Raw genomic sequence first — 70,463 nt, 5'->3', positions numbered from 1 at the left:
GAGCCTAAGGTGGGGATTCTTGTATAAGGATTTATTGAGAGAGGGCTCTCAGAATAAGGGAACTGAGAGAAGCTGAAGGGAAGCTGGAGGAAGGAGCTAAGCAAGGATGTGGTCTCAGCTGGAACCCATCCAGGCCTGATCCATGGGGAGCTCGGGAACATGAGTGGACACAGAATTGGTCCCACTCTGAGGCCAAGTGGACTGAACTTTTGTACTCCTACCCAATCAATAATTGACTACAGACTGCTGTTGGGAGTGGGAGGGAGGGCAACTTTTCCAGGTGAGATGGCTCCCATCAACTGAGGGCAATCCTCTTAGAAGGGGCAGCCAGGAATTGCTGGCAGGCACATTCACTATTACGTGTGAAAAAGCATTATGTCTAAAAAATGTACGTATCTTTTTTTAAAAGATTTTATTTATTTGACAGAGAGAGAGAGAGAGAGAGCGAGAGAGAGCAAGCAGGGGGAGCGGCAGCAGAGGCAGAGGGAGAAGCAGGCTCCCCACTGAGCAGGGAACCCCATGTGGGGCTCTATCCCAGGACCCTGGGATCATGACCTGAGCCAGAGGCAGACTCTTAACCGACTGAGCCACCCAGGTGCCCCGTATGTATCTTAATTAAAAAACACTTTATTGCTAAAAAATGCTAACCCTCATCTGAGCTTTCAGCGAGTCATAATCTTTCCTGGTGGAGGGTCTTGCCTTGATGTTAATGGCTGTTGACTGGTCAGGGTGGTGGTTGCTGAAGTTTGGGGTAGGTGTGGAAATTTCTTTCTATTTTTATTGAAGTATAGTTGACATACAACGTTGTATTTGTTTAAGGTGTACAACAGAGTGATTTGACATTTTATACATTACTCTATGCTCACCATGGTAAGTGTAGGCAATTTCTTAAAATAAGACAACATTGAAGTTTGCTACATTGATTGACTCTTCCTTTCATGAACATCATGTGATGCTGTTTGATACATTTCACACACAGTAGAACTTCTTTCAAATTTGGAGTCAATCCTCTCAAACCCTGCTGCTGCTTTATCAATTAAGTTTATGTCATATTCTAAATCCTTCGCCGTCATTTCAACAGTCTTCACAGCATCTTCCCCAGGAGTAGATTCCATCTCAAGAAACCACTTTCTTTGCTCATCCATAAGAAGCAACTATCTATCCATTAAAGTTTGGTCATGAGATGGCAGCAATTCAGTCACATCTCCAGGTTCCACTTCTAATTCTAGTTCTCCAGCTAGTTTCACCACCTCTGCAGTTACTTCCTCCACTGAAGTCTTGAATCCCTCAAAGTCGTCCATAAGGTTTGGAATCAACTTCTTCCTAACTTCCATTAATGTTGATATTTTGACCTCTTTCTCTTCCTATGAATCATGAATGTTCTTACTGGTATCTCGAATGGTAAATCCTTTGCAGAATGTTTTCAATTTCCTTTGTCCAGATCCATCAGAGGAATCACTATCTATGGTGGTTATAGTCTTACAAAATGTATTTCTCTTTCCTTCCTTCCTTCCTTCCTTCCTTCCTTCCTTCCTTTCTTTCTTTCTTTCTTTCTTTCTTTCTTTCTTTCTTTCTTTCTTTCTTTCTTTCTTTCTTTCTTTCTTCTTTTTTTAAAAGATTTTATTTATTTATTTGAGAGAGAGAGTACATGAGAGGGGGGAGGGTCAGACGGAGAAGCAGACTCCCTGCCGAGCAGGAAGCCCGATGCCGGACTCGATCCAGGGACTCCAGGATCATGACCTGAGCCGAAGGCAGTCGCTTAAACGACTGAGCCACCCAGGCACCCTCTTTCTTTCTTTCTTTTATCTTTCTTTCTTTTATCTTTCTTTCTTTCTTTCTTTCTTTCTTTCTTTCTTTCTTTCTTTCTTTCTTTCTTTCTTTTTTTCTTTCTTTCTAGAGAGAGAGAGAGAGAGAGCAAGTGGGGGGGGGCAGAGGGAGAGTGAGAGAATCTTAAGACTCCACGCTGAATGCAGAGACCAATGTGGGGCTCTATCTCATGACCCTGAGGTCATGACCTGAGCCAAAATCAAGAGTTAGACACTTAACCAACTGAGCCCCTCAGGCACTCCCAAAATGTATTTCTTAAATAATAAGACTTAAAAGTCAAAATTACTCCCTGATCTATGGGCTGCAGAAGGATGCTCTGTTAGCAGGCATGAAAACAACATTAATCTTGTGTATCTCTATCAGAGTTCTTGGATGACCAGGTGCATTGTCAATGAGCAGTAATATTTTGAAAGGAATATTTTTTTCTGAGCAGTGATTCTCAACAGTGGGCTTAAAATATTCAGTAAACCATGTCGTAAAGGGAATTGCTATCATCTAGGCTTTGATGTTTCATTTATAGAGCATAGGCAGAGTAGATTTAGCATAATTCCTAAGGGCCCTAGGATTTTTGGAATGGTAATGACTATTGGTTTCAACCTCAAGCCACCAGTTGCATTTGCCCCTAACAAGAGAGTCAGCCTGTCCTTTGAAACTTTGAAACCAGGCATTGCCTTCTCTTCTTCAGCTATGAAAGTCCTAGATGGCATCTTCTTCCAATATAAGGCTGTTTCATCTACATTGAAAGTCTGGTGTCTAGTGTAGGCACCTTCATTCTTAGCCAGGTCTTCTGGATAACTTGCTGCAGCTTCTACGTCTGCACTTGCCACATCACCTTACACTTTTATGTTGTGGAGATGCTTCTTTCCTTAAACCTCATGAACCAACCTCTGCTAGCTTCATTCTTCTCTTCTGCAGCTTCCTTACCTCTCTCAGCCTTCACAGAATTGAAGAGAGTTACGGCCTTCCTCTGGAGTAGGCTTTGGCTTCAGGGAATGTTGTGGCTGTTTTGATCTTCTATACAGACCTCTCAAACATTCTTCATATCAGCACCAAGGCTGTTTCACTTTCTTATCATTTGTGTGTCCACTGGAGTAGCACTTTTAATTTCCTTCAGGAACTTTTCTCTTGTACTCACAACTAGGCTCTTTGGCACAAGTGACCTAGCTTTCAGCCTGTCCTGGCTCTTGACATGCCTTCCTCACTAAGCTTAATCATTTCTGGTTTTTTATTTAAAGTGAGAGATGGGCTATTCTTCCTTTCATTTGAGCACTTCAAGGTCATTTTAGAGTTAGTAATTGGTCTAATTTCAATATTGTTGTATTTCAGGGAATAGGGAGGCCTGAGGAGAGGAAGAGAGATGCGGGGACAGCTGGTTGGTGGAGCAGTCAGAACACACAACATTCATTAAGCTTGTTGTCTTCTATGGGCACGGTTTGTGGTGTTCCTAAATAGTTATAGTAGTTAACATCAAAGATCACTGATCATATCATATCTTATTATATTACATTATACATATAGTAATAAAGAAGTTTGGAATATTGTAGAAATTACCAAAATGTGACATAGAGACATGAAGTGAGCAAATGCTGTTGGAAAAATGGCACTGATAGACTTGCCTGATGCAGTGTTGTCACAAACCTTCAATTTGTAAAAGACACAATATCTGTGAAGTGCAATCAAAGTATGCCTGTACATGATGTTGGAGGCATTTTTGTAATTCTATTTTTTTTCTCACCAGACAACAACCAGGGATTTTATGAAATAAAATAAAGATACCCATAAGTAGATAAAGCCATGTTGTGGCCAACAAGCTTGCCTGTCACTCACCATGCAATACAACTCAAAGCAGGAGAAATTCCCAAAGCCCTCAAACTGCACAAAAGACATTTCAAAAACAATGAGAGACTGGTGTGACTGACGTATCATGTGGGAACTATTGCTGAAACGCTGAAAATCAGTTTCCCAGAAGCTTTTTTGCTGACTTTGAACAGGAGCAGCTTAATTTCTAGAGATGCAATTCAATCAGGGAAAAATGAAACTGTGATTTTTGTCAAGTAGGGAATGATGACAATATCACACATTCTTTAAAAACCTCAAAATTGTACTGTCAATTCTAAAAGCACTAAAGAAATTAATGTCATAAGCACAGGTTTCCAAAATAAGCAAATCACTGTGATGCTATATGTAGCTGCCATGAACCCAAAGAGGCCATAATATTTACTGTGAATATGGTGTTCATATAGTTTAATTTTCAAAACAGAATACTTATGAGAGTAAAAGAGGGAGTGTGGGTACTTATGTAAGGATAGCAGGGACTGTCCCAAGTAAATTGGGTCACCCTGATTTTAAATTATAGAGCAATTTCTGAGAATGGTATTTTCCCCAAAGATGTTATTGTGGCTGCATACAATAATGGATGGATGCTGGCTGAGACAATGGAGGATTACCTAAGAAGCATTTAGAATAGACGTACAGGAGTCATTGGCAACCAGTCTACCCAGTACATTACTCCTGATGTATGTTGTGGGCATTTATTTGAACAGTGAGATAATGAGCTCAAGAGATAAAGATAAGGAAAATATAAACAGAGGACCAGAGACAGAATTCACAGTGAGAAATTCTAATACATATTTAATCAAAATTCCAGAATTTAAAGAACAAGAGAGACAAGGACAGAGGCGATATTTGAAGAGATAATAGCTGAAAAATTTCTGAAACAATTGAAAGATACCAACCCACAGATTCAAGAAGCTCAATTCTAGACTCGACATAAAAAGAGATCTACACCTAGCTACAGAGGACCAAAGACACAGAGAAAAATCTTAAGAGCAGCTAGAAGGGGCAGAAAAAAGACATAACTTTTAATTAGCTGGAAATGGAAGTGAGAAGAAAGTGGAACGATATTTTCACTGTATTGGGGAAAAAAAAATCCATATAATTCTATACCCAGCTAAAACATCTTTTTTTTTTTTTTTAAGATTTTATTTATTTGACAGAGAGACACACAGTGAGAAAGGGAACCCAAGCAGGGGGAGTGAGAGAGGGAGAAGCAGCCTTCCCGCCGAGCAGAGAGCCCAATGCGGGGCTCGATCCCAGGACTCTGGGATCATGACCTGAGCTGAAGGCAGACACTTAATGACTGAGCCACCCAGGTGCCCCTAGCTAAAACATCTTTTACGAAAGGAGAAATAAAGGCATTTCCATTAAATGTAAAGCCTAAATTCTGAGTTTATCCCCAGCTAAACTTTACTAACGATTGTTCAATAAGTGCTTTAATTAGAAGGAAAATGAGCTCAGATGAAAGGGCTGAGAATCAAAAAATACGTGAAGAGCAAAAGAAAAATAAAACAAAAGAAAGAAAGAAAGAAAGAAAGAAAGAAAGAAAGAAAGAAAGAAAGAAAGAAAGAAAGAAGGAAAGAGAAAAGTAAACGTGTTTATGTATTTTTCCATTGTATTCACTTCCCAGCACAAGACACATTCTCTTTTCATGGCTCTGCCACTTGCCCAATTCTCAGGAGCTTCTGAGTGGAAAATAAAGCACTGCTACCAAATGCTTTAGGAGGTTGAGAAAAAGTAGTTTCAAGGCCAGAGTATTTGCTGCCATTAGAAAGACTATGACTACCTTTATTTTGAAATATGTGATGGAAACCACAGAGAAAAAAATATGGCTTAAAGAAAACACATGATGGGATCATTTCAAGTTCATTTCTCCTGTTCAAAAAGTGGAATATAAAAATAAGTCTCAATTCAATGATAAAACAAACAACCCAGGGGCGCCTGGGTGGCTCAGTCGTTAAGCATCTGCCTTAAGCTCAAGTCGATCCTAGGGTCCTGGGATCGAGCCCCGCATCGGGCTCCCTGCTCCACAGGAAGCCTGCTTCTCCCTCTCCCACTCCCCCTGTTTGTGTTCCCTCTCTCGGTGTGTCTCTCTCTGTCAAATAAATAAATAAAATCTTAAAAAGAAAAACCCAAACAATCCCATAAAAAACAGGCAAGGATTTGAGCAGACACTTCACAAAAGAAGATATACAGATGACAAAAAAGCACATGACTATATGCTCAACATCATTAGCCATTGTGGAAAAGTAGATTAAAACTCCTATTGAGATGTCATGACACTCCTACCATATGACCCAGTGATCCAACTTCTAAGTATTTATCCAAGTAAAATAAAAACTTATGTCCACACATAAATCTGTATGCAAATGTTTATAGCAGTTTTATTCATAGTCTCCCGATAAGAAATAACCCACATGTCCTTCAACTAGTGAACAATAAAATCTGGTATATCCATATAATGGAATACTACTCAGCAATAAAAAGGAATGAACTACTAATATACACGACATAGATGAATTTCAAATGCATTAGGCTAAGTGAAAGAAGCCAGACTCAAAAGGCTACATACTGTATGATTCCATGTATTCCAGAAGCAAAATTGTGGGGACAGAAAACAGATCAATGGTTTCCAGAGGCTGGAGAAGGAGGAGGGATTAACTACCAAGGGGCATGAGGGAATATTTTGGGGTGATAGAACTGTTTTATACATCAATTGTGGTAGTGATAACACAACTTACATGTTTCTCAAAACTTGCAGAACTGTATACTAACAAGGGTAAACATTCCTGGATGTACTTTATACCTTTAAAAAAAAAAGAAGAAGAAAAAAAATCGAGGCATCCTCAGAGTATTTTACAATCTCACTTTCTTTGACATGGAAGTAAATGTGTTCATTACACACTTGTGTGCAATCCCCCATCCCCAACACAGGCCAAAAACTTTGGTTGTTGTCATGTCAAATTTCCAGAACGATTTCTCCCAGCCTTCTCTCTCCTTTGGGCAGATGACTTTCCCACCTACTTCACCAAGAGGGACTGGATTAGATGAATACATCTGACCTTTTTCTCTTCCTCCTTAAATGTTCTCTCCTTATTTGTATGAGCATTCAAACAACCTCTAAACACCTCAGGGCATTTACATTCCAGTATGGAAAGTAATTTTCATATTAAAAAGTACAGGGGCACCTAGGTGGCTCAGTCGGTTAAGCGTTGGACTCTTGATCTCGGCGTCATGAGTTCAAGCCCTGCACTGGGCTCCATGTTGGGCATGCAGCCTGCTTAAAAAAAAAAAAAAAAAAAGAAAAGTAGAATAAACTCACCAAAAAGTAGAATAAGCTCACCAAAAACTGTAGTGATTTGGTGGTATGACCAGACACTGACATCCCTTGATGTTTCTAGACAGTTTGAGGACCAATTAACCATTTAGGTTAAGTGAAAGAAGCCAAACTGAAAAGCTACATACTGTATGATTCCAACTATATGACATTCTAGAAAAGGCAAAACTATAGAGACAGTAAAAAGATCAGTGGTTTCCGGGGGATTGGTGGGGAGAGAGAGGGGAAGGTTGAGCACAGGGATTTTTTAGGACAGTGAGACTATTCTGTATGATACCATAATGGTGGATACGTGTCATCTATACATCTGTCAAACCACAAAATGTACAACACCAAGAGAGAACCTTAATGTAAACTATTGCATTTAGTTAATAGTAATGCATCAATATTGGCTCATCAATGAAAACAAATGTACCGTCATTATACAAGATGTTCAAAATAGGGAAAATTGGGAAAGAGGGTGAAGGGGTATATGAAAACTCTGTATGTTTTGCTCAATTTTTCCTTTAAGCCTAAAACTGTTCAAAAGTCCACTAATTTTTTAAAAAGTGATTCAGAAGAGTGGAACTTTAGATGTGAAATTTTAGGAATACTTAACCAATTTTATGTTCTTGAAAGGATGCACAAGAGTGGTAAGCCATAATTCATCAATCCTAAGGTTTAAAAAGTCTCTGAATCAGGTTACATCTTAAAATTGATGGTATTTTAGGTTCGAGGAAATATGGTAAGATAAAATATATGTCTAAAGAGGTCTAAAGGAGGCCTTTTAATAAGTATTAAATAAAAACCTAATGCTCAACATCGCTCATCATTAGGGAAATACAAATCAAAACCCAGTCAGATACCACCTCATACCTTTCAGAATGACTAAAATTAACACAGGAAACAACAGATGTTGGTGAGGACGTGGAGAAAGGGGAACCCTCTTACACCATTAGTAGGAATGTAAACTGGTGAAGCCACTCTGGAGAACAGTGTGGAGGTTCCTCAAAAAGTTAAAAATAGAGCTACCCTACAATCTAGCAATTGCACTACTGGGTATTTACCCAAAGGATACAAAAATACAGATTGGAAGGGGTACATGCATCCTGAAGTTTATAGCAGCATTTATCAACATTAGCCAAATTATGGAAAGAGCCCAAGTGCCCATTTACTGATGAATGGACAAAGAAGATGTGAAATACATACATACATACATATATATATATATATATATATATATATGATATCATACACACACACACACACAAACACACACACACACACAGTGGAATATTACTCAGCCATCCAAAAGAATGAAATCTTGCCATTCACAATGATATGGATGGAGTTGGAGTGTATGATGCTAAGCTAAATAAGTCAGTCAGAGAAAGACAAATACCATATGATTCTACTCATATGTGGAATTTAGGAAACAAAACAGATGAACATAGGGGAAGGGAAGAAAAAGAGAGAGGGAAACAAGCCGTCAGAGACTCTTTTTTTTTTTTTTTTGAGAGAGAGAGGGAGAGAGAACAAGTATGGGGGGAGGGGCAGAGGGAGAGGGAGAGAGAGGATCTTAAGCAGACTCCACGCCCAGCTGGGAGTCTGACATGAGGCTGAATCCCATGACCCTGAGATCACGACTGAGCTGAAATCAAGAGTCTGACGCTTAATGGACTGAGCCACACCGGTGCCCCCATAAGAGACTCTTAAGGATAGAGAACAAACTGAGGGTTGATGGAGGGAGATGGGTGGGGGATGGGCTATATGGGCGATGGGTATCAGGGTGGGTACTTGTTATGAGCACCGGGTGTTATATGTAAGTGATGAATAACTAAAAAAAATAATAAAAACAATAGCTTAGGAAAAATAAAAATCTAAGGTTAGAAAGTGTTGTGTCATAGTTTGTCAGTGTTTTTCTTTTTAAGTGGGGCTTAAAATAATAGTGCATCTTACAACTGATGGTGTCTCAGATTAGATGTGATATAGATTAAGTGTGCACTATAAAAATTGGCTAGATGATATATATATATTTATTGTTGCCTCTGATGGTGGGAGTTAAAAGGAGATTACAATTTGAATTATAATGTTTTATTTCTTGTATTTGAAAAGGACAAAGCAACTGACATAAAATGTCAACAAAGATAAATCTGAGAAGTAGGAGCATGGTGTTATGTCTTTTTTGACTATTTTATTTTATATATTTAAAAATTTTAAACAGCGAGACAAATACATGAAAAAAAAATTGAAGAACACCTTGGAAACCTACTCAGAGCCAGCTAACCTGCAATTTATTTGTTGGGGAGTTTTCTCGGGCAGTTGGGGGATGGCAGAAACTGAGGGAAGAAACAGTCATCTGGCAGACACAAAAAAGATAAATATTCCACTTACACGAGGTACCGACCATAGTCAAATTCATAGGGACAGAAAGCAGAATAGTGGTTACCAGGGGCTGAGGGTGGTGGGGGAGTAATCTTAAATAATATTATTTAATGGGTACAGAGTTTCAGTTTGGGATGATGGAAAAGTTCTGGAAATGAATAGTGGTGATGGTTGCACAATGCTGTGAAGGTACTTAAAGCCACTGAACAGTACACTTAAAAATGGTAAATTTTCTGTTATATACCCTCTTCCCTGCCCAAAGTGGGCAGGGGAAATCAAGAGTTTCATTTGGTCATGTTGTGTTTGAGATGCTCAAAGGTAGTTGGAGAAAATCCAAGCTCAGGGGAGTGATCATGGGTTGTACATCCAGACTCAGCGGACACCACGTTGAAGCCATGAGGCTAGAGAGAGAGAAGGGGAGCAGTGAGCTCCAAGACCAGGGCCCTCCACCCCTGGGAGGGGTGGGGCCAAAGAAACCACGAGCAGAAGGTCTTCCCAGCAGGAGGCAGCTGTCAGTGGTCTCGAAGTTTTCTGAGAGACTGACTGAGGCAAGGCCCTGGATTCGGCAACGTGGGAGTTGTTGGGGTTGCAGCAGAGTGCTAAGAAAGGGAGGCAGACTGAAGTGGGTTGGGAAGGAGGAAGTGGTGATGGGAAATATCCCCAATATTTTGAAGAAATTTTGCGGTGAATATTAGGTGAGGAAGGCGGGGGATAGCTAGAGGCAGATGAGGTGGTCTAGGGTAGCTCACCCCCTGTTTTCTAAAAAAAAATTCTTTATTTATTTTAGAGAGAGAGTGTGAGATCAGGGGGAGGGGCAGAGGGAGAGGGAAAGAATCTCAAGCAGACTCTGCTAAGTATGGAGCCTGATGTGGGGCTTGATCTCATGAGACTGAGATCGTGACCCAAGCTGAAACCAAGAGTCAGAGGCTCATACGACTGAGCCACCCAAGGTGCTGCTCAACCCCCCCCACCCCCGCCGCCGTCCCCCTCAGTCGTGATCTCAGGGTCATGGGATTCAGCCTCATGTCAGACTCCCAGCTGGGCGTGGAGTCTGCTTAAGATGAGAGATTCCGGAGGATGTTTGTAGGCTTATGGGAATGATCCACTCTTCCCACAAGAGAGGGGCGAGGAAAGGCAGAGGAGAGAAAAGAGAACCGAAGGAGGACAGCCATGGGCCGTGGGAATGGCCTGAGGTGGAAGCAGACGCCTCCTCCATTTCTGAGGAGCATGGGAGAGAGAGTGGGCAGGTGGGGCTGAAGTTTGGTGGTGGGAAGGCAATGAGCTGAGCTGGGCACATGAGGGGCTGTTGGGGGCTTGGGGGCCGGGGTGAGAAAGCTAACACCCTCCCTCAGGAAGTGTGATGGGTCCACCAGGCAAGGCAGAGTGCCCCATGGAGCCCTGCGGCCCTGACGTAAGGGGGAGACCAGCAACGACCATGAGGTCGAGTGTGATGTTCCTTGGCAGAGAGCACAGGCAGGTGGGCCTCACTCACTCGTGTTCTCAACGTGTGCTTCACGCACCAGCAGCATGAGCATCACCTGGGAACCTGTTAAAATGCAAATGACCGCGGGGCGCCTGGGTGGCTCAGTCGTTAGGCGTCTGCCTTCGGCTCGGGTCGTGGTCCCGGGGTCCTGGGATCGAGTCCCGCATCGGGCTCCCTGCTCTGCGGGGAGCCTGCTTCTCCCTCTCCCACTCCCCCTGCTTGTGTTCCTGCTCTCGCTGTCTCTCTCTCTGTCAAATAAATAAATAAAATCTTTAAAAAAAAAAATTAAAAAAAAATGCAAATGACCGGGCACCACCCCAACCCTACTGAATCAGAAACCCTGGGGGGGGGGCCCACCCACCTGTGTTTTTCACAAGCTCTCCAGGTGATTCTGAGAATTTGAGAAGCTCTGAACTAGCATGAAGGAGCCAAGGGGACCTGGGGATGACCTGCAACTTGCAGGTGAGAACGGGCAGATGTTTCTAGTGCTGTGAGCTCCCTGACGGATCTGCAAGCAAACCCTGGAGACTGGGCTTTCTAATGAATGATTATTTTGCAAGACAAACAACATCTTTCAAATGTACTTTTTTTTTTGAGTCTAAATTTGAATATTGAGTTTCCTGTCCATGGTGGTTTGAAAGGACCCCAGACTCTCTCTCCCCATGTCACATCTTCTAGGACCTTCTCGGGGCCTGCTCCATCTTTCCACACGGCTTCATTGCAGTTTTCGATTCTGTGGGGGAAATGACGATGAACCGGCCATTCCCCTATGTGTGAGGCCTTTTCCTTCCCTGACGAAATAGAGACAAGGATGAGTCAGCCTCTCCCAACCTCCAGGATCTCCCAGTTGTCTCAGTGACTCAGAGGATGGTCTGTTTCATGGGTAAGTGCTCCTCCCAGGAAGTTGGCAGCCCTAGCCACCCCCTACCTCAGTCACCCCCCTTTCCCCGCAGTGCTTCCTTCAAGACACATTACTAGCAAGACCCGGCAGGGGGTGGGGCAGGCCAAGAAAGGTCGGCAATAAGTGGACCAGGAAAGAGGGTGGGAGCTGAAAGGCTAAGATTCAGGAGGCTAAATTTGTTCCTCATTTGGGGGTGACCTTGGGTGGACCCACAAAGAGTTCAGTGTTTCTATTCGAAAGTGCGAAAAATCATACATCCTATAATATGGGACTCGGTAGTGGCCCAAAAGGAGAGAAGATGAGCCTCTTAGAATATACCTGGCTGGAGACACACTTTGGAACTTTTCTGTGCAAAAGAGAGGGAGCCCTGTGGGCGGTTTATCCTTGAGGATTTCTAGGACAAGCTGCAGTCTGAGCAGGGCCTGCAAGAGGGTGCGGAGGCCTCCATGGGAGGGAGGGCGGGAGGTCAGATGTGGGGAGACTGGTCCAGGGCAGGGGAGCTTGGCAAGTAGGGGCACCTTGGGGGGTACAGAACAGCTGGTAGAAACACAGCAACCCCCAAACCGTGGGTTCGGTGCTGCCCATGTCGCCGGGTCTGTGACTCTGCTCCTTCACTCCTGTGTCCATCGGGTTCTCTCTGTCCGTCTCCTCCCCCTTCTCTCCTCCATCACAGAGAATAGTGAAGGCTCCTCTCCCCACGGGTTCTGTGTTTTACTTTCCTGTTTAGATGATGATTGGCATCTATCTGTTTATGGAGTCAGCAATCAATCCATCCTGTTTACTTGTCGCTGACACAGTGCATTGTGGTCAGTGAGGCTGTCCACCGGCCCCCAGGGTGGGGTGGGGACCAGGCTGCTGACACACATACAGGCATACACACTCAGCCATGACCAGATCAGTCTGCCTCACCAGTGCCAGGAGGTCCTGGGCTGTTCTGCTCTGATGTCTGGGATGCTGTGGGGCAGTCAGCTGGGCCAAGGTCACCTCCTCCACTGCTGAGGTCCATGGCCCAGCATGCTTGGCACAAACTCAGGGCTCAGGAAAGATCTCCTGACTGAAGCTGAGTGCCCAGTGCACAGTTCCTCAGGGGTGGGGGTGGGGGCCTTAGAAGCGAGAAGGACAGTGCCCAGAGGAATAATGTCCGAAGGCAGCTTGCTCAGCGTACCCATTTCTACAGGAGGGAGTTAGGAGCAGAGAAGGCAAAGGACTCGTAGATGGGTCACCATTTACCGCATCCCCTCTGTTCCCCTCTCCCGATTGGGCCCTTCCTTCCCAATTCATGTGACTTGAGACACACACTTTAGTTTGTTTTTCTTGGTTTCCCCAAATCCTGTGCAGTGGCACCGGTCAGGGTTAGACTGGAGATCGACAAGGTTTCCTGGGGTTTGTGGTATGAGTGGGGAAAGGGGCAGGAATCAGGCCAGACCTGTGGGGAGACGGGCCGCCGGGGGGGTGGTGATGGGCATTTAAATCGAGGTATGGAGGACCCAAGGCCAAGAAGTTGATGCTCTCTGTTTTCAAGGTGCTTGCCCCGGACCTGACTCCTAAACTCTGAGCATAGGGCCCAAGCACGCAAAGATTGTCAAACAAAAAAACCAAGGAACAAACAAAATCCACATAAGCCAAGAGTCTAGGCGGATGCCCTTTGATGCTTCCAGAGGATTCCCGGAATTCCTGAGGTCATCTGGAGCTCACCAGGGTCTGCCTCATGGCCTAACTGTACACCTACTGTCATGGTGAAGAACCCGACAGACCGGGGCTGCGGGGGAGGGGCACTCAACTGTGCCACTCACTCACTGCGTGTGACTGGGGCCCACGCTTCTGTGAACAAATGATTCATTGTTTGTCTGAGATTCAGATTGCACTGAGTGCCCTGTATTTTTATTTGCTAAATATGGCAACCCTTCTAAGCCCTCCAAAGTTTGGTCCCCACCCTCAACCCCCACCTAGAGGCCCTCAGTAGCAAACTCTGCATTATTCTGAAGTCTGGGATTTCACCTCAAAAATTCACATAAAGTTTAAGCCCACTTCCGTGTTTCTACCCTTGTTTTGCTCTAAAACAGCTGTTAAATTATCCTAGTTAAAAAGCAAACATTTCCCACGTACTCACTCTGGGTTGCAGATTAGTTAAGGCCCTGCTCAGCCTGTCGCTGCCGACTTTCCAGTGGATGGAAGGAGCACGGGGGGTGAGGGTGTGGGGGGGTGGGAGTTGGGGGGGTGGGGGGTGCGTCTGCCCTGGGCAACAGAGAATGAGGAAAAGAAGGGCAGGAGAGTGAGATTTTCAAAAGGTCACATTTGTTCAATTTAAAGGACTCCATTTTTGCCTTCCTATTTTGCCTTTTTGAGATGTCTTTCTCAACATGGGAATCACTTTAGTTAAAAACATTTGATTCCCTTACCTGGGAGGATAAAGGATAGGCAAACAGAGACCAGAGGCTCCGGAAAAGTGGAGAGGCGGCAAGCCAGGACACGTCCCCTGAAAACAGTGAAGGGTGCTTTTAGAAAGTGGCTATGTGCTGGGATGGCTAGGGTGCCCAGGTGCTCCCCAGGCCCCCTAATTCAGAGCCTTTCGGGGGGGACCCGGGCGTCAGTGCTTTCAAAAGCTTCCCAGATTATTCCAGTGTGCGGCTGAGACTCATACCATTGCTTTGGAGTTTTGCTACTCAAAGTTGGGCCTGAGGACCAAGGGCATCAGTCTCAGCTTAATCTCAGGCCCCACGCCAGACCTGATAAATCAGAACCTGCATTTTCACGAGGTCTCCAGGTGCTTAGTGTGCCGTCTGAGAAGACCTGCTTGAGCAGACCTGTTGGGAACCTCATCTTGATGGGGGTGGTCACAGCGGCAGCTGGCTTCCTTCAGTGGGGGGACCTGAGGGCCACAGGCGCTAGTCTGTCCATCAGAGCCTGCTGCACTGTCTCCCACTCCTGGGTGTACAGAGTTGTAGGCTTACCCACAGCAACGGAACTCGTATTCTGTGCCTGGGTCTGTTAGTATCTTTTCATTGATATATCCTTGTTCCAGCGGGACCACCATATGGTAGCCAAAGATGTTGGCTGAAGAGCTGGGACTCCTGTCCTGGTGGAGAAACCTAAGGACAGCAGTCAGGATTTGTGGAGAGGACAGGCAGAAGTATACAGTGTGGCCTTGACCTCAGACACAATATTCACGTACTGTGTGGCTATGCAGGTCTGGTTTTGAGCCACGTAGTCTCTTGTTTTCTAATTATTTCTTTGGTCAGATGGAATTGCTGTAACTTATGAAAAGCCTGGGTAGGCAAGGTTGCTCTTAGTCTCTCTCTACCAGTTGGCTATTGCCGAGACAGTGCTGTGTAAAAACCACGAGACCTCAGTGGCATACAACAATTAGTATTCCTTTCTCCTGGGTATGTGTGTGTTGCCTGGGATGACGCTGCTGATCTCATGCATCTACAAGTTGGCTGGGCATTCGCTGATCTAGGCTTGGATCAGATAGGTGCTTCAAGATATGGTCCGGGTGAGTTTGGCTCTTGGCTCTGGGTTGACCGCTGGTCTGCTGCTCGTGTGTTCATTCTGCAGTCCCAGGCTGAAGGGCAGTAGCTATCCAGGGGAACGTTTCTAATGGAGGTGGAGAAAGCACTACAAGGAAGTGGAAACATGCAGGAATTCTTTGAGCTGAGGCTCCAAACAGACACACTACCACTTCTACTTTATTTCATTCAAGCCTGATGTCAGTGGGTGGGAAAATACACCCCACCTGAGTTGTGACAAGAATATGGATGCAAAATACTACACAGGGAAGTGAAGAATTGTGGCCAGTAAGTCAACCCACTATATCCTCCATCCCAGAAGGATGCTTCCTTGGGGATACATGATCCATCCCTTCTAGAACTTTAAAAAGCTCCCTCATAGCAGAGACTGCTGGCCGTTCACCAAAAATCACTTTCCTACCCTTCCTGGATTCCCAGCTAGAGCGTAATTCCCAGCCTCCCTTGTAGTTAGGTGCGACCATGCAAATGGTTTTGGCCAATGGTGTGTGAGTAGAAGTAATGTCAGTTTTCAAGCTGAGGCTTTCTTCTGCTGTCAGAGTCATCGGCTTTGTGCAGATGACTGCAAGACCCTGATGGTTGCTGGAGGCACATATTGGAATGAGCCCGGATTCCTGAATCACAATGTGGAGGAAAGCCATTATGAAATGGGAATACCTCTTTATTGTGTAGGTAAGATATGAATTTCTATTATGTTTGAACCACTGTATTCTTGGGTCTCTTCCTTATAGAAGCCATCATTACTTAATAATTAATACACTTCCTAAAGCCCTTCTTTGTTACTCTGACCTCTCCCTGTGGTGGTGGGTGTGGAAGGGCTTTGTAAACTCTAAAGTGTGCCACACATGTGAAGTCTGACTGTGATCAATGCTTTACTAATGTTTCAACACAAAGCAGAGTCTAAATCCGCTGTGTGGATGTGGCAGACTGATGCTAATAACATCTGGAGGGGGGGTCTGATGACTTGGACATCAATTTTTATATCCTTTGTTCTTTTTAATCCTCACCACAACCCTGAGTGACAGGCTCCTAACATTACCCTCATTTGAAGGACTACAAAAGGGAGTTTGCCTAACTTTCTCAAGGCCTTACAGCTGGTCAGGTGCCTATGCCTGACCTCCTTCCACTCGTTCTGGGAGGAAACAATGAGGAACCTTCTTAGCTCCAATCCACTTTGCGCCAATCAGCCTCCGAAGACACCCTTAGTTGGGGGGGGGGAGGCGGGGATGGGAAAACGGGTTGTACCCAAGGCTGCTGGTGATGGTGGAATGATTTGTAAGGAGCATTTAAAATTCCAGACCCTAATTGAAACTGTGTACCCCAGAAATCCATGCTCAAAGGTAAGAGAGAGGTATTCCTTGGGGCTTCTGCTGTAATATGGCTACCAAGGAATCTTTCCATTCCTGTATGCTCATTTGCTACAGGTTGAATTATGTCTCCCCGATAGATATATTGGGTATGTTGGAGTTCTAATCTCCAGTACCTCAGAACATGAACTTATTTGGAGATCGTGCCTTTACAGAGGTAATCAAGTAAAAATGAAGCTATTAGGATGAGTCTTAATTCACTGGTGTCCTTGTAAGGAGGGGAAATTTGGACACAGAATAGGGACAGGCAACCAGGGGGAACTTGTGTGAAGATGAAGGGATGAGAACAGAGATTGGGGTGATGGCTCTGTAAGCCAATGACTACCACAGATTGCCAGCAAAACACCAGAAACCAGCAGTCAGCAATGGAACAGATTCTGCTGGTTGAAGGAGCCAACCCTACTGACACCTTGATCTTGAACTTCCAGCCTCCAGAACTGTGAGACGATGCATTTCTGTTGATTAAGCCATCTACTTTGTGGGACTTTTTTTTTTTTTTAAAGATTTTTTATTTATTTATTGGAGAGAGAGAATGAGAGAGAGAGCACATGAGAGGGGGAGGGTCAGAGGGAGAAGCAGACTCCCTGCCGAGCAGGGAGCCCGATGCAGGACTCGATCCCGGGACTCCAGGATCCTGACCTGAGCCGAAGGCAGTCGCTTAACCAACTGAGCCACCCAGGCGCCCAACTTTGTGGGACTTTGTCGCAGCAGTCCTAGCAAACTAACACAACACTGCACCTTTTGTATCAAGAGGTGGAGTCCATTTATCCTCCCCTTGAATCTGGGCTGGCTTTGTGACTTTCTTTAGCCAACAGAATGAGGTAGAAACAATGAAATGGCCCTTCTGGGCCTAGGTCATCAATTTTTATATCCTTTGTTCTTTTTAATCCTCACCACATGGTGATGCTGCTTCCAAATGGAAGCTGCTTCCATTTCACCCCAGAGAGAAGCCAGGCTGCCATGTTGTAAGGAAGTCCAGGCCATTCTGCAGGAAAGGTCCCATGGAGACAGAAACCATTTGGATTGTTCCAGACCCAGTCAAGATTCCAGCTGATGTCCCTAATCAACAGCACATGCGCGGAAGAACTGTCTAGCTGAGCCTGGTGAACCCAAAGAATTGAGAAATAAGAAACTGTTGTTTTAAGCCACTAAGTTATGAGGGTGGTCAGGCAGCAATTGGCAACTGAAACGAACTTTGGCAAGTCTTCTAGCACCTCTGCCACAGTTGTCCTTACAGCCAGATGCCTCCGGCGCCATCCTTGCTACCATCCTCCCCAACGGATTCTGGGTGCCGCCTGTTTCCTCACGTTGCTCACTTCCACAGAAAAATCTTCCGTGGTGCATCTGGTTGCAGGGCCTGGGTGAAGCCAGCATCTCCACTGCAGAGGAGACTAGGAAAGAGCATTTTTGGCTTTGGAGGAGGGGGTGCAGGATTTGTGACATGGGAAGTTCCCCAAACACAGAAGGGTGTTCAAAAGGTACTGGGCACCCCTGAAATATGAAGGCTTTCAACAAAGGCCAAGTATATATATATATTTTTTGTGAACTCTCTGTGTGCTTGGCACACAGCTCTGGGCCCATTCACCTTCTAATTGTAAACAGTGCCCTGACATCACCCTTCCTCACTCCGCATCCCTGTGGTTTGGAATGGACCGACTCCAGGGCTGGGCATGTGATTCAGGCCCAAACAATGATATGTGACCCAGGCGGAGCCAACTTGGTGTAACCTTGGCTTTTTGCTGGGACAGCTGAAAGAAATGAGGACTTGGGTTGTGAGGGTGGGACTTACGCTGCTGGCAGCCATCTTGCCACAGCAAGGAACAGAGAAGAGAGACGAGGAGGGGAAGACTAAGTCTTGATGATATTTTCAAAGCCTTTTTGTACCTGGATCAGGCAGACCATTGGCGTCTTCTCTTATGTGAACGTATGCATGTCCTATTTGCTGACACCAAGCCAGTCTGAGTAGTTTTCCATCATTCATCAAGTCCATATTAACATTCTTATTTAATACAACGACTCTTTGGAATAGGTATTATTTATTAATCCCATTTTACAGATGAGGAAACTGAAGCACAGGGAGGCCACATGGAGGCAGAATTCAAACCCAGGAAATCTAATTCTGAGAGCCCACTCAGAAACCTTCTGCTTCTTCAGACAGGGAAGGATTCACAGAGGAAGGTGTGACATTTAACCTGACCTTTAACTCCAAGAGGACATGGGGGTTGGTCAAGAGGTGGCAGAAAGGTTTTCTCGGTGAAGGGACTAGCCTGGGCAATGACAAGGACTTTTCTGCTGAGAAGAAACTTCACCTAAAATTCACCATGTCCGGGGCGCCTGGGTGGCTCAGATGGTTAAGCGTCTGCCTTCAGCTCAGGTCATGATCCCAGGGTCCTGGGATCGAGCCCCACATCGGGCTCCTGGCTCAGCCAGGAGCCTGCTTCTCCCTCTCCCTCTGCCTCTCTCCCTGCTCATGCTCTCTCTCTCTCTCTCTCTCTCTGTATCTGTGTCTCAAATGAATAAATAAAAACTTAAAAAAAATAAAATTCACCATGTCCCTATCTTGAAGCCTATACTCACATGGGTCCCTCTTGCAGAGGAGCATCAAACCCCATTTCTGTAGGGATACCTCTGCTCTCCTGGCCTCCACCCATGTGGACCTATGCTCTGCAGTGGGACCTGGTGGGTCCCCTGTAGGGTCTAGGTTAGGTGAGGCACCCTTCTCAGCCTGAAAGACAGTTCAGGGGAGAGGCCCGGCTTCCACCCAACGCTTCCGCCCGGGTGCACTGTGTCTCTAATCAGCTCCAGGAGGCCCTGGAGATGCTCACAGAGTTAAACAATGAGATGGTACCAGACCAATTGACCTCACCCCTTAAAAGAGCACAAATGAAAACCTGTACAAGGGACCAGAGCAGTGCTTACAGAATCTCAAATAGCGAATAAGCAAATAATTTCCAACTAACTATGATTTTTAAAAGAAAAGAAAAAGTGACCCTCACACCTACTTGCTCCGGTTTATTAAATCGAGGATGAGGCAGTGGGCACTAGTGAAGAATGTTTTCTTAAAGGCCTTAAAGCCCGCTCAGTGAGCGGCGAAGGGACGGGCTGTGGCTGTTTGAGAGCCCCCTGCCCCGACCCCCTACTGTCTAGGGTTGGAGAGTGAGGCGCGGAGGTCTCAGAGGCGTGGTGGCGGGTGGCGGGGTGGTGGCGGGTGGTGGGGTGGTGGCGGGTGGCAGTGGAGGCACCCGTGTTGAAGAGAAAATGAGATTGGTTGTGGCCCCTGGGGACGAGCCCTCTGATCCCAACTGAGATCCGGTGTAGGGTCTGCGCGAGCGAAGGCAGCTCCAGGAGGAGAGAGGGGCGCCCCTTCCCTCTAAAAGCAGGATTCTGAGCTCCGCGGGTAAACTGAGGCCCGCGTCCTGGCTCCGCGGGTCGTCTCGCAGGCAGCCTTGGCCCGAGTTACGCCCAGCACAGGGCTGCCGGGGCTGGGCTGGCTGCTTTTCTTTTGGGGCGGAGTGGGGACGTTTGGCGCCCAGCTAGAGGAGGGGGTGTCGGGCCCAGGTGCGGAGCGCTGGGCCTGGGGCTCTGGAGGCGGGGGCCCGGCGGTCCTCGGCTCCGGCTGCCTCAGCATCCCCGCCCCCGGCGGGCCGGGCCGGGGAGGAGCTCGGCGCGTCCCCGCCCCGAGGCGGGGCTGGGGGCCGGGCCCGGGCGGACCCAGCGGGGTGGGCCGGGGACGCGAGGCGGAGCGGGGCCCCACACAGGCCGCGGCGGCTGGCTCGGGCCCCTACGGTCCCGGCGGCGGCTGGAGGAGGAAGCCAGGCGGCTGGAGGAGGAGGGGAGGCGGAGGAGGCCGAGGCTGGAGCGCCGCTCGCCGCAGACTCACTTCCCCGGCTCAGCAGGGAAAGGTACCGCGCGCCCGCTCCCGGCCCCCGCTCCCGGCCCCCCGGCCCCCCGGCCCCCGGCCCCCAGCTCTCGCTCGCGCCGGCAGGAGCTGCGGCCGGCACGGGAGGGTGAGGGGCCCCGAGGGCTCTGGCGGCCCCGGGCTGCGGCGGCCAGCGCGGCGCTCGGGCGGGAGGGCTAGGGTGCGCGGTGCCGGGGAGGCTCGCGGACCGCGGTGGGCGCCGCGCTCCCCTCGGTTGCGTCCGGGGAAGCGGTGGTCCAGCCGGGTGGGGTGATCCCGGGGCGGGGGCTGCGCAGGCCAGGCCAGCGCACGGGGGTCAGGGCAGGCGGGACCCCCGGAGCTGCGTGCGGCAGGGGAGCGCCCGGGCGCCCGGCGGGCGCGCTCGGTGGGCGCAGACAAAGCCGGGCGCCGACGCCCCGCGGCGACTCGGTAGGTCCAGGGGGTGGGCGCTGGGGAGAGAAGAGAAGGCGCCGGGGCGACGGCCGGGACACCGGGAGAGGCTGGGCCGCCCGCCCTCCTCCGGCTCTCCGGGTGGTCTCGAGGAGGGGGGGTGGCGGCGGGCAGGGTGGGGAGCAGCTCTCTCAGAAGGGCCAAATGGGGAGCCAGGCTGGGAAACGGGTAGGGTGTACTGAGTGCTCACTTTGGGGGGAGGGGCTGAGAGAGAGGCCACTGCCTTGGGGTTGGGGGCTGGGGCCCTGGTAGGGCAGGTGAGGGGCGCGTGGACCCCCTCAGAGCTAGCCCTAGGAAGAGGCAGAGCCCCCGTGAGGTAAGTGCAGTGGCTGGCACGAATGGTGAGATGTACCCACAGGTTGCAGACCCGGCTGGTGGTGACACATCCTGTGGCAGTCCGTGGGGGGCAACTTGGTGTTTGGAGACAGCAGCAAGCAAGCAGGTGCCGCAGGGGTTGTTGGAGTGGGCATGAACAGAGGGTTGGGTAGGTATGCATCTGAAAGTGTGTGCCGTGAATCTGGAGCTTCTGCCCCCCCTTCCTTCTTGTGAGGGGGGAGGAAGCATCTCAGTTCCTGCCACAGGCCCAGGCCGCCACTTGGGCTCCAAGGTGGTTCACTCCCTGACCCACACTCTTGGATTACTTCCCCTCTGTGCAGTGTTAGAAGTGCTTCTTTTCTCCTGGATCATTTGCAACAGGATAAGGACACACCTTGATGCCCTCCTTCCCTTACTTATAGCCCCGCCCCCTTTTTTGCCGTCACTCTTCATTTTCCCTCACCTACAGACCTACTTCTCCAGTTCTCTGCACAGCAGAACTTCTCCAAAGAGCTGTGTGCACCTGTTTCTCTGGAGCACATTCCTTTGCTTCAGTCCTAGCACTTCACTGAAACTTCCCCAGTCAAGGTCTCCAGTGATTTCCACGCTCCCACAAGCAGGTCTTCCTTGACCCCCTGGGTCTTATTAATCTTCTCTCCTTTAGAATCAATATCCTCTCTTGACTTCTGGTTTTCCTCCTCCTTCCCTGGCTAGCCCTTCCTTAGTTGTCTTTGGGGACAACTCCTTCACTCAACTCTAAATGTTGGAGGATCCCAGGGCTTTGTCTTCAGCCCCTCCTCTGTCATGACTCCCGCTATTTACCTATCCTCCCAGCTCTCATTCTTATGATTTATAAAATCAAGCATTAATTTACAAACACACTGATCTTAAATGTACATCATTTTCCTTCTCATGATCTTAAGTAGCAAATTTTGTCACCAGCCCCAGCTTCTCTATCTAGCCACCCATCCGATGGTTTAGGGTGTCCTGGATGTCTCGTAGGTATGAAAACTTCATATGGATGACACAGAACCCTGACGGCACTCCCCAGATGTGACCCTCTGCGGGCCTTCCCATCTCTCTAAACAGCCCATAACCCACCCACCTGTAAAGACAGCTGGTGGCACCAACTCCGCCCTTTGCCTCCATCCCCACATCTAGTCCAACAGCATGTCCGTTTGGCTTTTTCTGCAAAATCTATCTCAGGCCTGTTTTTCATGCTCAGACTCACTGCTATGGCCCCAGGCTACTGACCCAGGCCAAGCCACCTTTCATGTCTTGCCCAAAAGCTGTAGTAGCTTTCTGCTTTCTCCAAATTCCCATTTGCCCACCTCTAATCTATTGTAACAGAGCAACAAGAATGATTTAGAAAAATAGTGATTAGATAATCACATTCCTCTAAAACCCTTGATAGCTCCCTGTTGCACTTGGAATAAAATTTCAAAGCTTACTGATCAGACTCTCCATGATCTGGCCACCACTGACCTCCTCTAGCCTTATCCTGACCACTGCCCCTTTGCATTCTTCCTGATAGCCATGTCTGAATCACTTCTGCCCCCTGAACACCAGAAGCTTGTTCCTGCCCTGGCCTTTGCTTGTGCCATTTTCTCTGCCTGGAATGTTCTTCTAGGGTTTTCTACTGGGTTGGCTCTGCTCCTTCTTATTTTTTAGGTCTCACCTTAAATGTGCCTTCCCAGTCTTGGTAGAGGCCCCCTCCCCACTCCCCTGTAATTCATCATAGCACCTGGTTTCCTTTTTTCATTATATTTATCGCACTCCATAACCGTTTGTTGCAGTTGTCTGTTTACTTTGTCCAGCTTCTCAAGGGCTAGACCTTGACTGAATGTATCGGGACCCACTGCTGTATCTGGAGCATCTAGCACAGTTCCTGGCATGTAGCTGACCCTCGGGAAGTCTTGAGCCAGGCGGGAAGGTCAGGGCTGGGTTAGGCAGAAAGACGTGGGTATTGCAGTCATTGCAAGAGCCCCCCTTTAAACCTTACGCGACCCTGAGGATTTTTATTTTCTGTCCACTAAAGAAGTTGTGCAAATTGCTGTAAAATCGGGATATGAAATGGAAGTGGGGAAGGTACAGGCAGCTCAAAAGCGGGCCTGTATGCCTAGAAGGGGATCAGGTAGGTTTGGGGAATGTGGAGTTGCTGTGGGTTGTCGTCGGTTGGTCATCAATGATTTCCTTTGCTCTCTTTGGTGGAAATCCAGGCTGGGTCAGCAGAGGGGTGTGTGTGTGTGTGTGTGTGTGTGTGTGTGTGTGTGTGCGTGCGTGCGTGTGTGTGTGTGTGTGTGTGTGTGTGTGTGTGTGTTATCTAACTGAGGAGATGGGGGCAGTCTGGGCAGCCAGAGATTTATTTCAGGCCTATACCTTGGGTGCCTGTTGGCTGCCCAGCCCTGGGAGGAGGGATTTGAAGGGGAGGAAGAAGCTAGGGCTGGGGCTCTTCCTATAGACCCTTGTCTCTCCACCCACAGCTCTCTTCTTTGCACAAAGGAGCCAGCTGAGAATTAAATTGCGTGGCTGGGGCTTTCAGAATTGAGAGCTGAGAGTCAGGGTACCTCAGCTCTGGGAGGGCCCCAGATAAGAGGGACTGGTGATGGACCAAGGGGACACTGTGAGGGGAGCGCTGACATGCCTAGGAAAGGCTTGGAGCAAGGGGAGTATCCTGGGTGGAAGAAATCAAGCAGAGCGCAAGAGGCTGGGCCAGGGCCCTGGTATACTCACTGGGTGCCAAGCAGTCGTCTAAAGACTCTGCAAATATTAACCCCTTTCATCCTCTTAACAGCTCTATAAGGTAGGCCTTATTCCCATTTTACAGATGGGAAGACTGAGGCACAGTCATATAACTCAGTAGAGACAGAGTGAGGATTTGAACCCAGGGAACCTGACTCCAGGCTCTGTGCCTTAAACCACTCCACTCTGCCACTTCTCCCATGCCGCTCAGATCTGCACCAGCTGAAGGCTTCTTAACAAACAAGGGCTTTTTCCTGACTCCCAGAGGTGCCTGGCCTTGGGGGCTGGGGAGATAGGAAAGAAGTCATACCTTCTAAGGTAGAAGGGGTCCTCACTCAGAGTGGGCAGCTGAGGTTCTCTGCTTCATGCCCCCTTTTTTCCAGGAGGGGCTCCAGGCCCAGGCCAAGTAGTTGGGTGTCATGCAGACTGTGATTTTGGGGTGCTGGGGAGGTCAAGTGCAAAAACAGCTCCCTGCTTGGGATGCCATTAGAATGTCAACTCTGTGGGTTTAGCATTGCCCATTGCCCTCTTCATCTGCCTCTGGAGAGCTCAAGAGGTCAGGTAGGGGAATCTGCAGATAACCTGTTTCGGATTACTTTTAGAATGTTGTCAGGTGGAGCTTCAGACTTGGCCTTGGGGAGTGTGGATGGAGGTTTGAGCAGAGCTGGGGCCACAGAGAAATGAGACCTGAATAGAGCTTAATCCACATCACTACCGGTCCTGTCCTTACGTCTTTTTGTCTGTCTGTCTGTCAGTGGGACTGGAGAGACTTTTTCCTTGCCCCCCAGAGGTTGTGGAAGCTGGGAACTCCTAGAGGTTACATGCTTGGGTGCCTTCTTGCAGACCCAGCATAAAGGAGGGAGGATTTCCCACGAGGTGCCAGCCTCGTGGAACTGGGCCAGGAAGGAGGGAGGCGGGTGGAGGGTGTGGCAGCCCTGTCCTTCGAGGCTTTCCTGTTTGGTCATGAGGATGCCGCTGGGCAGGTGACTTGGCTTCCCTGGGGCCTGGCCAGCTAGCCAAACAAGGGTTGCTGACCATATAGGGATGGAGTCTCTTTGCTTCAAATTCTGAGCCCCATAGACGAAGAGATCTGCTCCTCTATCTCAGCAGATCCTGCCAGCCCCACCCCCCCCCCCAGAAAAGAGGGAGGAAGAGTTGGTGGCATTCTTTTCATTTTGGGAAACTGAGGCACAGGGTAAGCACATCGCCGCCAGAAGCTCACCAGGCCCATGGTTCTTGGGAGTGCCCCTTCTCTGGCAGGGAGACTTGTCCACACTGAGTCCCTGCCTGCTGAGGTGAGGTGAAGACAGTGGCAGAGCCCAAGGCTGGCAGGCTGGAGCCAAGGGTGGACTTGCCCCTCAGCTGGACCTTGTTACCTGTGGTCAGCACCTGTGCCCCAGTCTGGTGCTCAGAGCCACTGGGAACACAAGATAAGATCTCCACTCTGCAGGAAATGAGTGAGCCATGCCAGCTGTGATATAAGGAGGTATAGTTCCACCAGCTTCCTGGAGGAGGTGATGCTTTAGAGGGTCCTGAAATCCTGGGCAGTGTTAGCCAACAGAGGGGGAGATGGCATTCCCCAGGTGGAGGGGGAACCCAAGCTTGGAGAACTGGTCAGGGAAGGCCTTAAGTGCCAAGCTGCTGAGTCTAGACTTGATTCCCTAGGCCCTGGGGAGCCATCGAAAGTTATAGGCCTCAGGTGCAATGACTTGATTAGACCAGTGGTCTATAAAAGTGCTTCTTAAACTCTAACGCGTGGATCTACTTGGGCATCCTGTTAAAATGTAGGCTGTAATTCAGTGGATCTAGGCCAGGGCCTGAACCTCTGCATCTCTCACATGCTCCCGGATGGTGGAAACCTGCTGGTCTATGGCCATTTTTGTGTAGGGAAGGTTGAGACTGGGGACTCAGGGCCCAGGCAGGCAGGTACAGGGACAGGTGTAGGTCAGGCGGGACCTAGAACAGGTAGAGGGGCCCATCCTGGCTCCTGTGGGCTGTGTGGTAGGAGACATAGGCGCTGCGTGTGTGGGGCCCTGGGGGAGGGGAATATGCAGGGGTGTGGGATGCAGGGGCCACTCTGCTGGGAGGTGGGGCTGGGTGGAGGGCCTCTGGGAGTTTGGGTCTCAGACCAGTAACAGAGGCCTGATTTTTCCAGTACCTGACTGTGAGGAACTCTCAAGACCACGAGAGGGTGCCTTAGGCAATGGCCCCAAGGCAGGGTGACACACGGCCGGCGTATAGGGCACCTTATCTTTGCCGACAGCTGAGCCTGGCCCTGTGGGTAGCCAATCTGGGGTGAGCACTCTTCCTCCAGCCAGGGTGGGGCCAAGAAGTTTGGGGAAACAGCTGACTTCAGCCCCAGACATGCTATGCTCTTCTGAAAGTCCCCAAAGTCACCGCAGCCGCTGAGCTGTCACCCCCAGGGTGTGCAGCGTCCCTCACTCTGGCCTGTGTGAGTCCTTGCAGCTGGTACTGATGGTTACCTGAGCTGCCGTTGGGGTCTTATCCCACCTGGCCACCTCCTCGCGTATCTGGGTGCTTCTCTCTGCTCTGCCCCTGACTGGGCCGCGACAGGCAAGTGTCTGCTCCCCTCTGAGGCCCTAGTTTCCTATAAATTGAAGGACCCTGTGCCCTCCCTGGGGGGTGGGGGTTTGAGGGGTGGAGGGTTACAGGGTTTCCTGGGTGGGGCCTGGCATCTCAGAACGGCAGCTTCATACGTTTTAATTTTGGTTTAATATTAAAATTCAAGGCTAATGATGGAGTAGACATAAGCAGTTTGCTCAAAAGCACTGTCCAGCTTGCTTTGGGGATTTCCCAGGCCCCTTGCTGTCTGGGCCCTACGTGGCCTGGTGCGGTGGGAGGAGGGTGGCATCTGAGGGCCCCAGTGAGATGAGATCCCTTCCAGATGCTGGGAGGAGGGGAAGCCGTCACTTCACCCAGAGGGAGGTGGAGAGGACAGACCCTGAGGGCAGTGCCAAGAGGGGCTCTCAGGCTGAGTTCCCCAAATGTCCCATATATGTCCTAAAAGGAGATCCCCCTGTGATCCCTGCTTGTCTGCCCTGTGCTGTGCCAGGCTGTTCTGAAGAGGTGGGAAGGGGCAGCATTTCTCAGACTGTTCTGAGGAACCCCAGGGGTTCCAGGGCAGATAAGGGTAGAAACTGGCAAATTCATTCCACCAGCCTACGGGAGATTCAGAATGCATTTAAGAGAATTAAAGGTTCTGACAAGTCCTGCAGAAAAAAAGAAAGCTTTTAGTGTTTCCTAAACTGATTTGACCATGAAAGTCTTTTTTGGGGAAGACTGCCTAATAATATGTCCCACTGACCAGGAAAACAGCCGGTGGGAAGGGCTGTTGTGGAAAGCTGCTCCTCTGCAAGAGACCACAAGCCTGGGTGATGGGTGGGCCTGGAAGCACCAGGTAGGGAAAGAAGGATAGACAGGTAGTTTCCTGGAGGAGGTAGGCTTGGTGGGGTGGGTACTATTTGGACCATCAGTGGAAGAAAAGGGCACTGCAGAGGGAGGGTTGGTCTGAAAGGGATCTGGGCCCAGAGCCAGCCCTGGCTTCTTGTGGCAACAGCTCTGTGCCGCTGCACTGGGTGGTTGAGGAAGGGACCTGGGAGGACCCTTGTGGTAGCCAGGCCTGGATCTTTGTGATCCTGGGACGGCCTCCCCCACCATCTCCTTGCTCTCCAAGGTCTTCCAGCGTTTCACCTCAGAGAGTGGGGTTGTGATCTCTGGGCAAGAAGTTAAGCTGCTCTGTGCCTTAGTTTCTTCATTTGGACTGTGGGATGATGTGACCTCCCTTGTAGGGCCATTGTGACACTCAAATACTGGTTGGCTGCTCTTTGTGTGACTGACATGGCTGTAGGCGGTGTCTCTGGGTTGGGGGGGTCCCCAGGGAAGGGGACAGTTGTCAGGGACATGAAGAGGTACAAAGGCCAGCAGAGAGCATGGTGAGGCTTAAGGTGGGGTTCTCTCTGGGGGTCTCATCTGACTGGGGCCCTCAGATACCACCCTCCTCCCACCCCACCAGGCACGTAGGGCCCAGACAGCAAGGGGCCTGGGAAATCCCCAAAGCAAGCTGGACAGTGCTTTTGGGCAAACTGCTTATGTCTACTCCATCATTAGACCCGAGGAGTAATCTTCTGTAGAGGGGAAGAAAGAGGGACGGTGAGGGTAGCCCGGACCTGCTGCTTAGAGGAGTGGCCGGCAGGGTGGGGAGATTTTGACAGAATGAGATGTCACAGGCTTAGTCTGGGTGTGGGAGTCCGAAGGTCCAGTGGGTGCACTTAGGAGACGGGGTGCCAAGGGCAGGGGGAAGGTGGCAGGGACAGGGTGCTGAGGGCAGGGGGAAGGTGGCAGGGGCCTGCCTTGGGGAGCCATCAAAGGTCTTTGAGCAGGGTAGTGGTTTGATCAGAACGATGCTTTAGTGCAAAACGTGGCACGGGTGGGCAGAGACGGTGGGGTGGCAGTGCAGGACCCCCCTTAAAATACATACATTGGGCTTCCTCCAGAATAGCTGTGCCCTTTCCCAGCTCAAAGCACAGGGAGGGGGCAGGTTGCTTATATGACCCTTCTGCTCAGATTCTCAGAGCTCTGAGTCCATTTTCCCAAAAGGTTAAGAATCTCCTCCTGTCGCCTTCCAGGAAGGGGTGTTGCCAGTGCGGGAGGGGGAAGGGGGAGTCCCGGGGCCCTGCTCCCTGCCTCTGCCTTTCTGCTCCCCCGTGGCTGGCGGGGACCTTAAGGGAGGCTACCCTGCTTCGCCCCTTGCCACACCTCATTTCCTCTGAGGTGTGAGGGCTCTTTGTTCGACAGCTCAGGTGGAGGAGACGGGGTGTGGCTGCTCCAGCAGTGACCCAGGAGAAGTTGCTGTCATGGCGCACGCAGTGACGAAGGCGCTCAGGGTGGCCCCTGGCAGAGGATGCTCCCAAGCGTCCTCACCCAGCCCAGTGCCAGGCTCCTGTCCTCCTTCTTGCTCTCTCTACATCAGAGGCTGAGAGGACAGAAGATGAAGAAAAGCATTTAGGTTCAGCCAGAGCAGGGCGGCCTGGTTCCGGGGGAGGAGGGGGGAGTGGAGTACCCCTGCCCCTCGCTCCAGATTCCTTTATCCTCGAGTTGCTTCTTGGGGGAGGATGTTAAGGAAGGTGTGATTTAAGACCAGGGGAAGAAGCACTGGGAAATGATTTGTAATTTTTAGAAAACAGAAGAAAGAACCTAGCTACCCTCTGCCAACTTTGTGCCAGGCCCTGGCAGACCCATAGTTCCTGTCCTCTCCACGTGGCCCCACCCGGCGTGAGCTGTTACCCCATTTCACAGATGGAGACACCGGCAGTGCCAGCAAATGGCACGACTGGGTCTCAAAGCCAGGTTCTCGGACATCTGGTCTGATGCCTTTTCTTTCCCTCACAGCCCCTACAGAGCCTGTCCCCAAACCTGCAACCGTGCCTCCCTACCCACAACCAGACCTCCCGCCCAAGCCAGCCCAGCCCAGTCCCCCAAACTCCAGACCCCAGGAGGAGGGGCTGACGGGTCCTTCTTTCAGACTGGCCAAAAACAAGACCTCGAGTCAGCTAGATTTTAAGATGACTCAAGCAGGAGACACTCGGGATCACCAATGTGCAGACATCCTTGGGAAAGATTTTTAAATGAGGCTTTTAAATGTTAAACACAGAGATCCCTTTTACTCTATTTTTTATTTTAGAAATTTTAAAAATCGTTCACAATTAATGGTATGATTAACTTCTGAGTAAATCTGGAAAGGTAACTCAAGAAAAGACAGTGAACCTGACTCCTTCCTTGGTTTTACAAAAGAGTAGAACCTGATCTTACTAAGTGAATTCTGGAGCACGTTATGCCAGATGGGGAGTTTGTGGAAGCTCTCTGAACCTCAGTTTTCCCCTTCTGTGGAATGGGGATATCGATGTGACCATCAACTGATATATTCCGGGGGAAATGCTCAGCGCTGTGCTCTGTACCTCGCATGTGCTCAGCAAAAGTAGTCATAACCATGATGACAGAATTTATAAGAACAGATGTTTCTTGATTTCAAAAGCTGGTGAGTTATTAAGCTGGTGAGTCTTTGAACTCAACAAAAGGACTTGAAGAATATGTTTATTGTCCAAGCTCAGCGTCTTAACTCTGTAGGTGTTTTATGGATTAAATCATGGGCTCAGGGCCCACATGTGCATTTTGAAATGAACACCATTGGCTTTCCAGACCGGGTTCCGGCACTGGCGGGGGTGGGGGTGGGGGGTTTCTGCTTCAGGGTTGGACTTTATGGAGAGCCCTTTATTGGGTGATCCTGTGTTAGGACTCGTTAGGAGAGCACAGTTAAACTGCTCTGAAGTTACCAGGAGCGGGAATGTCTTGGGCCGGCGAGAAAGGTGGGGACTGTCTAGAGGGAAGTATGAGTGAGTTGCTCTTAGAATTTTCTTTTGTGCAGGCAAAAGCCGTTAGACCCCCATTTCTGTCCCTGGTTATGGAGGACAGAACCAAGGGCAAAGGGCTGTGGCCCGGCGCAGTGTCGTGCCTGGCAAGCCTTAAGCGAGCCCTCATGGGGTAGGGAGGCTAGGGTGGCATACAGTGCGCCCCACCAGCTCCTTGGCTGGGAGGCAGGTGGCCTCCCAGTGGCAGCCCCAGGTTTTGGCAGTGCAGCTGGGCTGAGCCGCCAGGCCCGGGGATGCCTCCTGCCAGCCCCGAGTGCCTGGCACAATGTGTTCAGTGTCAGTCTGTGGGGAGGGGAAGACAGGAGAAGTGCCAAGCTGAGGGCAGTCCTCAGGCCTGCTGCCTGGGGAGGCTGAGTGGGAGCCTGAGAACCCAGCGAGCATTGGGCAGAAAGAGATGAGCTCAGTGCTGTCAAGCCTTGCTCTGCCCCTCACTCTATCCGGGTGGCCTCCCTCCCATCTGTGAACCTTTCTGAGCCTGTTTCGTCATCTGTAAAATGGGCAGCAGGGTGTCGTATTAAAAGAGTCAGTGAGTGCCAAGTCCCCAGCATGGGGCCTGACACACCAAGGGCTCCCTAAATACAAGTTTGCTATGGAGTGTATCTGGTGGCTGGGTGTTTTGAGGATGTTTTCCTTTTTTTTTTTTTTTTTTCTTTTTTCATTTTGGGATCCTGCATGCCACCTTTGCCCTGTGATAAACTCTGGTGAGTGGGGGCTATAGGAGAGGGAGCTTTGCCAGAGGGGGACGGAGTCGTGCCAAGCATTTCAGGTCCCCACACACACTGCCCGGACCCGGCCGGCCGCCGTCGGGCAGCCCGGCTCTGCTGTCGGGGCTGCGGCGCCTCTTTGTGGGCAGGGTGTCCCCGGCGAGGCAGAGCGGGGACCCCGTGGCTCCGGAGAGAGGATGGGCTTGCAGGAGACCTCCCTCCTCCCGGGGCTTGGAGCCCAAGCACAGACGGGCTTTGTGCAGTCACGAGGGGCCGGCGGGCGGTGGGGGGAACGGTGCCCGGGCTGAGTTTGTCTCCTAGCCTCAGTTCTTGTCAGTGGTTTTGAAAGAGTCGATGGAAAGTGCTGACAGGGCTGTCCTCCTTCACCCCAGAACTGAGGCTGCTGTGGCTCCTGGCAGGGAGAGGGGAGAAGCCCCGTGGGGAAGCCACCTCCTTGTCTACCCCCCAACCCCGTCCCAGGCTTCGAGGGCCCCATCCGCAGAATGGGCGGATCTCTGGGTGCAGGCGGCTCACCCCGGTCAGGGGCTGCGGGGAGCTGGGATAGCCCCCCCCCGGGGAGGTGGGGGGCTCAGGGGGCCCTCCTGCCAAGTTCTTTGGTCTCAGTTTCTTGTCCTCCCTCCCCACAGGCTTGTCGTGAAGGGGAGAGGGGATGGCCAGTTCACACAGAACTTGTCAGTGCTGACGCGTCATGACTGGTCACCCAAGTCATCCTGACCCTGCCCTCACCCCCACATCCTGTCAGTCAGCCAGTCCCCAGGGGGTCACGGCAGCACTCTCGTCCTCTGCACCCCTCCTGCCGGTCACTTCCTCTGCGCCAGTGTCCCCTTATCAGCCAGACTTCCCCGACCTCCCCACACAGAGCGGCTGCCTCTCCCCTCACCCTGCTTTTGTGTGGCGGCACTTGTCACTCTTGACCTCTTAGAGCCTCTGGGGGGTTGGTGGTGGAGGCTTCTGGCTGTTGCTGCATCCTGAGTACCTGCCACAGAGTAACCCTCACGAATCGTTTTTGTTGCTGTAGTTGTTCTTACTGTTTCTATTGTGGTAAAAGATACATAACATTAAATTTACCATCCTACCCATTTTTAAGTATACAGTTCAGTGGTATTGAGGATATTCATGTTGCTATGCTCCAGAACTTTTCTTCATCTTTCAAAACTGAGACTATTCCCATCAAACACTAGCCCCCCATATCCCCCGCTCTCCCAGCCTCTGGCACCTACCACCCTACTTACTGTGTCTTTGGATTTGACCACTCTTGATCCCTCATGTAAGTGGAATCATACAATAATTGTCCTTTTGTGACTGGCTTATTTCACTTTGCATAATGTCCTCAAGGTGCATCCATGTTGTAGGCAGGTGTCAGAACGTCTTTCCTTTTTAAGGCAGAATGATATTCCATTGTATATGTCTAATGCATTTTGTTTATCCATCTATCGGTGGACACTTAGCAGGCTTCCAACTTTTGGCTATTTTTGGATAATGCTTCTGTGGACGTGGGTGTCCAACTATGTCTTTAAGTCCCTGCTTTCAATTCTTTCACATATATACACAGGAGTGGAATTGCTGGATCATATGGTAACTTTATATTTAAATTTTACATTCATTAATTCATTTATTTATTTGAGGGGGGAGAGGTGGAGGGAGAGGGAGAGAATCCCAAGCAGACTCTGGGCACTGAGCTTGGAGCCTGACGCCGGGCTCCATCTCAGGACCAAAACCAAGAGTCGGCCACTTAACTGAGCCACCCAGGTGCCCCTCTGTCTAATTTTTAAAGGAACTGCCACACTGTCTTCCAAGGCAGCCCTACCATTTTACATTTCTATCAACAGTGCACAAGGGTTCTAATTTCTCCACATCCTCACCCACCCTTGTTATTTATTATTGATAGTAGCCATCTTAATCGGTGTGAGGATAAAACATTTTTTTAAAAAAGATTTTTATTTATTTATTTATTTGACAGAGAGAGACACAGCGAGAGAGGGAACACAAGCAGGGGGAGTGGGAGAGGGAGAAGCAGGCTCCCTGCCGAGCAGGCTCCCTGCCGAGCAGGCAGCCCGATGCGGGGCCGATCCCAGGACCCTGGGATCATGACCCCAGCTGAATGGAAGGCAGACACTTAATGACTGAGCCACCCAGGCGCCCTGAGGATAAAACATTTTTGAAGGAATGAATGAAAATCCATCCCCTGCCTCCTCCTGCCCCCATTTTCACCCCTCTCCCCTCAGGTCTCATTTTCTCTCCTACCTTGCTGGTGCGTATCTCCAGCGGCTTCCCAGCTGGCTACACCCTAGGCCTGGAACATGCCGCCAGGCTTTCAGATGCAGCTAAGACATACTCCCCTCCGCCCCACCCCCTGGTCCTGTGCCCACCCAGACTTCTCACTGCTCTTCACCCTGCTCTACGCTGAGTCTGCAGTGCCCGTGTTGTTTGCCGAGGGACTGTGTGACCATTCTGGCCCTTTCTCTGGAGGGCTGGGGTGCTGCCTGAGGAGCCTGGTGCCCTCTGGGGAGCCAGGGCCCTCCTGCCCCTTCTCCTGGGTGCTCCCGTGGGGACAAGCTTATGTGTGTGGCTGCGTCACCTGGGGAAGCCGCAGGGTGCCCTGCACGCCTGCCGAGTGGCTCAGGTGGTGGCTGCCACGGCTGCGGAGGAAGGTCAGGTGAGTGTGGCCACGTGGCTCCCGGGCCTGGAGCTTGGAGGATGAGTCGTGGAGGGGGTGGGAAGGGTGGTGTTCAGAGTTGATCTTGGAAACAGTGCCTCTGAGCCTTTGCCCTTCCCCCGCCGGAGCTCATTTCTCAGGACTCTCCTGGAAATCTTCTCTGACTCCTCTCCCTGCCCCCATTAGGTGCCTGTCCCATCTTCTCCCCCGGTCCCCGTGACGGCTGTTATCACATCCCTGTCGTACCTTCTCTCTTTATTTATTTTTTAAAGGTTTTATTTATTTATTTGACAGAAACACAGCGAGAGAGGGAACACAAGCAGGGGGAGTGGGAGAGGGAGAAGCTGGCTCCCCACCAAGCAGGGAGCCCGATGGGGGGCTTGATGCGGGGCTCGATGCGGGGCTCGATGCAGGGCTCGATCCCAGGACCCTGGGATCATGACCTGAGCCAACGGCAGATGCTTAACGACTGAGCCACCCAGGCACCCCGTACCTTCTCTCTTTAATCCATTGCTGTGTCCTCCCCTGGGGCTAATGCAGTGCCAGGCGGGGCCGCGTCTTCGGGGGAGGCAAAACATATAAATCTCTCTGAAGACATCAGAGGGGGAGCCTAGGACCCATGAGAGAGCAGAGCAGATATGATGGCAATGACCATTTGACAGGCGAGAAAATAAAGTCTTCCGCAGGATCGCTGCGAGCCAAACGCCGTCCTGCACGCTGGGTCCTCTCTAAGGGAGCAGTCCTCATGGGCAGAGGTTGGACTTGTCTGGCCTGAGGTGCACTAGAGGTGTGGGGCTGGCATTGCAGGGAAGCAGGGGAGGGGAGGTAGAGGGAGACCCTCAGCCCAGGCTGGGGGAGGGAATGGATCTTGGGCACTGCTTGGCCTTGCTGTTCTTTCTGCCTCCTCGTCCTGCACAGGCAGACCCTGGATGTTCCAGGCTGGCCTGGAGTCTGCGTTGGGAGCCTGCTCTAGAGTGGTAGTTCTCAGCCTTGGCTATATGTAGCATCATATAGGGCCCTTACAATGCTCAGTCCCATCCCACAGAGTCTGATATAAATGACCCAGCATGGGGGCTGGGTATTGGTCATTTGTAAAAATCTCCAGGTGAGCCTAATGCACTGGTTGGGAAAAGAGTTCCTGTCTCCTGGGCTTGTAGGTCGTAGGACCTGGGCCAGCCTCTCTTTCACTCCAACACAGCCCTGAATTTCAGAAAGAAAGGGAGCTGGGATCCTGAGTCAAATGGGGAGTCAAATGGGGAATCCTCACCTTGGGGGTCTCTGGGGAGACAGAATTGCTGACTGTGTTAGTTACCTATTGCTGCATAACAAACGACCCCAAACTATAGTAGCTTAAAGCAGCTACTTATTGTCCTCAGTTTCCGTGGGTCAGGCATTTGGGAGCAGTCTAGAGGTGGGTGTTCCTGGCTTGAGGTCTCTCAGGAGGTTGAGACAAGATGTCAGCTGGGGCTGCACTCACTGGAAGGCTTGACTGGGGCTGGAGGATCTGCTTCCTGGCGGTTCACTCACAGCTTGGCAAGATGGTTTGGCTGTTGGTAGGACTCAGTCTGTTGCATCATGCGCCTCCTGATAGGCTTTCTGGAGTGTCTTCACAAGGTGGTGACTGGCTTCTCCTCTGGTAAGCAGTCCAAGAGAGTTTTCTGACCCAGTTTCAGAAGTCATGCTCTGTCACCTCTATGATATCCTCTTGGTACACAGGTCAGCATGGGAGGAGACTACGTTAGGGCACAAGTAGTAGGAGACAAGGGTCATTGAGGGCCATCTTGGAGGCTGGTGACCACATGGATTGTCTTTTTGTTGCACTTTCAGCCTCTCAGGCCTTGCCTGGGAGGTCCAAACATCCCCAGTAAGTGGGGTGGCCCTTCTCTCCTAATGCTCTGTTCCTCTCCTGTCATCAGACTGTGGCAGTATCACTGTGGGGTGGGGCGGTTCTCTCTGGAGGTCTTGCTCTGAAGTCATCTTGCAGGAGGGTCTGTGATTTCTCTACTGGCTCAACTTCCCCCATCTCTACCACATTTGGTCTCCTGGCCCAGACCACCCTCCCCATCCCCTCCCCCACTCCTGTGACCCTGACCAGCATGCACTTGGGCCTTTAGGAAAACAAACATAAGAACTATGGCTGCTACGTGCCTGGCTCTGGGCTAAGTATTTTGCACTGTCACACTCAGCTCCGTGAGGCAGGCACACTTTATCCCCATTCTACTGATGAAGGTACTGAGGCTTATAGGTCACTCATCTGATTAGTGGTAAAGATTCAAACCACTGGTATTAAAAAACAAGTGATCTGGTCCCAGGGAGGGCCTGTATGAAAACCATGGTGCTATAGCATGTCCTCAAAGGAGGGACTATTTATCAAGCTAGATCATCAAGTGAACCATAAGGAAGTATATTTTTGTGATTGTGTGTGTGTGAGAGAGAGAGAGAGTAGAGGAGGGAGGGATATAAGTGTTCCTTTCTGAGGTTCCTCAAGGGCCACAGTGACTTGGGTGCCTCAAAACAGGGCTGGTAACTTGGGCTTGAGGCTAATTTTCTCTCAAGTTCACCCTTTTAGGAGAGCTTCCTCCCAGAGGAGTGAGTCACTGTGAGCACCATCTCCTTTGAGCTCTCCTCTGCCCACAATCTGGTCTGCTGTCAACCAAGGGCAGTCCCACAACAGCGTGGTCACTAGGACAGTGATCAGTTCTGTGGTCTCTTACACTTCGGTGGTTGATGACTTCCTGGAGGGGAATTCAGAGTTTGGGCATGAGGTTCTGCTCAGAGGGAGGAAATCCAGGCCATGGGATCTTATCCTAAGGGCTGCTGAAGGGAGCCACAGTGAGACCTGTGCCCTTAGGACGTTGCTGGGGGACACTGGAGGCTGGCTAATAGGGATTATTGCCATTTTATTATTCCCATTTTACAGATGGGGAAACTGAGGCTTCAGGGCTCATGGACTCTCCCAAGGCCTCCCTGGTTGGGGCAGAGGCTGCTGTCTGGGGCAATTTCATCTTCTCCAGGAGCATCCAGGAGTGGCAGTCATCATCTCAGCCCCCTGACCTCTCTTTGGGCTGGCGGGGGGGTGGGGGTGGGTCATGGTGTTTGCTTGCATCTGGAAGCTCTGGGATCTGAGGGGAAGACTGTGGGCCCTGCTTGCAGAGAGGTGGCTGCCTACCTGGCCAGAGATGATGTGTGCACGCAGTCAGGCACAGAGATGGGACCCCAGGGCACAGGCTATGGGGAGCGGGGGTCAGAGATGGAAGCTGGGCTGGTGGGCTGGCCCAGATTTGGAAAGGCTCATCGCTGATTGTTTGGAAGCAGTCATGACCAGCCCCCGATCTGATCTATGGTCAGGGTGTGACCCACTCACTCACTTCTGCTCAGGGTGGGATATATCTAGGGTGGGTGTGGGGCAAAGCTGTTTGAGTGTGGCTGGAATGTAGTCCTTGGCTCTGCCCTGGCCCATCTCTACCTCTGTTTCTCTCAGGCTGCCAGCTGAGCTTTATGCCCATCAGAAGGACTCTACCCTTTCTCTGGCTTTTTCCAGGCTTGCTTCCCCTCCTCCACCCCCAGCTAGGCTTCTAGCCCGGGCTGGGTCTTCTCCACGGTCTGTCTCTTTAGGCGGCTGTAAGCTGGGATCCTGGAACAATCCTCCTGGATCTGTCGTGCCTTGCAGAGCCTCAAAGGGAAGTAGAGGCCAGACCACTGTTCTTATGTCTCCAGGAATGCCTCCCTCTCCTGCCCACCACCGCCTGCGTGGGCCGTGCCACTGGCGCTGTCCCCCTGGACATCCTGTCTAGGGCTGCCTCTCTCCATGCGGAGTGGGCTTCCAGCTTCTCCTGGAAAGGCTTACAAAGACTTTTAAAGCTGTGCTTTCAGGGACTTTACACATCTGGTCGTGAGGAAGAGAGATGGCTAACAAAGACATTGTGTTGGGAGAGAAGTCCAAGTGCCAGGAAGGAAGATGGGGCCCCCAGGGCCCTTTACCCACATTGGCCTGCGAGAGCCAGAGAACACTGCTGGTGGGTGGGCTCTGTGGAATGAGGCTCCCACGCCTTGTCCCTTTTATGAGCTTGGGGTTAGCTGGTGACCATTGTCTCTGATGCCCGACCCTCCAGAACTGGGTAGGATGTAGGCTGACTCAGAGTTGGTCAGCGAAACATAGGCTGTGGTGTACGCTGATTGATGTCAGGGTCAAGGTCTCGTCTGATACTAGGGTTGGGGCCAAGGCTGAGGCCTGGGTCTGAGCTCAGACGCTGACTGGGGTTCTTCTAGAGGTGAGATGGGGCCCCCAGGCCTCCCATCTCTATCCTGGTCTCTTCAGGGGTCTTCCTACCTCTCTGCTCTCTCAGAGGTGGCCCTGGCAGGGGGGCCACGCCTTGTCTGTGCTGTCTCATTGAATCCTCCCCCGTCCTACCACATAGCAGTACTGATGCCCATTTTACAAATGGCAAAGCTGGAAGACGAAACGAGGCAGTTAAGCATCAGATGGGGCTCAAACCAGTGTGTCCAGGAGGTGGGGTACAGATGCTGCATCCTTGGGGTGAGTTCAGAGGTATTGGCCAGGTGGGACCCGGAGAAGGGAAGACACTAGTCTAGGGTCACCTGGTAAGTGAAAGACTGGGCTCCTAGGCTGCCCCTGCCCTGTCCTCATGCTGAGACCGTCTCACTGCCCACCCTCATGCCCCTGTGGCTGGCCAGGCCTGGCCCTCCCTCTTTCACTTCCTGGCTGCCTGGCCTGGGTGAGGAGGGCTGGGGAGGGTCTGTTTGGGAGGAGTTTGGGCCCAGCCCCTCCCTGGGGTTGAGGGGTGGGAGGGGCCTTGTGTGCAGACACAGAGCCCCTTTGTCCGGGTCACTGTGCAAAGCAGCTGGTCTGGGATTTCTGGGCGTTTTTTACATTTGAAGAATAATTGCATTGTCTGGGGGGCCCAGGAGAATCCAAATCCCTCCCCAGACCTGCCAGGCAGTCCAAAGAGATTCCCCTGGACCAGCCCCCCAGCTTCCCTCCCCCTCCCTCCCTTCTGTTAGAAACCTGAAGCAGAGAGGGGTCCCTCCAGGGAAACTGAGGTAGGGCTGCAGCCCTTGAGCACTAGGAGTATCTGTTCGAAGGAGAGATACTCTCCAAGTCCCCAAGGTTGGCTAGGGGAGGGTCCAGGTGGCCCCCAGAGCCCTGCAGGAGCAAACATGGGGCTTATAGGAAGGGAGAAGGCAACTGATCGGAAGTGGTGGGCCCATTTTGGAGTGCTTTACCTGGTGGAGTCTGGACCGCTAAGGGTGAGGTGAGGTGAGCCAGGTGGGCTAACTGCCTTGGCCATACTGTTCTCCTCTGGGAAATGGGTCATTCACAATGAGGTGACCTTGGGAAAAGGACAGTGAGGCAGACACATTTGGGAGTAGCCTGTGTTCAGAGGGGAGCCAAGGATGGTAAGGGTTTTTTGTTTCTGGTGAGGGGAGACTTTGGAAGGGCACGGGGCACCTGGGAAACTGGCCCTTTGTGGCAGTGGCCACTGTGGGGGGCGGGAAGTGACCTGCCGATTGGCGGGTGAACTGAGGCAGACTCCAGTCCTGAGGAGGAAGCGGCGCCCTGCGCTGAGCTGGGCCACTGACCATCCTTGCGGTTCACCCCCACGGCCTGCGGAGGGGTCCCCCGTGTAGCCTGGGACCACACCCTACTTGGCGGTTGTGGGGCTGCAGCCTCATTACTGAATCGTAGCATAGGATTTCCTGGGGTGAGATGTCCCTGCTTTGGGAACAGAAGAGCGATGGCGGTGGGGGCTGGGTGGGTGTATGGGGGTGATCGCAGAGCCCAGCTAGTGCAAGGAACTCACATTTCCAGGGGTCAGCTGCTTCGGGAAACATCAGTGGAGCAGGCCCTGCGGGTGGGTGCATGCAGGCGCGCAGCTGCCCAGCCCCAGTGCCCTGCACGAGGGTGTGCATGTTAACAGAGGCCAGAGCCTGCTTCTCTGACGCGTGTGAGGGTGTCTCCTCTAGGCCTTTGGGTGGGCAGTGCTGGGGATCCCAAGACTTCAGTGAAGTTGGGGTATGTGTGTATGTTTGGCGGCATCTGAGCGAGACTCGAAGCCAGAAAGGTCAGCCGGGTCCCGAGGGTAAAGGGCTGACATGCTGAGGCCTTCCCCATGCTTGGTACGTGGTTAGTGCTCGGTGAATTGCTGGGTTAGGTTCCTGGTCGGTGAGAGGCCTGGGCGACACTTGGGGCAGGCCCAGCAGTTCTCCAGGGGTACAGTTCAGAGGGAGGAGGCAGTCAAGTGCATGGGGAAATGGAGAGTAGAGGCCACAGTGATTCTGGCTGCAGGCTGGACATGGCTTGACCTGATGGATAAGGGCGGTCTTCCCTTAAGGGTGCATTCAGCTTGGAGCCTTGGGCCAGGTTGGAGGTCCAGTGGTGTTAACCATGGTGGAGAAGCACACGGAGATATGAGCTGTTTCCAGCTCCGTTCTGGGCATTTCCAAGAGGGGCTCAGGGGGAGGCCAGCACTAAAGCATGTCTCTGGTATTTGGTGATTAGGAGGCACTGCTTGGAGGGTCGGTTTGAGGGGGATGCAATGAAACTGGTGAGCATGTTGAGAGAAGGTGCAGTGGGCCTGGCCTGCTAGTCTTCATCCTTTCTTTGGTGACCCTGCCCCAGGGACAGGGCCTTCCTTCCTCTCTTCTTCTTCTTTTTTTTAAAGATTGTATTTATTTATTTGACAGAGAGAGACACAGTGAGAGAGGGAACACAAGCAGGGGGAGCGGGAGAGGGAGAAGCAGGCTTCCCGCTGAGCAGCGAGCCCCATGCGGGGCTCAATCCCAGGACCCTGGGATCATGACCTGAGCTGAAGGCAGACGCTTAACAACTGAGCCACCCAGGCACCCCTGTTCCTCTCTTCTTCCCCTGCTGCCGCCTGCTTTCCAGACTGGCTTCTTGGGCAGGTTCAATCAGGGCAGTGTTGGCTTTGGGCAGCAGGGGGAGGCGATGGCTTGCAGGCCAGAGCAGAGGTCAGGCAGTGGGGCATTCTGAATGAGGGTGGGATGCTCATGCCATGGCCGGGCCTGATTTCTCGAAGCTACCAGGCTTGGCCTGCCTGGGGATATGGGAGCTCCAGGCTCCCACCCTCATTTTGCCATGGAAGCAGGAGCAAGAAGACAAGTGGCTGTTGCCCTGCACCTCCCTCCTCCCCCATCCCTCCTCCTCCTCCCTGCCTGGCTGAGCCAGCACTTTTTTCTTCTCTCCTTTATCTGCTCGAAAAGTACAGGGTGTTCTGTTTCTCCTGTGCATACAGATCAAGGAGAGGATGTTATTTATTTATTTATTTCCCAAAGGCGAGAGAAGGACAGGCAGGCGTGGAGGAGCAGTAAGTGAGTCTTCTTCCTCAATAAGCCATTTTCTCATAAAATTAAAAAAAAAAATCTGAAAGGAAAAGATGTCACAAACCAACAGAAAACAAGCTGCTTCTTAGCCCCCTCCTCTCTACCCTGGCTGGAGATATCAGAGCACTGGAAGGTCCAGTTCAGGGCTTAGCTGAGGGACTGGCACACAGTAGGTGTTCCTGCCCATGGTTTTCTCTGTCCCTTTCCGTTTGGACCCCAGGGTGTGTTGGCTCCCTGAGTTGATATGGGGGGCCATGGGGTGGACTCCTCATCTCTCTGCCTTCTGTGGGCTGTGTGTAGGGCTTCTCTGGCTCCTTGGGAGTCCCATCTGGGACAAGGCCTGTGGAGGGAACTGGACTGTGGGGGGGTTCCTTGTGAAGATCAGAGGTGTAGGTGACCCACATGGCCCTTGCTTACCTACTTCCACCCCTGTGCTGTCTGTTTGAATTTAAGGTCTCTGATACATTGGGAACTCGGGGTTCTTTTTGTGTTTCTCTGAAAGGCAAACTGCCCACCTGCCATTTCCCACCATGCATTTCTGAACCTTCACCCAAAGGCACTCTGCTTATAATTTAGTTACAGAACTTTACAGGTGATTTTCACACTTGAAGCTCTTACAAATATTGTCAATCTTGTGACATCCACATAGGGCCTTATTTGACTATCACAATGTAGTGAGGACAAGCTGGCCCCTTTTGAGGCTAGCCGGGAAGTTCACGTCGCCGGCTGGGAAGGCGCTGCGCCCCAAGTATTCTTTCCCTCTATCAGCTTCCAGCTTAACTGGACCCCGGGTTTTCAGACGCGGTGGCCCACGGAGATTGGGGGTTCTGTGAAGAGACTTCAGAGGGGAGTGGGGACACCCCCCCCCCCCCCGCCGTTTCATCCCAGTCACACCGGGCCCCCCTCAGGAACTTTTCCGAAAAGGGGTCGTCACCAGTCGGGTGTGAGACCCCTGAGGCAATCCCCTCCTTTATTGTATAAGCGAGGCGGTTTTGGAGGGTGGCGCTGGGCCGGGGGGCGGGAGGAGGGGATTGCGGATGGAGCCGGGAGACCAGGACTGAGGGAGCCCCTCCCCCCCCAGTCCTGGGGACAGAGGCACGCGGGCGGGGCGTGCGGCAGCTCCACGTCGCATCGCGGGGTGCGGGGCAGGTGGCGTCAGCGGCAGCTCTGAGCAACCTGTGTGTTTACCAACCTGACGCCAGCCCGCGTCGCCCCGCGGACCCTTCCTCCCGTGGGCCGCGCCGACCCCGGGTGCAGGCAGCCACACCCTCCCCTCTAAATTTAGTCCACCGAAAGGAGACCCTGGGCCAGGGCAGGGTGCGAGGGGAGCACGCGGGCCGCTGGACCCCGTGCTCCCAGATGCGGACACCACCTCGCTGGAGGGAGCGGGCAGGGATCGAAGGAGCCCCGAAGGAGGAAGGAAAGGCGGAGCCAGACCGGACTCTCCTGGAAGGGGGCGGGGAGTCCCGGCCTCCAACGGAGACTCGGCCTTGGAGGGGCCGCGGGCGCCACCTTCCGGCCCTCTAGGGAACCGCGGCGGCCGGCCTGGGGCTGGGGGGTTTGCGGACGCGGCCCTCCTAGCCCGGGTGCCCAGGTGTGGCGTCGGCAGGCAGGCGGAGCGGGTGGGGAAGCGTGAGGAGCAGCTTTGCAGCCTCCGCGTATTTAGAAAAAAATCCCCTTTGCTAATCCTCTGATAAAGAGATGCTGGAGGGCGCGGTTCAAGGTGGGACAGAAGCTTTAGTGGTCAGACCAGGGGATGTGAGAAGGAAGTCGGTGTGTAGCTTCGCTTCGCTTCTCTTCTCTTCCCCTCTCTCTCTCAAACCCCCCCCCCCCCCCGCCCCGCTTCAGGCCAGGAATGGATATCTGAATAGTTATTGAGGTACACACATAACAAATGGCACAAATCCTAAATGTCCAAGTCAGTGGATCATTATATATACAATGTATGGCCACCATTCAGATCAAGATACATATTCCTTCCAACCCAGAGAGTTCTGTCCTGACACTTTTCAGTCATTCCCTTCCTCCCAATCTCTCTTCTCTCCTCACAGGTTCATTTTGCCACTTCATGAGCTTCTCGTAAGTGGAGGCATACACTATGTACTCTTTGGTCTCTGACTTCGTTTGTTCAATGTAATGTTCAAGGGTATCAGTAATTTAGTTCTGTTTATTGCTGAAGGATATTCCCTTGTACGAAAATGCTACACATAGCACATTTATTTTTCCATTCTCCCATGGCTGGACCTTTGGGCTGCTTCTGTTTGTTGGCCTTTATAAATAAAGCTGCTATGAATATTCTTTAGCATGTCTCTTTGGTGGAACATGCCCTGCTTCTCTTGGGTTTATTGTTGAGGGTGTGACTGCTTCATCACTGGAAGGGTTATGCTGAGCTTTACTAGGTATGGGAGAGGTATGTCAGCTTCTCTTGACTTTGGCTTTTTTGCTCAGTTTTTTATGTCCCCTGTCCACTCCACTGCCTGTAGCCACCTTCCGCCCACCCTTCCTCCTGTGTCGTTAGGTCCTGGATACTATTAGAGTCTGGAGTTTCTGCCACTGAAACCTCAGCAAAGACCATTGGAATCGGAGTTGCATGGGTCAGGGAGGGAATAGGGACAGGATCAGAGCTGAGTGGCCCCTTGGGATGGCCCACAGACACCTTCAAACCCTTGTGGTCACTCTGGGAATAGAAGGGTAGCTTCTCCCAGAACTGGGGCGATTCAGGGACCCCCCCCCTTGGCTGCCCAGCCGTCAGCTCCCTAGCCTGGCGTCTCTGAACAAGCTGGCTTAGTGTAACTGTCAATTTGACGTCTGGCCTCTGGTGCCATGGGTCCTCCACAGTCCACCGTTTCCTGGGCTCCTTGCTGCTTTGCGGTGACTGAGGGGCTGGGTGGCTGGGGAAAACAACCAGAGACCTACCCAGAATAGCAGAGGCTTGTCCGATACTGGCCTCGTGGCACTCTCTGGGGGGAGGGCGGGACTATGTCCTGCCCACCAAATTGCCACTTCGCACAGGCTGTGAAATACTAACAGAAAGCTAGAGGAGAAGAGAAGGGGTAAAGGAGAAAGAGTGCCAGGGAAGAACCACGCAAGGGAGGGAAAGTTAGAGGCTCCAGCGCTGTGTGTGCAAGAGTCCTGAGGTCTGTGTGAGCGTCTTGGGGTCTGTGTGAGCGTCCTGGGGTCCGTGTGAGCATCCTAAGGTCTGTGGGAGCAGCCGGGGTTGGTGGGAGCTGAACCCCAGCAGCTGTGCTGGGGCAAGCTGGTTCAAGGTCAGCAGTGTCAGCTTCTCCTGACTTTGGCTTTTTTGCTCAACCCTTCCTGGCTGGCTCTTGTCTCAGGCTCGGGGTAGAGGCAGTGCCGAGCACGTTTGGGATGAGATTGATGGATTTCGGGGGCTTGGGCCAGGCTCCCAGTAGTCCTGCTTGCCTGTGGGGGCCCACGGTACCTCTTCCCCACCTCTCTCCTTCCCTCTGTCTGTCCTCCCTGGGTCCTCTTGTCCAGGTCTCAGGAGGAGCACGAGGGCTCGAGGTTCCCCCCTTGAGGACAGAGTTCACGAGTGTCCCTTAGGGCATGTGGGAAGTGAAGGCAGAGCAGGTAAGCCATGACACCCCTGCCCCTCGCAGGTTCCTAGGAGGCCAGTGCGGACGGTATGCAAAGTTGTGAATCCAGTGGCGACAGTGCGGATGACCCTCTCAGTCGTGGCCTACGGAGAAGGGGACAGCCTCGTGTGGTGGTGATCGGCGCTGGCTTGGCTGGCCTGGCTGCAGCCAAAGCACTTCTGGAGCAGGGCTTCACGGATGTCACTGTGCTTGAGGCTTCCAGTTGCATCGGAGGCCGTGTGCAGAGCGTGAAACTCGGTGAGTGTCCGCCCAGCTCCTAGGCCAAGGTCATCTTCTGTCCTTCAGTGCTCCGGCCCTGCCTGGAATCTCATTACTTTGGTTTTTCCCTGCGATAAATGTTCCATCATGCAGGCTGCCTGGGCATTTGCCAGAAGCTTCCTTTGCCCTTTGAGCAACCCTCTGAGGTGGGCAGGATGGGGCTCTGGCCTTTGTTTTTGGAACATGACCTAGAGCTCACAGTGTTTAGGAAGGAGAGGACACCCAGACCGAACTGTCTTGGCAGTGGGTGGACCGGTTTCTACTTCACAAGAAGAGGAATTCTGTAAGTTTTTATAAGTCATTAACTCTTGAGTGTGAATTAGTATATCATGACTGAGAGCTAGTCCTGGGGCAATAGGAGCTCAGGGCAGTAAAGGTCGATGGGATTTGTGGGTGATGGGCGGATCTTAGGATTGTCTGGGAAGAGGATCTGTCTAGGTCGCAGAGTAATGAAGACTCTAGAGAAAGGAGCCAGGAAAGAGACTTACCCCAGGGGTGGGCAGATTTTGCCAGGGGTCCTAACGGGTGGGGAACTTGCCTGAAATGCAGCTGGAGGTCAGCGCTTCCCAGCCAGGGGTCTGGCCAATGAGAGGCTGAGTGGGTAGGGACCACGCATGATGGCCTGAGGCACATGCTACATTGACCCTCCAGAGGACTGCGTATCTGGGTCCGTTCCCACGCGGGGCAGCAAGGCCATGCAGATATCATGTGCCCACATTTGATGGGTGTGGAACCTGGCTCAGAGACGTAGGTGGTCAGGCTTAGAACGAGCAGAGACTGAGGACGCACATGGGGCCCTTTTCTCTTTCAGAAACTTTGACACATTGAGAGTCTTCTAGAGCATTTCCTGGAAGGCGTCTATGAGGTTACGTCTGTCTTCTGCTGGCACACATAGGGGTGTGTTGGCAGTGAGGATGAAAGTGCCATCCAAGGCACTCGTAAACCTGGGGACAGCCAGCAGGGAAGCCCTGGGACTCTTTGCTCGACATCTGATTGGCTGGCTGGGAGGCTTCGGGAAGGGGCAGCTCCAGTTGTGGTTCTTGAGTCTTGATAAGACATTCAGTGTGTGACACAGAAGCAGATGAGAGGACACATGGCCCAGTCTCAGTGGTCGCTGACTGCGGAGACACACCGTGCATGGTACAGGCAGTGAGGCGGAAGCTTGGGGCTGCAGGAAGCTGAGGGGTTGCACCATCTATCCGTCTATTGGTGGTGGAGGCCTTCCTGACCTGGGGGGAGCTTGGTGATGGGCGGAGTTGGGTGGGCAGAAGAAGGAGGGGGTGATATGCGGGGAGCGATGGATGTGAAAAAGATCGAGGCAGACTCTGCCGGGAGTGGGGAGGGCATGTCCAGGGAAGGGCAAATTTGCATGTGTTGTGTGTGCACACTCGAAGGGCTGAATGCCCAGGCCGCAGTTGGGCCTGCTTCAGTGTGAGATGGTAGCTGCGAGTCTCAGGGGTGTTGGGCAGGTGTTGAGGGCCAGAGGCTCTGGGGACACTGTGGGGCAGATGAGGAGATGGTGCTGGTGCCCTTGGTTGCAGGGGTGTCAAGGATCACAGCGACCGAGGGGCAGGTAGGAGAGGGCAGGAGATATCTTTAGACTGGGGCCTGCTCACCCCTCCTCCTTGCAGAGCCTGGCGAATAGAGGTGGGATGCTGACCTTGTGGCTGACCTCAGGCTGCTCACCTCAGACCTGCTTTTGCCATGTGTCGAGCCAGGAAGGGTGCCCTGTGCTTGGATGTCACTACCCAGTGGCTGTGTGATTTGGAGCTCCCTGGCATGCCCCGGGGAGGGCCCAGGCCCCTCCCCAAGATGCTGGCCCCCTTCTTCTCTTGGGAGCTCAAACCAGGCAAGACACCTTGGGGAACCTCAAGCCTGGAGGCAGGGCACTGGGGTTCTTAGTTTCTTGTGCCTTCCAGTCTGCCCACTTTTTCTGGACAAAGGGACATACACATTCCTGCCTCCTCCAGAGACACGAGTAAATTCTTTCTCACTGGCTGCCAGCAGGAGGTCGATTGCTTTTTCTCTTGCTCTGTGTTTGGTACATAGTATATACACGGCTATTTTTAGTAACTGGTGGTTTAATTAGAAACAACCCAGGAGAGGGAAGACACACAAAAAGAGAATGTCCAGTTCGTGGGGTGAGGGGTGATACTGTTGTCTATTATGGCGTATCAGATAGCTATTGCTGCCTAACAAATCACCCCAAATGTAGCAGCTTAAAACAGCACCGTTTGTTTGCTTAAATTCTGTGGGTCAGGAATTTGGGCCAGACTCAGCTTGGTGGTTCTTTTGCTGGTCTTGCCTGGGATCTCCCACTCAGCCAAAATCATCTGGTGGTTTCACTGGGGCTGGTTTGTCGAAGACAGCCTTACCCATTTGTCTGGTGGTTGGCACTGGCTTTTTGGTTGGGCCACACATCTCCAGCAGGATAAGCCTCTCCACGGTGGTCACATTCTAAGAGGGTGAACGTGGAAGCCCTGAGATCTCTTGAGGCCTCGGCTCTGAAGCTAAAGACATCACTTTCACTGCATTCTGTTAATCAAAGCCAGTCACGAGGCCAGCCCTCATTCAAGGGGGTGGGGAAATAGACCCCACCTGTTGATGGGAGGACTGGCAAGGTCACGTGGCAAAGGGCCGTGTGTACAAGGATAGGAGGAATTATTGTGATCATCTTGCCAAAAAATTTAACCGCACATGATATCTTGAATCAGTCCTCCCAAACAAAACAAAACACAAAAAAATGTTCCTCTCTCTTCTTTCGTTGTTTCAACTTCCTTGGGAGCTAGGCAAGGAAGGAGACAATGTGCATCAGAAGAGGAAACTGAGGCCCAGGCACAGATGCCTCAGAGCATCTGGTGCCTTGGCTGTGGATGGGGTGGTAGAACCAGCCCCAGTCCTAGCCCTGTCTCAACTTGGGCCCAGGAGTTGCCCCCTTCCCTAGTCAGACTCCCAGGGTTCTGCCACCTTATGTTCTTCTGCCACCTTATGTTCTTCTGCCTTAGGATGAGAGAGCTTAGTTTTCTCAGGAAGTCTATTTTAGACTACCTTGGGGAGGAGTCTTCCAGGCTGGAATGTTTGCTGTCTCTCCTCTGCCCTAGACTGAGTTGGGAGAGGGGCCACTTTCTGTCTAGGACAGGGATTTAGACTCTGGGGCCACTGGAGATTTTGAGGAATTGGAGTAAGATCAGATGAGGACCTTGAGCCAGAGGCCCTCCTCCTGGGTCTCCTTACTGGGTGTTTCAGATAACCTCACTCCCTTCGCTGGGACCACTGTACCCTCAGGTGCCCACAGAGTGTCTCCTGAGGGAGAGTCACCAATGAGGAAGGAGGGTCCAGTGTCTGGTGTTATGTTAGACAAAGGTAGGATGGAAAGGGAGAGCCTTCTAACTAGTCCAGCGAAGTGACTCTGGAGCAGATCACAAGGTCATTCAGGGGTGGCAGTTAGCTGTATAGCGGAATCCATTTTGTGCCCCATGTGGTTTCCACTGGGAACTTTTCACTGAAGACTTTGATTAGTTGCCAGACTGGGACCTAACTCCCTTCTCGCCCTGTTGTGGGGAGGGAAGGAGCCTCTTTGAAGAAGAAGGGTGAGGCGGTGTTCTGGCCCTCTCTGAAGAAGTCCCTGCCCCTCTAAGGGCTGTTGTTGTCACCATCAGGACACGCCACCTTTGAGTTGGGAGCCACCTGGATCCATGGCTCCCACGGGAATCCCATCTATCATCTAGCAGAAGCCAACGGCCTCCTTGAAGAGACAACTGATGGGGAGCGCAGCGTGGGCCGCATCAGCCTCTACTCCAAGAATGGCGTGGCCTGCTACCTCACCAACCGTGGCTGCAGGATCCCCAAGGACGTGGTTGAGGAATTCAGCGATTTATACAACGAGGTGAGGTGTTAGCAGGGCAACTGGACACATGGGTGTGGGAGGCAAGGAGCACTCTGGCAGTATGAGAGTTGGGCGACCTGTGGGGTCTTCCGCGATTCTGGCCATGTTTTTGCATACTCTCTGGGCCCTGTATTTGGAAAATCAGGACAATCTGAGGATAGAATGAAGATGATGAGTGGGGAAGTACTAGGTAAGACACCATTCATAGAGATGATTAGATATTTCTTCAGAAAGACCTTAAATATCTTTTATTAGGGGGCACCTGGGTGGCTCATTTGGTTGAGTGTCTGACTCTTGATTTCAGCTCAGGTCATGATCTCACGGTCCTGGAATCGGCCACATTGGGCTCTGCACTCAGCAGGGAGACTGCTTGAAGATTTCTCTCCCTCTCCCTCTGCCCCTCCCCCTGCTCTCTCTCTCTCTCTCTCTCTCAAATAAATAAATAAATCTTAAAAAAATCTTTTATTAGATTTATTAGTAGATACTTCGGTGGTGATTGTGTTATTATTGCTTTTGGGTACTCTTGGGTAATTTTTTAAAACTTTACTTTCTAATTTTTTCCAGTGTATAGAACTATAACTGATTATTATATATTGATTTTAGCTACCTTGACAAAGTATTATTTTAATGCTAATATTGTAGCTATTAACATATTAATTTATATTCTAATATTTTGGGATTTTATGTACATACTATACAAAAAAAAATGGCAATTTTGTTTCCTTCTTTCTAATCCTCAGACCTGCATTGTGCAGTAGAACTCTCTACAATAATGGAGATGTTTTAGACCTGCATTTTCCAGTAGGGTAATCACTAGCTACATGTGGCTCTTGAGCTCTTGAAATATAGCTAGTAACACTGAGGAACTCAATATTTAATTTAATTAATTTTAAATTGCCACAGGTGTTTAGTGGCTACTGTATTGGACAGCACAGTCTAAGACAACTTATTTCTTTTCTTTCTTTTTTTTTTTTAAAGATTTTTATTTATTTGACAGAGACACAGAGAGGGAACACAAGCAGGGGGAGTGGGAGAGGGAGAAGCAGGCTTCCCGCTGAGCAGGGAGCCCGATGTGGGGCTCGATCCCAGGACCCTGAGATCATGAACTGAGCCGAAGGCAGACACTTAACGACTGAGCCACCCAGGTGCCCCAACTTATTTCCTTTCTTGCCATATTGCACTGGCTAGTGTCTCCAGTACCGTGTTGGATAGAAGTGGCAATGGCACTCATCTAAGTCAGGTTTTAAAAAAAAAGTTCATGTTTTTAGTATCTTTCAGTGGCCCTGTGAACTGCACTTAACAAGCAAGGTAGCACGTAGGTCTTGCCTTCTGATAACTTGTCATGTGCAGTGTAATGACCCTTCACTCCAGGTCAGTAAGTTGACCAACCAGCACCTATTGCACATTTTCTGTCTCTTGGGCATGGGAAAGGAGAAATGACTCTTGGGGATAGTCCTTGCTCAATGGGGGGCAGGCACACCGTGAGTTCTGTGTGTGTACCCACAAGATATGTTGTGTGCAATCCCATGGTATTGTGTGTTCTCACTCATGTACAAAGAGACTGAATTGTTAACGAGCGGATAAGAACTAGTATTCTCCAAAGTAGACCTTTTTGGTCTCCTGGGAATTAGTCACATCCTTATTTCCGGGTTATGGTGAGTGCTTTAGGCACGGATGCTTCTTGAGAATGACTTTCAGGGTCTATGACTTGCTTGTTCTCTTAAATGTGCTTAAAAGTAGATCATCATCGGCTTCTGTTTGTGGGTTTGATTTTTGGAAGCTAAGAGTATGAGTTGTGGAGAGTAGGATGGATAAGGTGGGTTATCAGTTGGAGTAGTGAAGCTTTGGGTCAGAAGGAAGAGGTGTTAACCATGAGGAAAGAGAGGTTTCCTTGTGTGGCTCTTAACCAGAGCTGGAGGCCACGCTCTAAGCCTATGAAGCCCTGCCTGAGGGTGGCTTCATAAGAAATATGCAGGCTTCCTTCAAAGGTGACGACTTTGAAACGCTGCTCATTTGAATCTATTCTATTTGTTAACAAATAAATGAGTTCGTGCACTGGTATCATATAGAACGTAGTCCCTGGAGCAAGACTACCTTGATTCAAATACTAGTTCTACCATTTTTTGGCTGTATGATCTTGAGCAAGTTGTTGAGGCTCTCTGAGGACTCTTACTTTCCTCATCTATAAAATGGACACAGTTAAACCTACTTCAGAGCGTCATGAGGATTAAATGAGATCCTGATGTAAAGTGCTTAATGAGAATCAGGGTGAGTATTATTAGCTGTTACACACCTGTTCCATTTCCCTTGGTCACATTGGGAGGGATGTAATTTAATCCAGGACAGGAGACTGTAGCCCTATGACAAACCCATGTTCAGTGAAGGCTGTCCCAGTTGGTAGCTGACACAAAGAATCATGTAGATGGACTAAATTTATCACTCCCAGCTGCACATTTCGGCCTTTAGTCAACATAGGCTAAGGACTGGCTACCATGTTGCTTATCACCAGACGAAAAAAACTCGGAGAGGAGGAGGCAAGCCGAAAGCCTGACTCCTTGGCAGTGGTACTGGGTGAGGAATTTGCTGAGGACTCCAGTTAAGGCCAAATGCCCAGCATCTTGTGACTGGATGGAGGAAAAGCAAACAATTTAACTCATTTTCTTCTTTATATTGTATACTTCAGAGACATGTTTAATTCATATTTCTAGCTCATGGGGAGGTTTTTCCCTTGAGTGGGATGGTGGGGGATGGGCAGCGTCACCTTCCTTCCTCTACTGAGCAGCCCAGGGCCGCCCTGTACCAGGGCTGGGTTACAGGGCAGACATCATTCGCATGAATGTGTGCTGACCAAATTCAAACTCACTTTAGGAGGGGAAACAAACCACGAATTGACACCAGCCACAGATGTTTGGCCGAGGAGCCCACATGTGCCAGTGTCCTGGGAGGGAGAGTGGGCGTGTGCTCATGCTCACAACCCTTCAGTGATGCCAGTGTCCAGAGTCCTTGACATGACCCTTAGTCCCTCATGCCGCGCCCCTGCCTGCCTTTTCAAAGTCATCTCTTGTAACTTTCTCTTTCCTCGCTGCCCACTTCGGCAAGCCTGAGCCGCTTACATTCTCTCTCCTCTCCCTCATCTTTTCCTCTCCCTCTCACTGCCAACTGGCCAAGGTCACCTGGGTTGATCTCACAACCTCTGGGTTCTTCCCGGTCACGGCACATCATGTAGAAACAGCTCAGTTATGATATCTCCCCAATCTGAGCGAGGGCAGGGGACTGTCCTTCTTGCTCATGATTATAGTCAGTGTTGGGCACAGCCCAGTAACTGTTTGTTGAGTGAATGCTGGGGCTCAGACTTGGCCCTCCGGGGATGCCATGCCTGACCCAGGACTAGCTTCCTTTCCTCAGGGAGACTAGCCCAGTGTTTGGTGGGAGTTATGTGCCGGGCAGGCAGGGGACGCAATAGGACCGGGCTCCAAGGGACTGTTTGGTGCTTTCTGTTGATAAGGTGTGGGTTGGAGTTCTTGTTAAAATATGCCTGTGAAATGTATTTTTGTTCCTCGGCATACTGGGGCCTCCCTCCCCACCACACGTCCTGCCCCAGCATGGCCATCTTGCTTAAACAAGTCTGGGTTCCTCAGTAAAAGGGGCACTTTGTGTGGACCCGAGCAGGGCCAGGGGCGGGTCTCCTGGGAGGTCAGATTTCAGGGCTCCTTCTGCTCCCTCTCCCCCACAAACACTGGCCAGGCCACAGTTCTAGACTCTCCCTCCTGGGAGAGGTTGAAGCAGATACACTTGGGCAGCAGTTGCAGGGAAAGGGTTTGGGCATTTGGTTCTGGGAAAAAGGAAATGTGTGCAGACCTGGGTTCTCTCGTGGTTGGTCTTGTTTGGCCACATAGCGCCTTTGGTGGGGGCGAGTCCTTTCCCACCAGGCACCAAACATTTTGCTTTGTTTTCAGCAAGGGCCCAGCAAGAGAGCCTCCAAGGGCTCCCTCCCTCTCCCTCACAGACCCAGGGGGTCATAGAGGGCCATCTGGAAGCAAGGAGGCTGGCTGCCCTGGGGCAACTTGTCAGCCTGAACGTTGGCCCTGTTGGTGCAGCCTGAGTGTGGCACCCAGTGCCACGTTGATTCACCAAGCAAGAGGAGCTGTGGGCTCAGTATATCTGGGAACACTTGGAAGGTGGGGACTTTTGAGTTGGGGTTCTTTGGTCTGAAATGGAGGTGGGATGAGGGAGTGTGTTTTCAGTCTCCTGGGGTCTCTCTGGCAGGTCTATAACTTGACCCAGGAGTTCTTCCGGCATGGTAAACCAGTCAATGCTGAGAGTCAGAACAGTGTGGGGGTGTTCACCCGGGAGGAGGTGCGCAACCGCATCAGGGATGACCCTGAGGACCCAGAGGCCACCAAGCGCCTGAAGCTCGCCATGATCCAGCAGTACCTGAAGGTATCCTTGTCCACTCAGAGCAGGTGCTGGTGGGAGGAAGACCGATTCTGGGGAGTCTGGGTCCAAGCAGGATGGCACTCCTTTGAGGTCCTGTTACGACCCCAGCCCAGCCCTGCTGGTCACCTAGCTCCTCTCTGGCTCTTCCCACAGGTGGAGAGCTGTGAGAGTAGCTCCCACAGCATGGACGAGGTGTCCCTGAGCGCCTTCGGGGAGTGGACCGAGATCCCCGGGGCCCACCACATCATCCCCTCGGGCTTCATGCGGGTTGTGGAGCTGCTGGCCGAGGGCATCCCCACCCATGTCATCCAGCTGGGGAAACCCGTCCGTTGTGTGCACTGGGACCAGGCCTCGGCCCGCCCCCGGGGCCCTGAGATTGAGCCCCGCGGCGAAGGTGACCACAACCATGACGCCGGGGAGGGCGGCCAGGGAGGAGAGGAGCCCCGGGGAGATGGGCGGGATGAGGACAAGCAGTGGCCGGTGCTGGTGGAGTGTGAGGACTGCGAGGTGATCCCGGCGGACCACGTGATCGTGACCGTGTCGCTGGGCGTGCTCAAGAGGCAGTACACCAGCTTCTTCCGGCCAGGCCTGCCCGCCGAGAAGGTGGCTGCCATCCACCGCCTGGGCATCGGCACCACCGACAAGATCTTTCTGGAATTTGAGGAGCCCTTCTGGGGCCCCGAGTGCAACAGCCTACAGTTTGTATGGGAGGACGAGGCGGAGAGCCGCACCCTCACCTACCCGCCGGAGCTCTGGTACCGCAAGATCTGCGGCTTCGATGTCCTCTACCCGCCCGAGCGCTACGGCCACGTGCTGAGCGGCTGGATCTGCGGGGAGGAGGCCCTCGTCATGGAGAAGTGCGACGACGAGGCGGTGGCCGAGATCTGCACAGAGATGCTGCGGCAGTTCACAGGTGTGTCCCCGCGCCTCTGGCCTCCGCCCGCCCCCCCCCGCCTCTCGGGCACCGGCGGTAGCTCTCCGCAGCCCCTGATCCTGCCGGCTGAGGGGCGCGCCCACTGGGAGAGCCGCCGCACGGCGCCCGGGCTCCCAGATTGCGGGCCCCTCCCCGCAGCCCCCCTCTGGAACTTGAAACACTCAGAACCTTGGGCGCTGTGTTTCTTCTGAGGGCTGGTGGTAAAAAACTCAGGTATCACTCCCAAACCTCAGATTGCCCATTTCCTACTCCTACTGTCCTGTTAGGAGATGGATTAGCGTTTCACTCTCTGATTCTTTTAGTTGAACATTTTTTCATCCACTACCCCAGAAGAGCCTCACGAGAACCCCTGAAGTGGGAAGGGGAAACATGATGATCTGGAATATTTTTTCATACGGGAAAATTAGGGCCCCCGGAGGGATGAGGTGTTTTGCCGGGGGTGTCCACAAGGAGGCGCTGCGGGGGAAAATCGCTGGAGCACCCAGCATCCATCCTTCCTGCTGCGTCTTCCGTGCCTGCCCGCAGGGGCCTGGCCTTCTTGCAGCTGTGGCTGTGGGCTGGCAGTAGCCTGCTCAGGGGTGTCTTCTGTGTCTAGCCATTTCTTATCTTCCTTCCCCTTGGCTCGTCCAACTCCCCAACAGGGAACCCCAACATTCCAAAACCTCGGCGAATCCTGCGCTCGGCCTGGGGCAGCAACCCCTACTTCCGAGGCTCCTATTCGTACACGCAGGTGGGCTCTAGTGGGGCAGACGTGGAGAAGCTGGCCAAGCCCCTGCCGTACACCGAGAGCTCCAAGATGGCGGTGAGCGTGGGGGCAGACTGAGGAGGGCCGGGGGGCCGGGGGCAGGTGTTTTGGGTGCGGGCTTGGTTGGCGGGCAGAGGGTGGGCAGTGCTCGCCGAGGGGTGCCAAGCGGAGACGGATGGAGTAGCTCCTGTGATGAAGGAGAAAACAAGGACATGTGCACTTAACATCTGGAAGAAAAGTTAGGATCAAAATTGAGATGTTAAACGCTTTATTGAGCTAGTAGAAGCTGAGCCATTCCATGCTCTGCTGTCCGATATGGTAGCCATTAGCCACATTTCATTGAAATGAACTAATTAAAATTGAAATTAATGTATTAAATATCTAGTTCCTTGGTTGCACTGGCCACTTTTCAAGTTTGATAGTCACGTGTGCCTAGTGGTTGCTGTGTGGGGTTGTGTAGCAGCTCTAAAGCATTTCTATCACGGTGGAAAGTTCTCTTGGACAGCACTGATTCCACAGACGTAAGTTTCCCCAATATGGTTTATTTACTTCTTTTGCCTAATATGTTTCAGAAAATAAAATTGAGAATACTGACCCTCCCCCAAATTATATCAACTATATAATAAATCATAGAGAAAAAGAATAAATCTGAGAGAAACAATTGTATATATTTCTGGTCTTACAAAGTGGATTTCGAGTTCCCCCCAGCAAGCGCACACATACAATAAATGTTCAAACCCGAACAGAATTATACTTAGAACAATTCTTTGGTGTAAGTGGTGAAGATTTCCAGCGTGGGCTGTGCATGGCCCGGCTGTGCTCAGCAGGAGACATGAAGAGGCCCTTGCTGCTGCCACAGTCGCCCTCCTAAAAACCAAACCTCTTGTCACCTGCATCAGTTAGGACTAGCGCCTATAGCACAAAGCGAAACAACATGAAAATAACTGGGGCTTAAACTAGACAGAATTTCCTTCTATCAGACAAGGGGAAATCCAGAGGTAGGTATCAGGACCCAATGTCATTGGCACCTGGCTCCATCTTCCAGGCCACTTTGTGGTTCTAGAGGGCTGTGAGGAGGCAAAAGAGGGGAACACCCCCCCCCCCCAAGACGTGCCTCTAAGCAACAGTGCACTTGGAGCTGATTGGCCAGAACTAAGTCACATGCCTATAGCAGCTGCAAAAGAGGTTGGGATGCATTTTTTTTTTTTTTTTTTTTTTTTTTTTTAATGCTGGATGGCAATGAACCCGGTTAAAAATCAGGGCTCTGTGACGGAGGAGAAAGAGGAGAATGGATGTGGGAGGAGGCAGCTTGCCTTCTGCCACAATACGCCTCCCCGTGCCCTCCTGCAGCCCAACTACCTCTGCGGGCCGCTCCTCGTTGGTGGGTTAAAGCTTCCCTACGCCAAGTGCGTGGTCTGTGGACCAGCAGCGCCAGCATCATGGGGTGGGGGGGGCGCCTTAGAAATGCAGGCTCTCCGCACCCCCTAGACCTGCTGAATGAGAAACAACATACTACAGGGTCCCCAGTTGGTGCCTTTGTACGTTCAGGTTGAGATACAGTGGGATAAAGTCCCAACTCAAGCTTGGGATGCAAGCATTCATTCTTTGCCTGGACCCCACCTAGACAGCTTGCTTTCTCGAGGGTGAGCCCTGGCTGTACCAAAATATTTCACTGTCCCTTGCTCTGATGCATTTTTGCCCCCATTTTTTCCTTCTTCCTGAAACGTCCTTTGCCTGTTTGTTTACCTCGCATCTTCTGAGAAGGAGCCCAAAGATCCTGTCCTCTGGGAAGCTTTGTGCGATCCCCCTTATGGTGGGCCTCTTTTCTGGGCTCTTGGCACCTTGCCCAAACACCCATCATGTCACACATGACGCCATTTAGTAACTGGGTTTCGTGTCTGGCTTCCCCACCAGCAAGGAAACTCCTCAAAGCAGCGGCCCGGTCACCTTTTATCTTCCAAGTGCTCAGAACAGTCCCTGGACCCTAATAGGGGCTCCATAAAGGTTTGTTAAATTACCGCCTAACTTTATTGAGTGCTTATGTTCTTCCAGGTTCTAAGTGCTTTAGATACATTATTTCAATTAATCCTTACAGCCACCCTCAGAAGCAGGTGGTACAAACCCATTTGGCAGGTGACAAAAATCAAGGCTTAGGAGGTTAAGCCACTAGCCCTGAGTTCACTGTAAGAGACACAATGAGCCTCTGAGACTGCAGAACCAACCAGGACTCCTAACAGCATCTGAGCAGAAAAAACTGAGGCCTGGATGTCTGGGGAAGAAGCAGGGGAAGGTGGCCAGGTGGGACGGGCAACTCCTCATCCCGCGGAAGCAGCAATACCTGCTGTCTGACTTGTAGTGTGGATAGGGGGGGGAGTTTCCGGGGGCAGACAGGTAGCCTCCCAGCCTTTCTCGCTCCTCTACCCTCACTTCCCCGTCCCCTGGCCCAGCCCATGCAGGTGCTGTTCTCGGGTGAGGCCACTCACCGCAAGTACTACTCCACCACCCATGGTGCTCTGCTCTCTGGCCAGCGCGAGGCCGCCCGTCTCATCGAGATGTACCGGGACCTCTTCCAGCAGGGGACCTGAGTGAGGGCCCTCTTCACTGCCGAGCGTGTTCCTTACAGAGCCACTAACTTGTGACTACCAGCCCTGCCCCTTGCTGCTGTGTGCTCCTCATTTTCTAATCCTCTGTAGACTGGATTTGTATCTTTGGTAGAGGTAGCCACCCGGACTGGCTTCAGATCTGGTCCTGTAGCTTTTCCTTTTCTCCATGCCGGGTGGTGACCAGGGTGGGGCCTGTTGATTTACCTCTGTGCTCTGACCCCCCCTCCCCTCCTGCCTTGTTATTGTAAGTGCCTTCAATACTTTGCATTTTGGGATAATAAAAGAGGCTTGCCCTTCCCATGCTCCTCAGCTTCTCTCTCTTCTTCCGTTTACCTCAGCCTCTTCACGTGTATGTGTGTCTCTAGTTTTTTTTTTTTTTTTTTTTTTTAAGCCCATCCTTTTTGAGTGAGGGGATGGTGGGCGGGCTGTGACCTGGCTGTGCCCCCAGGAGGTAAGGTATCTGCCCTTACTGGAAGGAGTAACCCCTCACCTCTGGCTGTTTGTGGTTGTTTGCCTTCCTGCCGGCGAGACCCCTCAGGGATCAGGGCTCCTCACTACTCAGCTCAGCTCCTCCGGGATGGGCCTGTGGCTGCCCACTGGCCCTTTGCTGGACCTCTCAGAGCCCTACTGGGTGGCATGGCCACATGGAGTGAAGGTGAGTTCCACGGGAGGGGACATCTGTTGTGGCTTCATGTCAAGCTCAGATGTATTAATTATTAGTGAGTGTCACCTGGCCATGGGGCCCTAGGTCTGGCCTTTGGGGTGGTGGCTGCTGTTGACTTCTGGGAAGGCGGATAGTCTGGCCATTCTGGAGGGATGTTCTGAAGTGTTGCCCACCTGCTGTATTCCAAGGGCCTATCACTTATTGGGGGCGTTAGTCTTTTCTGCTTTTTTTGCCGAGTGAAAGCACACACACACACTCCCCTCCCCCACTTGCACACGTGCACATGTACACACACTCACCTGTGCACGCACACACACGCACCTACATACACTCACTCCCCCACGATACACCACCCTGCACCCTTACACCAACATAGAACCACGTGTACACGCACACACAGAACCTTAAAGAACATTCAGTCATGTTCTTACTCCAGATTGCTAGTGATAGAGTTCGAATTGCCTAGAATTAAGGGATTTGGGAGGTGGAGGAAGTTGTGAACATCCAGGTGGGCCCCCAGGTTGGACTGTGTGAACTTAGGCTGGGGCCCCTTCTCAGAAGCGTAGGGCCCGGCTCCTGCTATGCCTACGTCCTCTCCCCTGTTGCCTGCGGTTATGATGGAGCTGTCCTCCACATGGACACACCCACCCGCGGGCCTGCCTGCATCCACTTACACGCACGCCCCTACCCTCGCTCTGCCAGGGTGGGTCCGCCTGGCGCTTATGTCAGGGACTCACATCACCTGACACATAACTTAAAAAATTTTGAGAAGAGCTTCTATTGATGTGGTGCAAGCTCAAAGGTCATGAAAGGGCACATGGGGCCCTCTCCTCCCACACCTGTCCCCAGTAGCATGGCTGCTCCCCCCAGCCCACGTTATTAGTGCCTTGGGCATCCATTTCCACTATGTCAATATAAATATGGGCCCTTCTCGCTCCTTTTTACACAAAAGTGACAAAGTATTCATCCCATCCCGCATTTTGCTTGTTTTAGTTAACGTAATGTATCTTGGAGATCTTTCATAACGGCACTTACGCAGACAATGTAAATTTGGACTTTACTGTGGTCGGGGGGTGCTGTCTCCTTCCTGGCCCACAGTTACTGTGCAGGAAGCACCATCTGTTGACTTCACCTTGGGAGGCACTGACCCAGTGCGCTGAACCCTCCCTGTGTCCTAGATTTTCCCCACTGACTAAGGTGGGGTGGATAGAAGTGGCCTGAAACATAAGTATGGGGGAAGAAAGTAATAAGCAGATGCTCAGGATCACTGGCAGAGGAATTTTAAAGGGCTCCGTGAGGGTGAAAGGGCCGTAAATGTTTATTCTGTGATTGCATGTTGGGCAGCTTCAGGTGTGGGCAAAGGGGAGGGAGGGAATATTCACTTAGAGCCAGCCACCTGCCTGGCACGGTGTCAGTCGTGAATGCTGGGCGCACGGGTCTCTTAATTTGGTATGGATGCCAACTCAGGCTGGGGAAGGCGATTTATCCCCACGGGGAGACAAATCCTCTAAGAGTTAAGTAATGGCCCCCAACGTCACTGAGGTCTGACTCCACATTGCAGGCTCTTTCTATTTATTGCACTGAAAAGAAGAGGCTGGTGCTGGGGAAAAAAAATCTGAGGCCATTGCTGGAGAGAGTGGAAATGGGTGCACTACCCTGGGAAAGTGTGTGGCCGATTCTACTAAAGCTAGCATGGGCCCCCCAGCATTTCCTTTCCACTCCTGGCTATACGCCCAAGGGAAATGAATGCATAAGCCCACCAAACATATGTACCAGAATGTTCATGGCAGCATAGTTCGCAATGGCTAAAAACTGGAGACAGCTCAGGTGTCCATCGGTAGTAGAACAAACTGTGGTACATCCATACAATGGAATACTGTGCACCAACAGAAAAAAACAAGCTGATATTTGCAACATCGATTCATCTCAAAAACGTTAGGTTGAGTGAAAGAAGCCAGACACAAGGCTATATACTGTATGATTTTTTTAAATATGAGGTTCAAAAACCTACAAAACTATAGTGTTAGATATGAGGGGAGGGGTAGTGCTTGGGGTGCTTTCTGGGTTACAGAAATGTTCTGTATCTTGACCTGGATGGTGGTTGAATGGGTATAGACATTCGTAAAAATGCATTGGGTTATACACTGAAGATTTATGCACTTTTCTGTGTATATGATATAACTCAATTTAAGAAGTTTAAAAAAGAGTCTGAGGACACCCATGCCAAAATATACGGTTGTGTTGACCCAGTGAATTCCTCCTTGCAGCAGAGATGAAGCATCCTGAGAGCAGATAAAGGGAGGAAGGACCTACTTATGTCGCCCTGGCTGCCTGATGATAAGCCCTGGCATTGCGTTAGCTAGTATGTCACCTTCATTGGATCCCTTGCCTATGTCGCCCCATCTTGGCATCGGCAGCCATGTGAGGGAGACAGGGACTGTTTCGCAGCAGAGGAGATTGAGGGTCCCAGAACAGCGTGGGACTGTTCAGGGCCACGCAGCTCGGAGATCATGCCATCTGAAAGGGAGAGAGCGGTCCTGGGAGGAAGGTGAGGACAGGTGCGGGAGGGGTGGCCCTGGAGAGTTGGCCACAGCCTTCCAGGGTGCCACCTCCACATCAAACAATCACATAATGTGGGGAGCATTTATGGTTTGCAGCTCCACCAACAGATGTGAAGCAGATAAAAGCAAGGGCCATTCGGAAGCAAGACAGACTAGATGTACCAGGAACAGAGGATGAGTTCCTTGTTGTGACTAGGGCTCTGAGGCAACCTTGGCATTGAGGGACACTCAGAGGACTCTATCAGGGGTGCCAAATGTGGCATGCACAGGCCACCACCCACGTCAACGCCTGCTAAACAGTTCCTATCCCCCATAGAAAGTCACTTGAGAGGAAATTTCTCCTCTGGCATGGGATTCTAGGAGGATGGTTGCATTGGTGTCTTGTGCTGTGGGCATCGGTGGATCCATGAGCAAGGTATTCAATTGTGGTCTTGTGGAAGCCTCAGAAATGTTCCTTCCCAGGGTACTTGGCAGGTACTGTGTCTTCCCCCCTTTGCTGGTATGGGACAGGTTAGCAGTTAGCTCCTACTTTGTTGGAGCCTTGTGGAATGTCTGCGCCGCCCACAAACTGATGTAGGAGAGAAGCATTTCTGGTTTGAGCCACCCTGCGTTTACTTGGGCCTGTTGAGATGAGCACAAGGGTAACCCCAAGATGCAGAGCGAGGTGGGCTGCTGGCTCAGTTCTAGAAAATCGCCTATTTAGTGAATGGTCTGCCAAACATAATGGTAGAGTTACATGCTTTCTCATAATGTTGAGGCTACTCCTGATTGGTGTAGGGTAATCAAATCTCAACAGATGGGAGGAGTTGTGGCCCACTAAGGTGGCATCCAGGACATCTAAGTGCATGGTAGGCATGTAATAGAAGAAGGGAAGGGGCTGCTCACAAGCCCTGCTTCATACTGTTTAATCAGAGATGTGGATACAAGAGCTGGTCTCGCCTCTCATGAATCTAGAAGTGGCTGTTGAACACTGATTTTGCAGGCACTGATTTTTCAAAACCTGGCTCTCTGTTAGAGGATGCAAAATGCCGGCATATTTTATTACAGTGAGCTCAGTATTTGAGCACTTTTGAGACAACGCCCCCCCACCCGGGTTTCCCTTGTCAGCTCTCCCCCTTCATCCTCTGAAGCCCCTGTCTCCTCACTGTCAACAGACCACAATGTCTCCTGCTTCATAGTCTCAGTAGAAGCCACTGGAGGCAACTTCCTTGCCAAATCTACAAATAGCTACTCTTCACACCCATCCTGATTGGGACCGCCCCTGTTCCCCCCCCCCAACAAAGGAAGTATGTGACTCTCCACTTGTGCATCTCATGACCCAAACTCAGGGACCTTCCCTCATCCTTTCCTCTCCGCCTTCTCTCTACTCCATCCTTCCCATCCACATTTCAAGATGGGAAAGACAAGAGCATCACCACCTTCCCTTGCCTTCCTTTCAGCCAAGTTTCACACTAGCATTTTCTACACTTGCTCTTCTGCATTCTCACTGTCCTCACCCCAGCGGTTGTTGGTGGGGATCCTTAGGTTGCAGACAGAGACACAGGAAGGGCTGGGCTGGCTCCCCTTCTCACCAAGGCTAGGAGAGGTGGGGAGGATCCGCTGCTGACTCCAGGGCGTCTGGAAGCAGGGGCAATTCATGGTCTGAAGCAGTCCTCTGGCGCCACCTGCTGGCCACATGGGACTACAGCCTTCTTGCTGCAGGGAGAACGTGTGTGCTGGATTCTCTGTGGGCTTTTCTGAATTCAACAAGAACATCCAACAAATCACAGGAAGTATCTTTAATTTACATTGAATAAGTGAATAAAATAAGATTGTAACTTCTTCTAGAGTACCACTTATTTTTCATTCTTAACAGTAAAAAGAGACCTTGTTGGCCCTAAGATAAACTGTTTTCTTTCCCCCCCTCCACATTTCATTCCTTCCTCCCTCTCTCCCTCTCCCCCTCTTTCCCTTTCTCCTTTCCCTTCCCTTTCTCTATCAGACTTTTAGTGCTTTCCTTTTGTTTTTTTTTAAATTATTATTTATTTACTTGACAGAGAGAGAGAGAGAGAGAGAGAGAGAGAGAGCACAAGCAGGGGGAGCGGGAGAGGGAGAAGCAGGCTCCCTGCCAAGCAGGGAGACCCATGTGGGGCTCAATCCCAGGACCCTGGGATCATGACCTGAGCCGAAGGCAGAGGCTCAACGACTGAGCCACCCAGGCACCCTTAGTGCTTTCTTTTTGTATGCCAGCCTCGAAAAAGATTTAATTATGCTTTAACAAATACATTCACTAAAGAAATAGATTAAAAATTGAACTTGTTTCCCAAACAAACAGAAGTTGGACTGTATGATTTAAATTCTTTTAAATTTGTTGAGTTTGTTTAATGGTCCAGGATATGGTCTATCTTGGTACATGATCTATGGGGCTTGCGAAGAGGATGTGTATTCTGCTATTGCTGCGTGGAATGTTCTATAGATGTGGATTTGATCCTGTTGGTGGATGGTATTATTGGTTTCTTCTATATCCTTGTGGATTTTCTGTCTAATTCTAGCAATTGTTGAGAGAATAGTGTTGAAGGATCTAACTAAGATTATGTAGTTATCCTTCTGGTTCCATCAGTTTTCTTTCGTGGTGTCGATCGACTGTTCTGGAACAGTTTTAGCCTTAAGAAAAGGTAAATATATAGAATCCCCTGCCTCCAACCATTTTCCCTATTATTAACATCTTACATTAATATCATATGTTTGTTACAACTAATGAACCAATGATGGTGGGTTATCGTTCACAAAAGTCTATAGTTGACTCAGATTTCTTTAGTTTTTACCTAATGTCCCTTTTTCTGTTCCAGAATTCCACCCAGGATACTATGTTACATTTAGTTGTCATGTTCTCTTAGGTTCCTCTTGGTTGTGACATTTTCTCTGACTCTGCTTGTTTTTGACGATGTTATCAGTGTTGAGAAGTGCAGTCAGGTATATTGTAGGATGCCCCTCTACTGGAATTTGTCTGATGTTTTTCTCATGACTAGACTGGGGTTATAGATTTGGGGGAGGAAAACCACAGAAGTCAAGTGCCATTCCATCTCATCATATCAAGGGCACACACCACCAACAGGATTTGTGACTGTTGATATTGACCTTGCTCACTTGACAGAGGTGGTGTTGGTGAGGTTTCTGCGCCGTAAAGTTATTCTTTTCCCCTTTCCGTGCCCCAGTCTTTGGAAGGAAGTCACTATGGGCAGCCACAGGTAAGAGTTATTTATGCTCCCCTCCTTTAGAGTATCTACCTTAGTCTTTTAGAATTCTTCTGCACAGGAGGATTCTTTCCTCTCTCCCCCAGCCCTTTATTAATTTATTCAGTCATTTCTATGTATCAGAATGGACTCATGGATATTTATTTTACACTTTGGATTATCCAATACTACTTAATTTTGTTATTAAATTTTTCCAGCTTTGACCATTGGGAACTCTTTCAGTTGGCTCCTATGTCCCTTTGACATTTGTGTGTGTGTGTTTCTTTTTTTGAACAGTTCTTTACTTTTTGGCACTATAAGATATTCCAGGTTTAGCTTGTCTATGTCCTGCCCCAGTCATAGAAGCAGCCATTTCTTTTTTTTTTTTTACTTTTATTTATTTATTTTATTTATTTTTTTAAATTTTATTTTATTATGTTATATTAGTCACCATACATTACATCATTAGTTTTTGATGTAGTGTTCCATGATTCATTGTTTGCGTATAGCACCCAGTGCTCCATGCAGTACGTGCCCTACTTAATACCCATCACCAGGCTAACCCATCCCCCCACCCCCCTCCCCTCTAGAACCCTCAGTTTGTTTCTCAGGGTCCATAGTCTCTCGTGGTTCGTCTCCCCCTCCGATTTCCTCCCCTTCATTTTTCCCTTCCTACTATCTTCTTCTTCTTCTTTTTTTAAACATATAATGTATTCTTTGTTTCAGAGGTACAGGTCTGTGATTCAACAGTCTTACACAATTCACAGTGCTCACCATAGCACATACCCTCCCCAATGTCCATCACCCAGCCACCCCGTCCCTCCCACCCCCCACCACTCCAGCAACCCTCAGTTTGTTTCCTGAGATTAAGAATTCCTCATATCAGTGAGGTCATATGATACTTGTCTTTCTCTGACTGACTTATTTCGCTTAGCATAATACCCTCCAGTTCCATCCACGTCATTGCAAATGGCAAGATTTTGGGGTTTTTTTGATGGCTGCATAATATTCCATTGTACATATATACCACATCTTCTTTATCCATTCATCTGTTGATGGACATCTGGGCTCTTTCCATAGTTTGGCTATTGTGGACATTGAGAAGCAGCCATTTCTTGATGCAACCCTAGCTCCTTTTGATAGGGGATGGTGTTAGAAACCAAGGTTTGGGTATTAGGTGTGCTTGTGGCTATGGGGGTGATGCTGCTTCTAGGATCTCTTAGCTGACAGAGCTATGTGTATACCAACCATGTCTATATACATATCTATGGATATTTTAATAGGTAACTATCTGTATCTATATTAAGTGAGAATTCTTAGGGATGTCTTCTTTACCACATGGATCATTCTAGCTGCCTCCCATCCCCTTCATTCCTGAAGGGTATTTTCACTGGATGTAAGATTCTGATGGGCAGCTCTTTTCTTTCAGCATTTAACTGCTGTGCTTTTCTTCTGGCTTCTGCGATTCTGATGAGTAATCTGCTGTCTTTGAATTGTGTTTCCCTAGAAGAAGGTGTCATTTCTCTCTTGGTTCTCTCACGATTTTCTCTCAAGTTGCCAAAGCTTTCAGACTCAGCATCCAGGTAATCCCCTTTAATGAAGTTTTCTGGTGATGTTACTGTCTTATCTATAACTCCCTACCCCTTCTGGTCAATGTCTGTCTTCTGAATTCCCAAAGCACCGCAGTTTCCTTCTTTATTGTACTTCTTCACTGTACTTGTCTTGTTTGCTAATAATGTGCCCTTGTGTCTTAGGTGGTTCACAGAGATTGATCTTTGTATCCCCATAGCACCCAAGTATTTAATAAGGGTGCAAAAAAAGTTTATTATGTGGATGAAGGTAATAATAGAATTGGTGTAAAATTCTCAGGTTTTTAAAAATTAATTTTTAATGACATAACTAGTTGTGAAAATATTCTCCTAAAAATAAAGGAACGTTACAGACACAGCTAGAGTTTCCTGTGATCATTTCCTTAATTCTGATCCCCCCCCTTTAAGGATTTGGTGTTTGTCCTACCAAAATATAAAAATCTATTTCTACATCCATAATATGTGAAAGTAAATTATATTGTGTTTTGTACGTATGTGTATTTTTAGATAAATGGAATTGCCCTGGAACATGTTCTCTTTCAGTTTGCTTTTTGTTCACACAACAAAAGGAGAACTCTCTGCTTAAATTATGTATCTCATATATTCCTTTTAGCTGATAGATAGCATTTCATTGTATGACCATACTTCATTTAAGTATCCACTTTACCAAGGATGGATGTTTTGTTGTTTCTAGTTATTCGTTATTATAAACAATGCTGCAATAACCATAGACAATGCCCCTGTATGCACATGTGTAAAGGTCCCTGGATCATGGGGCATAGTGTTTTCAGTTTTGGAAGACACTGCCAAATTATCCTGAAAAGAGGTTTACCAAATATATACTCCCACAAATCGGGTATGAGAATACTCGTATTTATGCAATTTTGCCATCACTCAGTGTAATGAAAAATTCATGGCTTTTTTTGTTTGTTTGTTTGTTTGTTTGTCATCAGGTAGGTAAAACCAGGTGTCTTATTTTTGTTTTAATTGCATTTTCCAAATACTGATTTTTTTCTTATGATTATTAGACATTTGGGTTTTTTTCCCCCCCCGTGGGTTGTCTGTCCTATCCCTTAGCCCACATTTCTGGTATTGTCTTTTTCTTAGTGATTTGTAGGAGCTTAAAAAAATATATTAAGGATAATAGTCTTTTTGTCCGTGATATGAATTGCAAATATTTCCTTCCAGTCAGCTGCATTGTTTATGGAGTCTTTTCACATATAAAAGCTTTACACTCAGAAATGAACAAACTTATCAACCTTTTCTTTTTTTGTATTGTTTTGTTTTTAGAGAGAGAGAGAGAGTGCGAGTAGGAGGGGGAAGGGCAGAGGGAGAGGAGAGACAGAATCGAAAACAGGCTCCACGCTCAGCACAGAGCCCAGCTCGGGGCTTGATCCCAGACCACGAGATCATGACCTGAGCTGAAACCAAGAGTCGGACACGTAACCGACTGAGCCACCCAGGCATCCCATCAATTTTGTGCTTTTTATAACCTATTTAAGAATATGCATTTCTATCCCAAGTCATAAAGCTAGTATTCTATGTTTTTTAAATAATTCTTAAACTTTTATTTTATATCTTTAGATCTTCAGTGGACTTGTGGTTTGAGGCAGGGGTGTGGATTTACGCTTATTTCTCATTGTCGGCTGGCTTTCCCAATATTACTTGTTGCATGACCCACCCTTTCCCCACTGATTTGAAATGTCGTCAAATGATTATGGCTGGGGAATAGGAGGGCTATTTGTTTTTGAATATTGGTTTATACTTGGCTACATTGCAAACTCTTTTATTAGTTTCAGTTGTGTGTCAGTTCTTTTTCTTGGGTTTTCCTGGTAGAAGATCATATTACTTGCAAAGTTAGATAGTCCTGTTTCTTTACTGTCAATGTACCTGTTGTTTCTTTTTCTCTTTTCTTATTGCATTAGTATAGTTACTGGTACAATGCTGAGTAAAGCAGTGATAGGAGGATCATAGCCTTGCTTCTGACTTTAATGGGAATGCTTCTGAAGTTTCTAATAAGTACGCTATTTGTTTTTGATTTCTGGTGGATACCTTTGATCTGGTTAAAGAAATTCCCTTCTGTATCTAGTTCATAACTGTTTTATTATGAATGAATATTGAATTTTATCAAATGCTTTTTCTGTATCTATTGGAGATTATCATAGGATTTTTCTCCTTTTATCTGTTAATGTGTTAGTTACATTAATATTTCTAATATTTTCCTTGTATCTTGGAGACAGTCTTTACCTTGTTGTATTAGTCAGCTTAAGCTAAATTCTGCTCTGGTATCAAACAATCCCTAAATCTTAGTGAATTACAACAGAAGTTTATTTATTGCTCATGTCATGTGAGCACTAAGGATTGATTTCATGTCTTCTTAATTCTAGGACCCACGTTGATGGAGCATCTCATGGTAGATGGAAAAGAGAGATACTGGAACATCTTAACATTTCTACTCAGGAGTGGCATATGTTACTTCGATTCACATTTCATTGGTCAAAGCCAATCAGTGGCTGAGCTTGATGTCGGTGAATAGGCATAGAATCCTCCTGCAGAAAAGTGCCCAGTGAGTTGGGCAGCAGATGTTGTCATAATTACAATACATTCTATCACACTGGTCATGACATAGTATTACTCTAAGATGTTGCTGGATTTCATGCACAAATATTTGTGTAGGCTTTTGTATCTGTGTTCACAAGTGACCTAAGATTTTTTTTGTCTTGGGCTTTCCAGGGCTCTTTTTCTTCCCCTCTTGGGCTTTTAAAATAATTTGGGTAGCCTTGCATCTTTTTACTATATACATTGGAAAAATATGTATAGAATGTTAATTATCTGTTTTCTGGAATTTTAAAGAACTTGCAAAACTTGTTGGACTTGGTTTTTTGGAAGTAGAACCTTGCAGTCAAAGTTTTCATTTCTTTTATGGTTAACTTTCTTTTATGGTTAACTTTCTGTGAACGTTTTCTACTTTTTGGGGGGAGATGCAATATTGGCGATTTATATTTTTTTAGAAAATTGGCCTTTTCGTGATGGTTTAAACATTTACTGCTTAAAAATGGTTTACAGTGTTCTCTGTGACTTTAGTCGTACCCCCCTTTTGCTTCAGACTTGTTCTTTTTCATTGTGTTTACGTTGACTGGGCTTTTTCAAAAGGTACTGTTTTAAAAGAAGCATTCTTTCGTGCTTGGAAATATCTGCCTCTTGCCTTTATGCCTGAATGATACCCTGTTTAGCTTCAAAAACCACAGTCTCTCTATCACTCTTTCTGTTCTTCAAAGCACATGTACAACAGGGCTTTTACTTCTCACAAAAAATGTGAGCTGGGCCCCAGTGACAAACCAGGAAACCTAGGGCTGGGGATGGTGGGGTCCCTGTTCTAGGCCAGAGGAGTGGGTGTTCCAGTCTGGACCCGTGTTTGTTCTAGCTCAGTGCAAGAACTAGATTGGTGTTGCCACTTGTGGTAGATGATGACAGTGACCTTGGTTCTTCCCTTCTCCCCATGACCCCAGGCTTTGCCATGTGACCTTGGTTCTTCCCTTCTCCCCATGACCCCAGGCTTTGCCATGTGACCTTGCACTCATGCCCCAGAAGAGGTTACTATGGGCTGAATTGGGTCCCCCACAGATTCATATGTTCATGTCCTAACCCAGCTACTTGTGATGGATTGGAAGATTAATTAGCAAATATCCAATCACTCTCCTTTCCCTCTGGGAGCAGTTTAGTTTCCTGCCCCAGTCACGTTAGGCTTGGCCCTCTGACTTGTTTCACCCAATGGAATGTGAACAAACATGATGTGATATGAGCAGAAGTTTTAAATATGCTTGCACAGCTGGGCTTTGCTTCTCATGCACTTGCCATTTGTCATGAGAAGAACGTGCCCCCGATAGCTGATGTTTCCAGGAGGCGATGGAGGAAAGGGGAACAGATCCGAACCCATGGAAGCCTGGAACCGAACCTAGGACCTGCAGACAGACACATAAGCGAGAAAAACAAAACGCTTGCTCTTGTAACCTGTGCATTTAGGGGTGGCTTGTTTTGCAATATTATCGTGGCAATAGCTGACTGATACGCCTCTCTTTGGGGAGTTGCTCAGTCCAAGAGGGTTATTTCTAGGCACTGGTGATAGGATGAGCAATGGGCCCATAGATGGGGAAGCCACCCAGCGTATAAGGGTGGCTCAATCCTACCAATGGGCCTGCAGGAATGGGCCAAGGGATTCAGTTCCCTGGAGGATGCATTCCATGGCTTGACTCTGGCTCAGAGAGCTGGAGACAGAAGCCACTGGGCATTCTTTTAGTTCTGTTTTATCAGTCTGAGGAAAGATCTTCTACCCCCAACTACCCAGTTCTCAGCTAATGAAGAACTTCGTTCTAAAAATTCAGAGCTGCTGGCTACTCTTCTTCCATCAAACGGAACATCTGAGAACCTAGACCATTCTATTCTGCTCTCAGGTCCCTTCTGATCCCAGACCCATAAGCCTGGACAGTCCAGTGAGCATGAAGTCTTTGCTGAAGGTAGAAAGTTCCTGCAGGGAATCAGGAGGATCGGGGCATCATTACTGTGTCCTCAGCTACTCAGCAGTCCTTGGGCAGTGGAGCAGGGACTGGAAGTTAGATAACTGGGTGGGCTCTTCTTGGGTTTATGGGTGGGGAGTGGGGAGATATGCAGTGAAGAGGGTAGAGCTTTTTCTTACCAACTCCCAGCCAGTGATGCCTTTGTTGTAG

General features: G+C 50.1%; 1 protein-coding gene across 7 annotated transcripts; it reads left to right on the top strand.

Moving 5' to 3' along the window:
* The first annotated feature begins 20,399 nt into the window (after nt 1–20,399).
* On the top strand, nt 20,400–68,545 carry SMOX (spermine oxidase). 7 transcript variants are annotated; one of them, XM_028118913.2, is made up of 8 exons: nt 20,400–20,541; nt 44,854–45,087; nt 48,747–48,994; nt 53,261–53,434; nt 53,585–54,344; nt 55,007–55,167; nt 57,025–57,114; nt 57,558–58,011. In XM_028118913.2, exons 2-8 carry the CDS (start codon nt 44,880–44,882, stop codon nt 57,693–57,695), a joined length of 1,779 nt encoding a protein of 592 aa, XP_027974714.1. In that variant the 5' UTR covers nt 20,400–20,541; nt 44,854–44,879; the 3' UTR covers nt 57,696–58,011. The 7 variants fall into 7 exon arrangements, with proteins under 7 accessions (XP_027974714.1, XP_027974713.1, XP_027974719.1 ...); XM_028118912.2 differs by lacking the exon at nt 20,400–20,541 and adding an exon at nt 26,395–26,618; XM_028118914.2 differs by lacking the exon at nt 20,400–20,541 and adding an exon at nt 26,396–26,618 and having other exon boundaries at nt 48,768–48,994.
* Nucleotides 68,546–70,463: the final 1,918 nt, after the last annotated feature.

The sequence above is a fragment of the Eumetopias jubatus genome, unplaced genomic scaffold (genome assembly GCF_037043125.1).
Source record: "Eumetopias jubatus isolate StellerSeaLion01/CBP00866 unplaced genomic scaffold, mEumJub1_p1.0 scaffold_9, whole genome shotgun sequence".
NCBI lineage: Eukaryota > Metazoa > Chordata > Mammalia > Carnivora > Otariidae > Eumetopias > Eumetopias jubatus.
The sequence above is the reverse complement of the archived record's forward strand: the minus strand, read 5'-3'. Positions and strand labels throughout refer to the sequence as shown.

Bases quoted from the DNA above. Each gene is read 5' to 3' on its own strand.
- SMOX (XM_028118913.2), top strand. From the start codon at position 44,880: ATGCAAAGTTGTGAATCCAGTGGCGACAGTGCGGATGACCCTCTCAGT. The intron at 45,088-48,746 runs GTGAGTGTCCGC...TGCCCCTCTAAG, and splicing joins TGTGCAGAGCGTGAAACTCG to GGCTGTTGTTGTCACCATCA. The intron at 57,115-57,557 runs GTTTGTTAAATT...CCCCTGGCCCAG, and splicing joins CTAATAGGGGCTCCATAAAG to CCCATGCAGGTGCTGTTCTC.